General features: G+C 37.6%; 1 protein-coding gene across 2 annotated transcripts; it reads left to right on the top strand.

Annotated features, from left to right (window-relative positions):
* The first annotated feature begins 43679 nt into the window (after window positions 1-43679).
* Window positions 43680-69831, top strand: N4BP1 (NEDD4 binding protein 1). Of its 2 annotated transcripts, XM_082770050.1 has the most exons (7): window positions 43682-44140; window positions 46535-48294; window positions 55237-55367; window positions 55781-55877; window positions 57675-57782; window positions 59396-59503; window positions 61652-69831. In XM_082770050.1, exons 1-7 carry the CDS (start codon window positions 43886-43888, stop codon window positions 61986-61988), a joined length of 2796 nt encoding a protein of 931 aa, XP_082626176.1. In that variant the 5' UTR covers window positions 43682-43885; the 3' UTR covers window positions 61989-69831. The 2 variants fall into 2 exon arrangements, with proteins under 2 accessions (XP_082626177.1, XP_082626176.1); XM_082770051.1 differs by lacking the exons at window positions 57675-57782; window positions 59396-59503 and having other exon boundaries at window positions 43680-44140.
* The last annotated feature ends 2258 nt before the right edge of the window (window positions 69832-72089 follow it).

The raw sequence follows: 72089 nt of genomic DNA, 5'->3' as shown, positions 1-72089 counted from the left end.
AATGGAAATAAGTGAACTGACTTAAGCCATATTTGAACCAGAGCACAAGTTCTTAGCACTGCTGCCTTGTTGTTGTTTCTTTTTGTTTGTTTGTTTGTTTTTACTGTACAAGCAGGTCATTGCAACAACTAAAATTTCTTGATAATAATTGGAATTGGCTGTACATTGGCAAGCTGAAAATACCCTCAGGCATGTAACATTTTCTTTAATAAGCTTAAATTAATTAACAAGTACACTGTGCATATGTAAACAAGTCAGTTAAAGGAAAGTAGTAATGTAACAGTAATATTATCACTAATTTCTACACTAAAAATAACATAGAAGTACTTCATAGTATTTTGAACCCATAGTGGCCTGTGGCAAAATTATTCTGGTTTTTAAAATGAAATGCATTAATATTGATATACTTTCTTGAAACAAATAAACTCAGTCTTCTAAAGCACTAAGGCCTACCGTCATTCAGTTTTTCTCAAACCAGATTAAGGACATCTACCAACTTCTCAAAGTCTGAACAACGCAATTATTGCAGTTATGCTGCAAAGTTATCACTCTCTTATCCCATTGGTGTATCCTCTTTTTTTTCTGCTAATGTAGAAACTAATGAAGGACAAAAAGGAAGAAATATGCCATAGCCAAAAAGAGAAAAAGTGCATTTAAATGTTTTTTTTTTTATTATTTTTCAGTATACTCATTAGACTTAGCTTGCATGGTCAGAATAGCAATACCAGCAAACCTTTTTTAATTGCACATTCTATTTGCCCCTATTGCATGCATTCAACCTGCAGAGAAGAAAGACATTTAAAGATTACCAAGGCAAGTTTGTAATGAAGCGGATACCTCTTTGTCTGTCCTTGCGCCAACAGCAGCAGAAGGGATACTAATTAGAGGGTGAATTATTAGCTTCCCATGGTGCACTGCAGGGGCATTAAAAATGAGCGTAGTTTGTTGCTTTCCTCTTAGATGGTTAGTTCTGGTTTAATATATTCTTGTTTCTAGGTGAGCAGCAGGGGACAGTTTTTATGATTATAATTGTTGCATAATTACTGGCCTAAGGTTGCCTATTGTTAAATAAAAATGCTGAGATACTAATGTTTTATTGAACAGTACAAGTAGATAAAATTGTAATATATTTTCCTGGACAATATAAGCTTGTTATGTGGCAGTTTGGTGACAACTCTTAGGTTGTCTTGTGGATATAGACTCTGATTTATTTATTATTTTTTTTTTGCAAAGGCTAAAAATAAAATGCCTTTTTATTTTTAACTGAAATAAATTTTTCAGTGCACACGCAGTGCACACGCAGACCGACTACCCGTTAAAAAATGCCGCAGTTCAGGTCACCGGATGCAAGGAGTGTCTGAGCCTCTTGCTGCCATCGGCGGGAGGCAGAGAAACTGCGTGTGTGAGGTGCGAGCAGGTGGATGACCTGGTCCGCATGGTGGCGGAGCTCAAGGAGGAGGTGGAGAGGTTGAGGGCCATCAGGGAGTGTGAGCGGGAGATAGACTTCTGGAGTAACTCCCTGCAGGGCCTCAAGGGGAGGTGCCGAGGTGAGACTCCCCAAATGGGGGCGGACCCCCTGCCCTGTCCCCGTCGGGCAGAGGGAGGGGATCTGGGAGCTGAGGAGGAATGGAAACAGGTCCCTGCTCGACATCGCAGGCGATGCTCTCCCCTTCCGGCCCCACCTTCCCAGGTGCCCTTACACAACAGGTTTGAGGCCCTAGAGATTGAGAGGCCGGTGTGTGAGGAAGAGGTAGCAAATGTTCCCAGGAGGATGCCTGGAGCGAGGAGGTCGACTCCGCGCCTCAGGACTGCCTCCACCAAAAAAGACAGGAGGGTTATTGTTGTTGGTGACTCGATTCTTAGGGGAACAGAGGGCCCTATTTGTCGGCCGGACCCTACCCGTAGGGAAGTCTGCTGTCTCCCTGGGGCCAGGGTCAGGGACGTTGCCAGGAAGCTTCCTAACCTGGTACGCCCCTCTGACTATTACCCCCTTTTGATAGTCCAGGCGGGCAGTGATAACATCGAAGAGAGAAGCCTCAAGGCTATCAAAAAGGACTTTAGGGGGCTGGGTCGGTTAGTGGATGGAGCAGGAGTGCAGGTGGTGTTTTCGTCCATCCCTATGGTGGCAGGGAGGAGTTCAGAGAGGACACGGAAAGCCCACCTGTTAAACACGTGGCTCCGGGGCTGGTGCCAACGCAGAAATCTTGGGTTTTTTGATCATGGGGCACTTTACTCAGCACCTGGCCTGATGGCCGCAGACGGGTCCCTATCTTTTAGGGGAAAAAGGATCCTGGGCCAGGAACTGGCAGGGCTCATTGAGAGGGCTTTAAACTAGGTAGGAAGGGGGATGGGGCTGAGGCTAGGATTGTTGGGGCTGTGCCAGGGGGAACAATGGCAAGGCCGGAGGATAAGGCAATGGCCCAGCTGAAGTGCATCTACACCAATGCATGCAGCATGGGTAACAAACAGGAGGAGCTGGAAGCCATCGTGCGGCAGGCAGGCTACGACTTGGTTGCCATCACGGAGACGTGGTGGGACCAGTCTCATGACTGGAGTGCTGCAATGCCTGGCTATAAGCTCTATAGAAGGGACAGGCAGCATAGAAGGGGTGGTGGTGTGGCTCTCTATATTAGAGAGTCTTTCGAGGCTGTAGAACTCGAGGTTGGGAATGACAAGGTCGAGTCCCTTTGGGTTAGGATCGGCAGGGACAACAAGGCTAGTGTCCTGGTCGGGGTCTGCTATAGACCGCCGAACCAGGATGAGGAGACGGATGAGGAATTCTACAGGCAGCTGACAGAGGTTGCAAAATCATCAGCTCTTGTACTCGTGGGGGACTTCAACTTCCCTGACATATCCTGGAAGCACAACACAGCCCTGAGAAAGCAGTCTAGGAGGTTTCTGGAGAGCGTGGAAGATAGCTTCCTGACGCAGCTGGTTAGTGAGCCTACCAGGGGAGGTGCCCCGCTAGACCTTCTCTTCACAAACAGAGAAGGACTGGTGGAGGACGTGATCGTCGGGAGCTGTCTAGGGCAGAGTGACCACGCAATGGTGGAGTTCACTATTCTTGGCGAGGCCAGGAAGGGGACCAGTAAAACCGCTGTATTGGACTTTCGGAGGGCTGACTTTGAGCTGCTCAGGACATTGGTTGGTGGAGTCCCTTGGGAGGCGGTTCTGAAGGGCAGAGGGGTCCAGGAAGGCTGGGCGCTCTTCAAGAGGGAAGTCTTAATGGCGCAGGAACGGTCTGTTCCCACGTGCCCAAAGACGAGCTGGCGGGGAAGAAGACCGGCCTGGCTCAACAGAGAATTGTGGCTTGATCTTAGGAGGAAAAAGAGGGTTTATAAGCTTTGGAAAAGTGGGCAGGCCACTAAGGAGGACTTTAAAGAAGTAGCGAGGCTGTGCAGGGACAAAATTAGGAAGGCCAAAGCTCATCTGGAGCTCAATCTGGCTACTGCCGTTAAAGATAACAAAAAACGTTTCTATAAATACATCAACACAAAAAGGAGGACTAAGGAGAATCTCCATCCTTTACTGGATGCGGGGGGAAACTTAGTTACAAGAGATGAGGAAAAGGCGGAGGTGCTCAATGCCTTCTTTGCCTCAGTCTTTAGCGGCAATACCGGATGTTCTCTGGATACTCAGTACCCTGAGCTGGTGGAAGGGGATGGGGAGCAGGATGTGGCCCTCATTATCCATGAAGAACTGGTTGGTGACCTGCTACAGCACTTAGATGTGCACAAGTCGATGGGGCCGGATGGGATCCACCCAAGGGTACTGAGGGAACTGGCAGAGGAGCTGGCCAAGCCACTGTCCATCATTTATCAACAGTCCTGGCTATCGGGGGAGGTCCCAATCGACTGGCGGCTAGCAAACGTGACGCCCATCTACAAGAAGGGCCGGAGGGCAGACCCAGGAAACTACAGGCCTGTCAGTTTGACCTCAGTGCCAGGAAAGCTCATGGAGCAGATCCTCCTGAGAGTCATCATGCAGCGCTTGAAGGGGAAGCAGGCGATCAGGCCCAGTCAGCATGGCTTTATGAAAGGCAGGTCATGCCTGACGAACCTGATCTCCTTCTATGACAGAGTGACGCGCTGGGTGGATGAGGGAAAGGCTGTGGATGTGGTCTACCTTGACTTCAGCAAGGCTTTTGACACCGTCTCCCACAGCATTCTCCTCAAGAAACTGGCTGCTCTTGGCTTGGACTGGCGCACGCTTCGTTGGGTTAGAAACTGGCTGGATAGCCGGGCCCAAAGAGTCGTGGTGAATGGAGCCAAGTCCAGTTGGAGGCCAGTCACTAGTGGCGTCCCCCAGGGCTCGGTGCTGGGGCCGGTCCTCTTTAATATCTTCATCGATGATCTGGACGAGGGCATCGAGTGCACCCTCAGTAAGTTCGCAGATGACACCAAGTTAGGTGCGTGTGTCGATCTGCTTGAGGGTAGGAAAGCTCTGCAGGAGGATCTGGATAGGCTGGACCGATGGGCTGAGGTCAACTGCATGAAGTTTAACAAGGCCAAGTGCCGGGTCCTGCACCTGGGGCGCAATAACCCCAAGCAGAGCTACAGGCTGAGAGAGGAATGGTTGGAAAGCTGCCAGGCAGAGAAGGACCTGGGAGTGATGGTGGACAGTCGGCTGAATATGAGCCAGCAGTGTGCTCAGGTGGCCAAGAAGGCCAACGGCATCCTGGCTTGTATTAGGAACAGCGTGACCAGCAGGGCTAGGGAGGTGATCGTCCCCCTGTACTCAGCTCTGGTGAGGCCGCACCTCGAGTACTGTGTTCAGTTTTGGGCCCCTCGCTACAAGAAGGACATCGAGGTGCTTGAGCGGGTGCAGAGAAGGGCGACGAAGCTGGTGAGGGGCCTGGAGAACAAGTCCTACGAGGAGCGGCTGAGGGAGCTGGGCTTGTTCAGCCTGGAGAAGAGGAGGCTCAGGGGTGACCTTATTGCTCTTTACAGATACCTTAAAGGAGGCTGTAGAGAGGTGGGGGTTGGCCTGTTCTCCCACGTGCCTGGTGACAGGACGAGGGGGAATGGGCTTAAGTTGAGCCAGGGGAGTTTTAGGTTAGATGTTAGGAAGAACTTCTTTACAGAAAGGGTTGTGAGGCATTGGAACAGGCTGCCCAGGGAAGTGGTGGAGTCACCATCCCTGGAAGTCTTCAAAAGACGCTTAGATGTACAGCTTAGGGATATGGTTTAGTGGAGGGCTGTTAGCGTTAGGTTGGAGGTTGGACTCGATGACCTTGAGGTCTCTTCCAACCTAGAAAATTCTGTGATTCTGTGATTCTGTGAAATTCATTTTTTTAAAAAAAGAAGCTCTGTTTTAAATTGTTCCAAAGAGAGGGCCAAAGTCTCACCTAACCCCTGTGAGGTCTTACCTGATTAGTAATGAGAAATTACCTCAGAATTAAACCTTGTAGATTTCATTTTTTTCTTCTATTACAAATATACAAACATTCTAATTTTTCTGCACATATTTTACCCTAGCAATAATCCAAAATTACTTAAAAACATAGATATGAATGACAAAAATAATTAAAGTAAAAATAAAGAAAATTAAGAAAAAATCACTATAAAGCCAAGGCAGAAAATAATATCTTCCTTGGTTCCACCTTAGGTAGCAGAAGCATTGTCTGGATTTACAGGAAGAAAGGTCAGAACAGGCTACTTTGATGTCTCATGATTTATCCAGGTGGAGATTTATCTGCCAAGCCACCTGTTCTGCATCAAAACTCCCTTTAGAGAAGCATTCTGAAGGCTAAGGATCAGCTCCTGTCACTTGTGCCTATGTCACATTTACACAGACTTCTTCTTGAATTGTGCAAATTCTAAATGTAAGTTGTCAAACAATTATCTTAAATAAACAATGATATTTTAACCTTGTCTTGTTCTTTCTACAAAGAAGGAGCAAGACTACATAGGAGAAAAGTTATCATTTGTAAGAAAAAAAAAAAAGGAAAAAAATTACTTTCATCGTTTTTTTCAAAAGGCAGTTAGAAATTTGCTCAGCATTGTAATAAAGCTGATAAATTTCTAGTAAAGGTTACTCTTATGAGCTGTTCAATGGCAAAACTTTTGTTTTTCAAACTTAGTTCAGAAGAGTAAAACAATTAAGAAATAGCTACAAATGAAGAATAGAGTCAAGAAACAAATTAGTTTTCTTTAAGAACCTTAAATGGTCTTTCAATGCTCTTTTTTCCGTTGAGCCTGTTCTTCCTAATTACTTCTTCTTCAGACAACATAGGCCTTACTCACACACTTCCAAATTGAAGCACAGGGTCAGACCTTTAAAGATCTGGAGAAACCATCCTATTGCCTTAGGAGTCATTCCTCCTCTTGCTGCCTTCAGTCTCTTAAGTAGTATCTCAGAAAACCCAGAGTTCCACCAGCTTATATGAGACTTGCTATGGCTGTGAAGAACTTTTTTTGGAACAAAGCAAACGATTTAAAGCATTTATTAAACTACTTTTTTTTTTTTCCACCTCTCTAAACGATTACAGACTTTTAAAATGTCTCAAAAGTAAGGCACTTGTAGCTAGACTCCTCTTTCATATCCAAACAAACAATACATTTCAAGGGAAGAAGAGAAATAAGAAACACCTTCAAGTACCACAGCAACTGTCTGGAAATTTCTCTTCAAAATAATTCTCCTAGAATGGAAGATACGTCAACTCTATCCACACTAATGCCTACTATTTCAGTGCTGTTATATCTAAGAGATACATAAGCGAAGATAAGCATGGTATTATTTCCAATTTGTTAAAATAATGGTTAGCATTTTAGTGCTCAGGACTTCATATATCGTTGTAGAGTGAAATTAAAAAAAATACTATTGCCCATTCACAGTTGGTGTAATATGTGTCTAATAACAACCTTCCCCTACTCAAGTTATTAGTATCCTTGTTTATTTAACTTCCTCTGCCCTGACCTAGAAAATACATCAGTCATTTTCTATTTTTGCCATACAACGCTGATCTACTATGCAAGCCTATGCTGCCAGCTTTATACAATACTTGCACTGCAACGTTCTGCTGGTTGCCAATCTCAGAAAACCCCTTGGTGTTGTTGAACAATAAGAGATCACTGACCTTTCCTTCCTCTCCAATGAATGAACTCTTTAAAAGCTAGAGCCACCATAGAGATGACAGAAACTAAGGAACTGATGGCAGGTGTCATCAGTGGAGTATTGTGCTATTGTGATTGGAAGTATACTAGGCTGCTGATATATATTGTGCAAGCATCAATAAAGCAAAGAAAAAATGCCTGTGCAGATTTGTAAACTTCATTTGAGAAGAAAGCTTTGTATTTTTATCTAATTTTGCATTTCTACTGTGGAAACTATCAGAAAATCTCATGGTTTCCCACAAAAACCTTGGTGCAACTTAGTGCTGCTTATTTTCATATTTAAAAATACTTTTCAGTAACTTTAGGAAAGAAACTATATGGTGTATTCCATTTCAGAAAATGTGAATTATTCAGCATTCATATTCACAAATGATTTTTTTTTCTTCCTATTTGTAGCAATCTCATTTATCTCTTTTGGCTTCAGATTTCTTTTCGTTGTTTGCTTGTTTTTGGTGCAAATAACCCCATAGCAAAACATTAAATTCTGTAATGATTATATTTACCTAGCTCTGTGTAACTTTTCCTAAACAAACACAACAGGGGAAAAAAAAATCCTTTGGCTTCACTCTATAAACTCCAGTATCAAAGCATAAAAACTAATTTCAGCTTCCTCTTCAGACTCCATTCCAATAAATTGATTTTAAGTACATGCCTAATTGAGCCAGAAAGAGAAACATTTTTCAATTGCAATTAATTATTTTAATTTTAAGCTTTCATCTTTTCCTATGATTTTCTGCTAAAGAATTTAAGTTAAAGCAATAAGCTAAACATTTCTATTCATATATTTGAACAATGAAGTTTTATCAAGGCTTTCATCCAGGCCGCTTTTCCTGTGCACTGACTGGGACATCAAAAATAATAGCCTATATCAAATAACCCTTCCTAGTTCTCAGTTACATTAATATAGCTATCTATAGTTCTTTTGCATGTCAGTGTAATTATTGCACAAAAAGTAAACAGATGCTTTTCCAATGCATCTAGGTTTCAAAACTTGAACACAAAATATTGTTCTTTCCATGTTTTTTCCTACTACCTTTTTTTTTTTTTTTTCATACAGTCCAATTCTATTCAGGTTGATCAGTTAGCTTTATTTCTGGTTCTCAGTTTTAGCTCAGCATTGTTGGCTTTGTAAATAAATAAATAAATAAATAAATGAATGAATGAATTTTGAGTTCGATAATGGGTTGCATTTACCATTAGAAGTCCATAAAATATATATAAATTCTACAAATATTTTATGTTTACATAAAATAGCTCTGATTACATGAGCTAAATTATGACTTAGATCATATAGCACAAAGGAAACAAGAAATCTCTATCAAACACCTCCAGAAGGAATTAGCATCTTTGATTTATTTGCACAAAGTGGCATCATAGCTACTCACTCTGCCTGCAACTGAGGTCTAAATAGTGATGAGTGTCTCTACTTGTCAGGCAGACACAACACAGAAGGAGAGGTTTGATGCAAAGCACTCAAAAATTTTGCAACCTCACCCCCAAAACCAAAGATACTAGAAGAAACTGTTGCTCTTTCTCCTAGGTTGTGATAAAGATCAGGCTGTACTGTTCAGTTACTTGAATTATTCATAAAACCATCTAGGAGAACAACAATTCACAATCTGTAACACAGGTTTAAGAGGTATTTAGGTTTTTAAATCAATGGCCCCAGAGATGCAAGCAACTCTTATCAGCTTTCATTGTGTCAAGCCTGTGGTTTTGTTTTGTTTTTCCCCTGCTGTCTGCATCACTAGTTATTTATAAATCTACCCTGAAGACCCCAGGATGAACCAACAGGATTCATCCACATAGATTACACTGAGGTACATGAACCAGCTTCCTAAACTGGATATTGAACAGATATTGAATCTTGGCTTTTTATCAATTTAAGTAAAACCCAATCGTGTGCGTGCCATAATTCATTTTAAAATGAATCAGGAGAATATTAATATATTAATATTCTTAAATATTAAAATTATATTAAAATATTAAGAGCCCATGCAGTGTTTTGTCCAGAAAGACTGCAGTGATCTTCCCAAAAGAAATGCTTTTATTCCCTGGTACTGACAAACATCTCTGTTACTAGTAATTCAACCAGCAATGCAAAGAGTCTTGCATTGATACTGTTAATAACTATTTGCATGCATAGGCTGCTTTTTATAAGTATAATGACAACTGCATTTGTGCTCATGAATTCTATGAAAGGAAAGACCAATCTTTGTCGCAGCAAGACCAAATAGGATTGGGCGGCACCTTAAAGGTCTCATTGTGCAAGCCTCACTGGATTTGCTTTCATCGTATTATTTAAAAGAGAAGGGATTGCCCAAAGCAAGGGTAATCAAGACCTAAAGAGTGACTGCTTAAGCAAAATGACAGATGAATATAACCACTGTAAAAATGAGACCACAGCACTAAGGAAAACTCCATTTCAAATAAGAAAGAAGAGAAAATATCTTCAAATGCTTTCTTTTTACAATGCTATGAGACATCTTGGATGAAATCTGATTGTCCATTAACCTAAAGTCTGGGACACTGAGGAGAAGAATTAAAATTTAGGAATGGGAAAAAAGATTTAGTTTCCTAAGCTGAATTTACCTTGTTATCACCCTCTCTATAAAATACGGAAAAACGTATAAAATACGGAAAATCAACTCTGTGGTTAGCTGCACAGCATGTTAGATAAATAGTTTGAACCTCTTCCCCAAACATACATACAGTGGGAATTTTCCTAACAAAAACAGCAAAACCACACAATGCTACATAGTGTTTTAAGTGGTAGCAATGATATTAAAAAGAGTTGAATGTAATGTAAGCTGGGACAATTTCCAAGAAGATAAATAGAGATACCATAATGTAAAAGGTGTTTGCTTCACAATGGGGAAGAATCGGCAGGGGCTGGGGAGGAGGCACAGAGAGAAATGCTGCAGGTTTATTTCTGGATCTCAGTAACAAAGGCCTGACAAGAAATGGCTTAATAAATTAGCTGTTCTGATAAGAAAGAATAAAAAGAGGAATATAGGTAGCAAGTAAATCTTACAAGATTCTGGGAACCCTGTACTTGTCTAGCATCAGACAGACCCTAGATGGATTTTTCCGTGGCACACTGAACAGCCCCTGTCTGTGGAGAGGAGCTTCTCCTTTTGGGTCAATACAGCTATTATATGATTTTTCTTACAAGAAAAGAATTCTATTCATTATTTCTACCACCACACAAAAAAGAAGTTTACATGAGACTTCTTGCTGCACTTTCAGACAAAGGCAAGGACACCAAGGTAGTGCAGTGGCAGTACCAAGGAGGAGCTGCTGCAGGTTTCTCCATCATGCTGAGCTGCTGAGGTTATTCTACAGCCAAGGGATATGTGCTGGTGGCACAGCACAGCTTTGGGGTTACTGAGAGTAACCGTACTGTGGATTACCAGCTCCTCAGTGTCCACAGGGCTCCTGGTCAGGAGCAATACAGTGTTACAGAAAAAAAAAATGAACAAGAGCCTTTTTCTACCAAGATTTCTACAAAATAACATGTCACCTCTGTATCCAATTGGAACAACCTAAATTATATATATCTTTATAAATGTATTATTATATTTAAATATATATTAGATATATAATGACGATCAGAGCAAAAATTCTCATATAGCTTTATGCTCAAATTTAAAAAAAAATAATCAAAAGAACGTTTAGGTATATTGACTTGATGATGCACAATACAAAGAGAAAAGGCTGACAACTCATAGCTGACCAAAGAAATAAGTTAATCCAGCTCCACATGAACATGTAATTGAAAACAATGACTTGTAAGACCCTGTCTCAAATGTGATTCTGCAAATCCAGCGCTATAAAAGGGAAGTGAAGGAAACAGGAGAAGATAAAAAAAAGATGCTAGAGAAGACCAAAAAAAAAAAAAAGGAGAGATTGTCAGCTAGGGGAAGAGAAGGTCAGAGAAAATATTGGACAACATGGAGAAAAAGATGGTCAAAGAAAAGATCAGAAAAGAGAAGGACAGAAATGAAAAGAGGACAGAAGAAAGACTGTCAAATAAGGTCAAAGAAGATTAAGAGGTCAAAGATATCGAGGAGGTAAGAGAAGCTCAGAGAACTTCAGAGAAGGTCAAAGAAAGTAGAAGAGGTGGAAGAACTTCTGAGAAGGGTTAGAGAAATGTTCCCATGGTTTTCCTGTGCTCCAGCATAAGTCCTTCACAGGCTGCAGTCATTTCAGTCATATTCACTCATTTCAGTTATGAACCTGCTCTGGTATGGGCTCATCCCCAGGTCAAAGTCCCTTCCAGGCTGTGATTGCTGTATTATGGAATACCTCCTGCATCTCTGATCTTCTTGCTCCCTCTGTTCTCTCCTCCTCCATGTTTTTCCACACTTTCCTAAAAACATTTTCAAAGAGGCAATAAAACCTCCTTCAAATGGCTCTGCTTTGTCAAGTGGTGGGTCCATTGCAAAGCTGGCTGGAACCAGCTGTGTCCTGCACAGGGCAGCCCTTGAATTCCTTCCACAGAGGCCACCCCAGCAGCCACATCTGCTTCTAAAACCTTGTCACTGAGATCCAATACAGAAGTTAAGAATTATTAGCCTAGTACTTGTCTGTTAAAGTCTAGAGAAAATGAGTTTTTCCTCCTAACAGAAAGGTAGGGAATGTATGTTTGAATAATTGAGGACTTCAGAATCCACTAGTTCTGAATAAGAAAAGAAAAATAAAAGGACAGAATAAGCCTTTATCTCCAGTCCATGTTACTAGTATCCATGCAGGTGGTTTGCTTTCAGAACTTGGAATAGGTTTGTGATAATTAAAAATAAGGGGTAAAGTGTTTTTTGGTTTTTTGTTTGTTTGTTTGTTTTTGTTTTGTTTTGTTTTAAAAGAAAGTAGGTAGTCCTGATGTTAATTTCACGGATATAAAAAGACTAACACAATCTCATTCAAAAAATAAAACAAAACCAACCAAACAAAAAAACACACTCCTTGCCTGTTTGTTGAATTTGATGCAGTTGTGACTCCATTTAAATGTAACTCAAATTAAATGTATTTAACTATGTCAAGGAAAGAAAGAAAAAAGGTTTAGGGGGGTTCTCTTCACCACCCCTTTAATAAAAATGCACTTAAAACCATTTGGACTGTTTTAAAGACTGGTGGCCTTCCTTCCTTTCTGTGCTTCTGTAAAACTCATGGATCACTAATGATGGCATTTTCACCAAGTAGCAGTGACATGCTAAATTAGCCTATATCCTTTTGGCAAATTAACAATGAGCATTAACTATGAAACATTAAAACCAAACAATATCACTGATACAAAGCTAGGAGTTTTTTTTGTGTTTTTCTTTTTTGTTGTTGTTTTTTTGAAGGAAGATAATTAGAAGAAGAACAAAGAAACTTTAATGTTGAATTTTTTAATAAAATGGATGCAAAATTAAACATGTAAAACACAACAGATGAAGAAGCCAAAAAGACACGATTTAAAGTATAAATGCATACTGTTCATTCCTATTTATCACTACAACAGGGAAATGTCAAGGAGTTTTAATGCTTAATGAGCCCATCAAGCTTAGAATGCACCAATTGTAACATTTTAGCTAATTGGCTACAATATTTTTGTCTTCAAAGTCCATCCTCTGTGTACCCTTTCTCCCCCTCCAAAATATCAATGCAAAAAATTGAAAATCTTTCCCCAACTGATATTATACTTTTTTTTTTTTTTCTTCCAAACAAAGCATTGTGTAATTTGTGGGGTATTTTTGAAGGAAACAGATCAGACAAAATTCCAGAAGGGATTTATTTTTTTTTGCTTTTGTCATGGCTGAATTTTTTTATTTTTTTATTTTTAAAGATAACAACATAGTTAATGTGGTGGAACAATAATCAGTTCAGCTTCTTGAGGATGTTACTTCACCTTTTATTAAAGCTTACATTAAACAAAGAAAACCTTGTTAAGCTATCCATAGCAGATGTATAGCACTGATATCAAGTTTTTAGTTCAGCAAAATAAATCACTATCATCATAGTATCCAATATTCTTACAGATCTTTAATCTCAATATAAATTCCACTCTGGGGTCATGAGGGAGGATGTATTTATGGCTTCTTTTTGGCCAGAATTTGTTTCATTCACATGTGTCCGCAGCTTTAGTACACATACCCCACATGACCTTGTGCTAGAAATAACATAGGTGTATATAGAGACAAACCTTTGCTCACTTTGACTGCAGAATGGGTTTGCTATGGAATGTATGCTCTAGAATATATGCTAACTGATGAAGAACGTAAATTACCACAATGACTTTCTGCTTTGCTTCATTAAGTAGGTGTGATCTAAGTGCAATGTAAATATACCATCAACTTTCCAAGTTGGAAAGTTCCATTGAAACCTACTTCACTTAAGACTTCCAGAACATATCCGCAGATGACTGTGATACTTCTTTAGAGGTATCTGAAATTGGTGTGTATCTTTCTTTTGGAAGGTATGAAAGAAGCTCATGTAGAAGAACACCTAGCACAGAAAAAAAATGCCAGGCAATAGCTAATGTGGGATGATACAATGCTATGTGATATGTGATATCCAGAAAAATCAAGTTAGACATAGGTAAATTTCAAAGCTATACAGAATGTTTTTGAGGACATTTGATCCATAGGAGACTTTATACAAAAAAGAAAGGATCTGAGCCCAATTGCTAATAGAAGAAACCATTAGCATGCTTTTTTAGATTGCTAGGTTTCTAAGAAGAAGAAATTGGACAGCAACCTGTGTTCAGATCAGTCTGCAACATGTAGATGAAACCAAAAAAAGTACCCGCCTAGATACTGTTTTTCTGTTTTGTTTTGTTTTGTTTGTTTGTTCTGTTTTTTCCTCACTGAGATGTGGAAAAATAAACAAATAAAAAAGAAGAAATCAAGCAAAAATTAAGAATAACCTGATAATGCATAAACCATGCATTGGATTCTCTGCAGAGATATAGTTCTTTCACCAGACAAGAATTTCTTTTTGTTTTCATCTGTTTTCTTTCAATTAACTTTCTGACAGTAGATGTGTCAGCTGTTAATGCTTGTTTTGGCTGAAGATTATCTATTCAGCACAAGCTTAAATTAAGCCAGCAAGGAACATCACATCTCCTCCCTCTAAATAATACTACCCTTTAAATCCCAGTAAAAAAATTTTATTGGTAAGAGACCTCAAGGATTAAAAAAAAATCATCCCCCCCCCCCAAAAAAAAAAACATGCTGAGTGATTGATACATATTACCATTGTTAAGAGGCAGCTGACACCAGCTGGCCTCACGCTTCATCCAACTTGCCCATTAAACCTGCCTTACTGCTCTGAATGTGTTCATATAGCAGGATCTCTGGCAAAACCTTGGAATCCTGTCAAGCCACACAATCATAACTGTTCAATATAGTGTGCATAATTGCATCAAGCAGGGAAACAAAATATTATTATTATCACTGAACAACCAAAAGGTACAGAGCTTTACTGAGTAGCATTAGCACTTGAATGTTATATAGTAGCAGTGTCTTTCAGGGGCCATCCTGGTTGGGAAGTGTTCCTTTCATCCCCACAGCTGTTAAACCTTACCAGATTGCACAATAACATATTAAAAAATATTAATAAAATAAACAAACAGAAGTTAGAGAACAAAATGGGGCGGTGGGTCAACAAAACTCTGAAATACATGCACAATTGATTAAGTAGCTGAAGCCACTGCTTTTGTGTTATGTATTGATTCTCGCACTTTTTTTTCATTTGATTGATGACAATAGTGTTTCATGTCAGCTCAAGCCACAATAATATTTTACAACCATGTTTGTGAGAGCTGAACTAAATGAGAACAATTGGATCAGAAGGCCCTCAGTCACATTTCTTTGATTTAGTGAAGCAGGAGCCTATCTTTATTGTGCTGTTGCTAAAACCATCAGTAATTAAAGCTGAGTGCTTAAATCTTTGAAGTTCATCAAATAACATGCCCAACATGCTTGTTTACTGCTAGAGATGTGCTAAACCTTGAATGTAACCAACCCAGTAAAATCACTACTCAGATTTAAAGAACCTCAGTAAGTATTTGTTAGAATAATTTTAGAGGAAAGGCAAAAGATGCACATTTTCTTTAAACTATCATTCAGCAAATAGCTCCCAAATTGTAAAGAAAATGCAGAAATAATGTAGTTTCTGATGATGCTTCTCATGTTAATTTTCTCCCAAATATGGACAAGGATTACATTTGGGAAGTAACACCAATAAGATTCTGATTAGGAAAAAAAGATATATAAATGTGTATATATAAGCCCACTCCCATTCAGCAACACTTCTGAGGAATTTAAGTTTGAAAAGGACCTTAAGCATGTTCTTAAAATTAAACACAAGCTCAAAGGTTTTGTTGAACCAGGGTTCAAAACATTGCTTTTAAAAGACAGTTCAAGCTTTCACTTTAATAGCTTTATTAACAAAGTGATGAGCTGTGTTATTATTCTATTGCTATCTCTAATAATGGTAAGTATTTTTCCTTATAAAGCCATGGCTGCTATTTCTTTCAATTACATTAAAAAAATAAAAAATAAAATAAATTAAAAAAAAAAAACAATACTAATTTCCTGAGTTCTCTCCCTCTGCTTGAATCAATCTTCTAGACCTAGCTTCTATTAAACAATGTCTTGAATTATAAAATTTCCACCTATGTTTGAAAGTTATACTGCTTTTGAGTGTCTCTAATGTCTCACCAGTACCTGTCACTACAAGGTCATTTGTATATATGTATATTAGATAATTTATTTAAATAAACTGGGACCCAGGTGAAAAAAATGTCTTTTGTCAGACAAGAAAGTCTGTGTTTGGATGAAGAAAATACACCTGGGAACTTGTCCAGTTTTTACAACAAAAAGTAGCACATTGAGAATTTTCCAGTCAACTTCAGGTATTACAGTAATGGCTAACTTCTGGTAATCCAAATCAGTAGGATCCCTCACTTAAATACACAGCCAGTATGCCTGTACTGATGATTATGATGGCAGCATATCACTGGAATTAACAAATATGTTTCCGTAAGGAGGCAATTTTAGCAGGGAAACGATTAAATGAAGGTTCAAATTCTTCTCAGATGGAAGAACCATTGAAAAACAGGTGCTGAAAGCAACAGATGGGACTCCGGGGTAGGAGGATTTGAAGTTTCCTTAGAGCTCATTGAGGGAAACTAAATTTTTTATTCTTATTATTATTTAAAATACAACTTCAGAAAGGTATGTTAACTAATGTTTATGTTAATTAATCATTTAAAGGCAGACTTTGCAAAATATTCGAAAACCACACAGAATGTTGTCATGCTGTCTGTGTGCACGCTACAATACTAATGGGTCTTTTTTCCCCCCCTCTAACTACAATGATTCTTATTGTTCTCTCTTCCTCCCCCTTCCCACCCCATCCCCGTTTTTTTTTTTTTTAATTTAACACAATGTAACATCAACTAGAAAGAACAGTCAGCATGATCGGTTCACTTACAAGCAATGGCTACTTCCAGCTTCCATGACAGGACAACCCCCAGGCCAAACAGAAGTCAGAAAGGCAGCCTCAGTGCACTACTGGAGTGGTGCAGCTGCTCTCTGTACAAGCAAAGCACTCAGTACAGTGAAGTTCTTCTCAATCTAAGGGATGGGTGTGCTAGAAGAAAAATATAATATAGTCACTGCTTAAAATATTTAATTGGGCTAACATGAAGTCAACTCTTCTAAACGGGTGAAATAATTGACTATGTCTCACCTTGAGGAAATAAAAATAAACCTTTAATTGACCACATTTGTTAACCACTGTTTTTTCATAAGGCCCAAGTTAGTAAAAAGGCAATTTAGTACCTGCTGGTATGCTCAAGATTTAGAATGAGATAGTCAGACAGCAAGAACACTGAGCATTAGTTAACATTTAGTAATTCATATGAAGAAACAAAAAGGAGGGCTTTTCTTTGCCAGCACTAGATTCTTTTGATGAGTAACAGAGTGTGGAATTTTAATTTTCAGGGCACTGCACATGTGTCTTTCAGTACAAGGACTCGCCAGCAGAGCATCCTGATCTGTTAGAAGTGCTGTGCTTTTTTTCTCTCTCCATCCTGATGACCAAAAGCCTTCTCAGTATAAATGAGCCCCAACGTGCTCATTCTGAGATATATCAAGGCCAGTTCTGTAATGTGAAGCATCTTTCATGGTACAAAATGAAAATATTCAAGGTTTCTCTATTACTTTCAGGGTAGTTGCAATGTTAATTCCTATCCCATTCTCTTTACATGATAAATTTAAGTATATATTTCCATATATGTATTATAAGACTTATATTTGTAAAACAACAAAAGGCAGAATTTAACTACCTCTCAGACAAAATCACTAAAATTTTAAAATATTTGCTGGGAATGAACATGGAAAATATAACAGAGAAAGCTGATTTTCTTGTCATATCAAGCATTTAATTGTGGATCCATGGGGCTGACTGTTGGCTACATGCAGTATCTAGACAACAGATAAGCATGCTGTAGATTCTTTGATACTTCTTAGGAGAAATGACCAACTCAGGCACCAAATTAGATGATACAGATTCAAATTTTATACCTTGTTGTGTGTTACAGAGGACCACGTATCTCAAAAGTCACTGTGAACATGTATTAATGAAGTGGGGACCCTGTGCTCTTGCTTCCCTGAACCAGCTTGTAAATACATGAGGAGACTACAGAAGAAAGCACACCTTAACAGTGCTCAGTTAAAAAGCCAGTTAGCTCTGCCTTTTAGCTGGCGTGTTCGCATTGCCTTGGGTTCTGGTGCAGTTCTCTGCTCTGTGATGTGTTTGTTTGCAGAGAGATGTCCCTACTCTGCTTGCATTTCTCTTCTCTATCTGTAAAATCTGTTCTCATTGTGAGACAGACTCCTTCACATTCCAGGAATGAGTTTTGTCAGCAACAAGAGCAACAATTTTCCTTTCAGACATGGTGAGAATGTCTCATCAGCAAGGAATCTGCGCTTCTGCATGGTACAAACATTTCTTGTACCTGTTCTGCTGTGTGAGTGGAATTCTACAGTTAACTTGCTTTTAGATAAAGACCTGTGTATCCTGTGATCAACCTGCTATACCCAGTCCTAATTCAAAACAACTCAAATCCACAGAAGTGTTCCCATTGCCTTTGGTAGACTTTGGCTCAGGCCTTTGCTAAGCACATATAGGAGCTATCCGCTTCCCTCAGTTGTTTTACAAAACAGATCAGTTTGTTAAAATGCAATGCAGTACTGTGCAATGCACAAATAACAGAGCTAATACTTAGTATTTTGAGTTAACCACAGGGACAATAATCCTGTTCATTCTTCTCAGGTATTTTACCAGCTATGCTAACACAGCATAATTAAAATTCAGGATCATAAAAATCCTAATGCAACCACTAATATTTCAACATCTTATTACATGTTGGATAGTTGATCTGAATTACAGAAGTATCTAATTTAGATCTAATATGGCAAATAGTAATGTTACAAACCTGAAGCCGACATGATTAACAGAAAAACCACCAGCTGGTGATTTAAGCACCTTTAACTAGTTCAGCTGCATACCCAGTATGTACTTGCCTACTTTTAATTGTGTTTGTTTCTCTCTTAAAAAGACAGTTCATAATGAAAGCGATATCAATATAAGGTTGTCTGACATCTACCTACAGCATGTCATATAGCACAGTAAGTAATTTACCATATAATTTACCATGCCTGAACTTTGATCTGTTCTTTCCCAGCTTTAGATACAATAAGGGGATATTTTGGCAATGATGATTATTCATTTCAGAAGTAATCACCTGGTGGAACAGTTTTTAAAGTCAAGCCTGAGAGACTGTTGTGCTCTTACTGTGATTTCAGAGCCAAGTGAGTGAGTCCCTAAATTATGCCACTTAATTTAGCAGTAGGGGCTGATAAGAACAATACAAAAGCCAGCAAAGAACAGTACATGGCAGAATCATTACTTCAGTTTATATCAGGGATGGAATCAAGTACCATTTCAAATGAGAAAAAGATTTTCACAAACTTTTGAACAAATGACATAAAGCATACTTTAACAAATCTGTCTGGAAAAATCCATAAGCTTCAGTTGCTAATATGCTGCTAGGAGCACCAAGAGATAAAATACTGTATGATATGCAATCATAAGCAATTATTCTAAATGGAATTTTAACACTGTATTTGATTTTAAAAGAACAGAAGAAAAAATATTTTACTGGATATTTTGATACATCATTCTTTCTTTTATTCAATAGCTGCAATTTAAAAATAGTGGCAACTTAAATATTCTATAGGTCAGATTTAACTAATCCTATATTGAATGCAGATACATTCAAAGCCACTCTCTCGAAAAGACAAGTCATAGTAAATTTCTTCATGTTTTAGTTATATTCTGAGAATTTAAAAGCTTTTCAAATATTTAAGTCTCCTCAATTTAATTACATTTAAATTCATCCATGTAATCCAAGCTATTAAGAAACCAAATGGACTTAGAATTAAACAGATAAAAGTAGGAGATGTTATTAAGTCCTACTGGAGGACAAAGAGAGGGTACTGTAACATTTTTAAACAAGTGTAAATTTCTGTCCACCAAGATTTTTTTCTTGAAATGACACAAGCTTATTTCCATATGCTGTGTATTCCATACTCATTTGTTTATTCTGTGGTATGAGTGAGACTAATTTTTTTTTCAAAATTCTCCACGAGAACTCTAATGGAACACATGTAAATGTAAAATGAAAACTCTTAAACATATTGTTTGTTGTTGTTTTGGAAATGTTAATAAAATTAAGCTAGTCCACCAGAGCTTATTTATTAACATTTTCAAATAAACATTGTATTACAGAAGAGAAAATAGATTCCATGTTGATATCAAAGCAAACAGATATATCTTTTTTTTTTTTTTTAACCAGAAATAAGCATATAGTGTATATGGAGGTTATTATTCTAATTCTTGCCATTGCGTTCCAAAACAGCTAAAGAATAGCAGAAAAAATGCAACCTCTTTCTTAATAATGTGGATAACACTGTTACCATCCAGCAAGATTTTCTATCCTGATTTACACTAGAGTTCTCAATATGAATATAGGCATGAGAAACAAGTGATCACGATGACATCATGACCTGAGCGCATATACCCCTCAAACAATAGGCCAAGGATTTAGTACATAACAGACATTGAGTCTCAGCCACCACATAATTTTACTGACAACAGACGAAGCATTCATGTCTTTTGTACAAGGCAGAAGTGGGCATACACCATCCTATCCTCAAAAGAAATACAAATGTAAGTTCTGGGTTTAACATGATAAGTAAGGCCAAGTTCCTCTTCTGTGCAGTTCTACTGAAGTTGTAAAATTTAAACATACACGCAAATAACATAGATTTGAATTTCTCTTATGAAGGTGAAGAAAGGTCTGGTTATCTAAGTTTAAAAGTATGCCTATTTTGCTATTGTTTAACTTTAAAAAAAAAAAGATTTTAATATTAACAAATAGTTCATATGCAGTTAGCATAAAACTGAAAATATCTTGAATAAATTACAGAAAAGCATGATCAAATTATAATCTCAAAATAACTGAAAACACAGTAAAGGACTATATATCCTGTTCTCAAAGTCTATTTAGATAGCACAAGGTTGAGAGCATGCAAAATCAAGCTCTAATCTCTCCATAGTGTAAAGGGAAGCCTCCTATCATTTCAGATCACTTGAGGGCACTTTTGCAAATACTGTTCTTTGCACAGGTCAGACTCTCAGGACCTTCACATTACTGCAAAATTCAGCTATCATTTATGTTTGATATTCATTTTTCCATGCAAATTTAATGATCTTCATCTTCAGGCCTCTCATTTTAAAGGTTTTTAAAACATCAAGCTGCAAAGCTATGAAGAAAAGAAGCCTAAATTCACTGGAGAAAATAATTGTATGCTTATATTAAGCATGTTGACATATTTGAGAAGATAAAGTGGACATGCTTATTCACATTGCTATCTTTTTTTCCACACATAGTGATAACTCAATTTTTAAAAGACTAGCTGCACGAAAGGCACCTTTCTAAAGTCCAAATAAATATTTAAAATTCAGCACATGAAAAGCAGAACAGAAAGGGAGGAAGATGGATGGTCATCAGAATAAGGAGAGCATTTTTCAAGAGATCGCAAGATCAGCAGAACTAAATTTTCCACAGAGTTTTTTTTTTCTTGCTGAAAAGAAATTTCAACTTGCAAGACCAGAGGCAAAATAAATTGTTTCATGTTAGCTTGAACTGAAATGTACTTGTTTATTGAAAAGATTTTTTTTTTAGCCAAATCAACATGAAAATGTGTCAACATGTCATGGGCGTGGCCTGACTGTAAGTGGATAACAAGAAATTTAGTCTGTGCAGCGCATGCTTCAGGTGAGAAGTTGAGGGCACTGAGAAAATTTCTTTTAAAGGCTTACCATTTGGATTAAGAGCAAGGTCTGTTTCATCCTATTAAAATACAATTTCCTGAGCACTTTGTTCATCATTTGGCAATGTTTTAAGCACATAAGTGACCCTGTTGACTTCTATGGAGTTATGACTTTAGACTACAAAAGTACACTCAATAGAATTAGACCACTGAGACAGTAAAAATGAAGTATTTGCTCATGTACTATGTGAAATAAAAGCAAAGATACTTAGCATCATGAAGGATCAAGTCCTGACAGATGGACATGGAGAGTTAACATGAAAACAATAGCTAGCCGAGTCCAATTGTTTAAGGCATAAGATTTTAGTTTCTGAAATGATATAAAGATCAGAAACAAGCAGTACATGCATCATTAAATTCTGCTTACCAACTCATTTGTGTCATATTTTTGATAGAAAAGTTACTTCAGATCGCTATGCACCCATGTTGTCTTTAGCTGAAAGCTAAAGTTTTGGCAGGAGAAAGTTGAAACCCGTGAATTTGCAAAGCTGCATTTACAACTGCAGCTCAGCGAGGAAAACATCAGAGCAGCTCACTGCCCGTGTTTCAACAAAGACATCTTTTATTCCTGTAACCAACAGGAAGATGCATGGCCAAAGCCAAGAGCAATCTATTGCCAAAATCCATTCTGATGAATTTTTTTTAGTTGAGATGTGCTGCTCAAATATCCTGACGCTCAGTCTTTTCCAGATATCCTGTCTCTTCCCTAATAGGCGATGATTAACAGCTTTTGTAGCTAAAGATACGAGCCTCACAGTAAATGTTTAAAAGCAAATCATTTGCTACAATTCATTTTTATGTCATATCACTTACAGCCTGCAATGGAAGGTTGCTACCAAATTTTCTATATGATGCATGTGTCAAATGTTTAAGTGAATATTTCCTGCTACACCATCATAAGAGAACATTCCAGCTATATTTTAAGGCTGCCAGATCAGGTAAGAAATAAGACAAAAAAAAAAAAGGTGTGGGGGGGGAGGGGTTGTGCCTTCCTGTCAACATACACACATAAATATGCTGGCTATACGTTCCTAGAAGCTTCAGTTCCATTCCTCTCCTCAAACTCTGCTTTTACCCTAACCTTATTTTGCTGTATGTGTGCCAAAAATACAATTCTTACTGTCAGAGCTCAATATTATTACACATTCCTGTTTTACATTCTATTCTTTTCACAGCTAGAGCTCTCCCTTCCTGCTAGAGGTCTTGAGCTCCCTTTCTTTCTACAGCAATTCCAGAGAATCCCAAGAGCCAGTATCATCTCCCACTGCTGCTGCAGGGCCATACCCCGTACACTTAATCCCCAGTGCCCAGAGTATTCCTCAAACACTTCAACTTTTAGATTACCAACAATCACTTTTTATCTCCTTAGTCCAGGATTCTGGTTTCCCAAAACCAAGAACAACTGTACCAGGTCAAACCCGTGAAACCAAAGTTTTCTGTAATGTATTCAGTATTGCCAAATGATATCATTAAGCTGTAATCTTTATTTTACTAGGTACAATAAAAAATACACAATAAAAGATGTTCTTACTCCTCATCTGTTATTTTATTTTAGGAACAGATGATAAAACTATGGGATTGATTTCCTGAAAAGCACAGGAAACCTTTTCAATGAAACAGTCTTTTTTAGAGATACTCATCTGTATCTTAATCCCATATAGTTGGCAGAAGCTGCTAAGTAAAAACCTAAAGTTAGTGATCTTGGAAGGCGTGTAAATGAAGGGTTGTGAATGCCATGTGAAAGTAAGCAACCCCAGAATTAATCGATATGAGTCTGACCATTAGAGAACCCTACCAATCGAGCAGCAGCAGTGCATGTCTGAAACACTCCTGCTGAGTCTCTTGACTAACTGAAGCAACTTTTTTTTTTTTTTTTTTTTTTTTTTTTTTTTTGCCCAACTGTATATAAGCAAAACTACATTCAAGGGAGAAAGGACACAGAGCCAAATACCAGCCCTTTGAGGAACTTCAATGCACTGTATTTTATTGTTCCAAATAAAATGAAAAACTAAATAGGAAAAGGACTTAATATAGCATTCAGACTGGATTGGTGGTGCAGGTTGGGAAATGTTCCCACTTATTGTATCTCAGAATAATGCAGTGGGAGAAGGAAACTTTACCTATTTGATTCTTTAAATGCAAATTAATTCTTTTACTTGTCAAAATGTTATCAAAACCCCAGTAGAAAGAACAGACTATGCTTTAAAAAAAGCAAACAAACTAACAAGACAGCTTTGATTTGAAATGAAAACAAACAACTATAAAAGGGTAGGCTTTCATTATGCTGGAGACCTTGGCAGTCTTGCAGATATCTTCATGAATTAATCACTGAAAATCTTAACACAAACAAATCATGCATTTTTCAATGCCAATATTCTCTAAAGAGTACAGCAAATGGTTATTAAAACATAGTTCTTTAAACTGCTTGCATCAGGAATCTCTTTCATGCACAACTAACGGAATGAAATGTGTGACAGTCCCTGTAATTTGGCAAAACCAAAGGAAATTGTGAGTAGATACTAGCAGTATGTCACCAAGTGTTAACGGTACTAAAATCTGTTAATGAAACTACTACACATATCATAAACAGCAAGAGTTCTGCAATGCCATGCAGCTTTTAAATTATTAGCACTAATTAGCCAAATAATAATAAAAAAAACCTGGGAAACACATTAGAAGGGAAGACAAGTCTACCTGTATTACTGTGTCAAAATTACATTTCCAAACAAGCAATTAGTGAAGACTACCTTTCAGCCCAATAAGCCGCATGTAAAATGGGACGGCTTCATTACAGTGGCTTCCTAATTAAAATGTAAAGGCTGCTGATCATTGCATAATTAAACAACATGTCATGTGGTTTCATCTGGCAATTGCAAGCAGCTAGGCCTAAAATCATTAATGACTAAGACATCGTCTAAACGAGTCCAGAGATTGCAGAACTACATTCTGTCAGAACAGAGAGTATCCTATGGTCATTATGGAGATAATATCCTCCAAAGGGACTGTTATGTACAAAATGTTGAGGTTCTTTCTCTCAAAATGACTGACTTTTTTTAAATCCAGTTTTCTTACTAATTAGCCTAAAAGAAAAAGGCTAGCAGGGCTAATTAGCTTCCAACTACTATAATCTAAATATGAAGCTACAGAACCAAAGATTTTCCCTGTGGATGTTCTTAAAGTTTTTCATAAGTAAAAGCTCTGGTATTGAGAAATCATTTGTTAGGTAACCTTATGCCTTGATTGAGAATCCCTTGTGTGGCCTCTCACTTTACAGAAAATCTGAGGAGCAAAACCATTTGCAGCACTAGTTCTGTGTTCTCTATACCGCAAGAGGTCCATACAGCATTCACTGATGATGCACAAGAATACTAAGAACCAAACATGAATTTGTAATACTGGGAAATTACTGGAGAATCAGCAGCAAGGGGAGGTGAGGGGAATTGTTTTGAAAAATAATAATGCCAGTCACAAGAAGAGCAATATTATTGTGAAAATATACAGTACTCTCCTTCAATACTTTGGAGTATAAACATGTAATGGACAAAAGTAACATTATCACAAGTTCCTTTGAAAAACAGAGTAGATGGGACCTTTTACAAGCAGCCAGAAACAGTATCTGTTCCACAGCCCAGACACTACTTCACAGTGCATCTTCCACTCTTCTCACATCTCCTATGTGTATCCTTCACACACACCTTTACTGCAACTGGGAATTCAGGTGACTTCTTTTGATCACTTTGATGCTAAAGTCATTCGAGGACTTTGCCATTTGAAAGTAAATAATGCTGAATCTAATTGAAATTAAAAGAAAACAACTTGGCAGGAAAATTAAGAAATAATTAAATGAATTTAGGGGAGAAATCACAAAAAATATAGCAACAACAAATATCTGAAAATAGCAGATGGATAATAATCTGAAAAAAAAAAAAGGTGAACATTTGGTGAATGCAGTGCACATTTTTTCTCACCTCAGAATACTTATTTCAACTTGTCGGCTTCTCACCAAGGCTTGGTGAACACAAAATGAATCAGTCCAAAATCCTGGTTTGAATTTCACTTTTGGTTCTTTCTTTCATATGTACAATATGTACATTTTCATGTTTTAAAGTATCAGAGAAATTCATCAGAAACATAAACTGCCATGATGAACACTAAAAGTGAAAGAGAACTCTAAGAAAAAGATTATCCCTTCACAAAGTGGTTTTCCACTACAAAGTTTAAGTGTTATTTCCAGCATTTTACTGCTTGTTCTCTCCCTCTCTATCAATTCTATACCCTTACAAAGATAGAAAACTGATCCAGCTAAAATAACTATAAGCAATGTAAAGTCTGTGACAAAGACAAGAAGTTAGCCACCAATGCTTCTTACTGACTACTCATGAATTGATGCTATGAAAGCTATTTAACTCAAAACCACAATAAAAAAAAAAAAAAATATATATATATATATATTCTAATCGAACTATGCATTTCCTCTCTGAGGTTTCTGTGTTTCTCACGGTTCAAATTTTGTACTGATCTGATGGCACACATTAACATTTTGATTCTTCCTCTTCATTTTTGATCTAATAATTGAAATCACCTTGATGCCAAGAAATCACCTGGAATCACCCTGGAAACCTCTATATTCCTTCTCCTGTCTCTAACCTAAGGTAAGTTATGCTGTAGAGAGTTAAAGAATGAATCCACTTTGAGCTTGCTGCAGAACAGTTATCAACTATGTGTAGTTACTCTGGAGATCCTCTCTGGTAGAATTACAACTCAGAAAAGTATTATAGTAGGAAATCCTACTCTTTCCTTATTTATTCTCTTGTGAATGTTAACTTTTGGCCTTGTATCTAATGGTTTTACTCCTTACAAAGACCTAACAGCAATTGAGTTAAACAATACTGCCAGAAAGAAGTGATGAAAGAAGTGAACCATAACACTAACAGGGTTGTGAGACTTCTGACATGTGAAATCACTGACTGAGAACAGATCATTTCAGATGCATTTCACCCAAAACTGTATCCAACTACTTTGCATTCAAAACAAACAAACAAACAAACAAAAAACATTCAGAATGGCAGACACATTTCCGTATTTTTTATTTCTCAAATTGCTTTCTTTTTTCTATGGAACACTAGAAAACTGGAATTCTGTTCTGGTATCCAAGTAAGAATATAGTCTTTGGCTATAATACATAGTGTCTACAGAGCCAAAGAAGTTAGTGGTAGAAGCTATAGTCTATTATGAGCCCTTATTCCCCACTATCATTCTTGTATAAGCTGCTAAAAACCCAAGGATGGGAAAGAATCACAGAATCACAGAATTGTCTAGGTTGGAAGAGACCTTAAGATCATCAAGGCCAACCTCTGACCTAACACTAACAAGTCCTCCACTAAACCATATCACTAAGCTCTACATCTAAACGTATTTTAAAGACCTCCAGGGATGGTGACTCTGCCACTTCCCCGGGCAGCCCATTCCAATGTCTAACAACCCTTTCAGTAAAGAAGTTCTTCCTAATATCCAACCTAAAACACCCCTGGCACAACTTTAGCCCATTCCCCCTCGTCCTGGCACCAGGCACATGGAAGAATAGACCAACCCCCACCTCGCTACAGCCTCCTTTAATGTACTTATAGAACTGATACATACACCATTAAAAAGCAAACACAATAGAATTTCAGCTAACCCTCAGCAGTGGGGCAACAGTAAAGGTTCTGCATGCATATCACTCCTATTTGTATCTTTTCAGTCAGATTCCCAATTTGCATTTGTTGGCTTTTCAGAAGAATTAGTAAACAAGGTGTATGTATGAATGTGACAGCTCCAGGCAGTGTTACTTTATGGGACTTTATATTAGCAGAAAAGAGTCATGAGGGATCAGAAAAAAAAAAAAAAAAACTTTACATTTTTCAAGTATGCCCAAATCATTATCCTTGCAGTGAAGGTCCAGACTCCTGTAAGAAACTGTCCCATCCAGAACACAAACCTTCACAAAGGCTGAGAAATCTGAAGAAAATCACTCTATTACTGGGAAACTGTTAGCACTGGCAGCTGTAGAACTGCAAAATGTAAACAGCAAAATACAGCCTATTATTCTTCTATAAAACGAAAAATTCTTAGAGGATATTGAACTTAAAAGAAGAGGCAAAAGGTAAACTTTCAAGAAATTTAGCAATAGCAATTCAAGTTTGTTTAGAGGATGCTATATATATTGGCCCCTAGTAGGGCCAATAGCACTTCTTTCTGTCTGCAGTCATCCTTTCAAAAACTCCTCAGTCATGGATCCAAAACCCATTCTCAGTTAAACCTTGACAGTCTCTCGCTGCTGTCCAAGTACTAGATAGAGGTACCACTGAAGATTCCCTTTACACCTGGTTTCTAAACAATACATTTAGGCGAACAGTCCAACGACTCCTCTGCAGCTTTCCTTCACCCTTTCTAAAATATTTATCACAGCAAACTGATCTTATTATATGCAGTACATACAACAATAATGGACTGTTAGACAGTTAAGTAGATGTGCACTTCACAAAACTGCAATATATTCTTAACAATTACTTCTCTGAAATCAAAGTACATAGTTACCAACTCTTCTGAGATCATAGTTGATGCACTGTTGCTGATTCTGTGGATTCTAGTTAAGGAGTAACAGAGATGAAAAATGAGAATCCTTTCTGGAGCATGCCTAACAGGCAATCTCATAAAGATAGAAATGTGTAAATAGATAGCAGAAAAAGAAAAAAAGAAAAAAAAAAAAAAAAAGACACAAAAGGAATGTGAATGGGGTTACTGCCTCATCCTTACATGCAATTATTTGCCACCTCACTTATATTTCCAGCTAGCATTCAAGATATAACAGATATGCATTTAATTGTGACCCACTAAAATACAAAATATTAGACAAAAATGTTCACACAAAACTTCCAGCTCTTCAACACATTAAAATACCAGAGTAATTCTAATGCACATGCAGGTTTCATGCTACTGTAATGCCACTGGCTTTATGGTTTTATCGTTTTTTGTGTAGCAAAACTTGTTGAAAAAATTTAGCTGACAACACTAGGGAGAGAGGATACAAAATCCTGAAATTTACTAGGTACAATGAATATCCTTTACCCTTGAAACACATTATCCATCATAGTATTTTCTGACTATTCCTACCAATGTAATCTCCTATTATTTCCTTTTGGTATTCAGATGAGCTATTCAGAAGAGTGTTGTATTGACATTGTCAGATTCCTAAATAGAATGATTTCAGATCACATTGACAACAGTATTTACTTAAAATGAATTGCACCATTTCAGGGAATCAAATAAAACAGAATTTGGTTCTGTATTGTACCTCTTTATGGACAGAGTGTCCCAAAGCACTTTATAACACAGCAGCTTACCGACAGTGCAGTGAGTGAGTATAGGAAAATTTAGCAGCCAGTATGCTCTCAGCAAAAGCTCACATATACTCATAGCCAATAGAAATTCTTTTATTGAGAAGCCTTGTTGCCCAGGAATGCAGGGTTTATTTCTGTTCTTTTTCATAAGAAAGACCTGAGACAAGTTTTACCTCAACAAGATAAGAATCCTCTTAGGCTCTTCATATCAGATGTGTTAACTGGTTTCAGTTGGAAGATGCATTCTTTCACACCACCTAGCAGAATATTGCAAATGGAAGCCTGAACAAAATTGTGCTGAAAATACTTCCATGGTAGAGGCATTTTGAAGTTTAGTGTAACTTACGCTGACTCTCTTGGTGAAACTGTTATGTGTTCTGAAATCTGAAAACAAAAACAAAAACAAAAACAAAACAAAAAAAAAAACACACACATATACTCCTGCTGATTTTATTACAGACAATAAAATTCCTAGTGCCGTCAATTTAAGTCAGTCAATTAAAAATCAGTGAAATAGGAAACGTATCCCTACCAATTCACACACACACAGACAGTTAGCGCATGTTACATCACAGCTAACATATAGGAAACACCAGAATCTAAGTTGTAGAACTGAAATAACAGAAATGAAACTGACAGTCATTCTGGAATTATTCATTCAAACTCTCACAGAGCTTGTGAAGAGACAAATATAGCTGCAGATTTTCAGAAAAATTAATGTTTCAGACAGTGATATATTTATCTTCCCTGCCAATATCAAGATCTCCAAGTTTTAGCTTCAGAGATGGGTACTTAACTCCCACTTCCCATGGAATTAGGATCATGTAATTACGTGTTTTACCCAGCCCACAGAAATGATTATTTCCAAGGCCAGCATCACCACTCCTACTCACATCCCATCTATCTGCCACTCCCACTCCATCCACAGACAGCTCCAATTGCTGCTTTTAATTCCATCTGAAATGACTCCTCTTTATTGTCTGATCTTGCAACAGTTTTCAGATTGTATGTGGGGTTTGTTTGTTTGATTGTTCGGGGGGTTGCTTTTCTGTTGTTGTTTGTTTTCACTGTTGGAGAGATTTTGATTGCCAACTCCAACCAGGCTCTTGAGTGGTACAGCATTACTTTTGTAGCAGGGAATGGACGTTGTGGAGAATAATCACAGATAATAATGGCTTAACATTGTTATCTCTATGTAAAATATCCAAAATTAACATTTAATGAAATTAACATCACTTAGTGCAGTGCATCCACTAAGGGTCACAAACAGTGTTCTAGAATCTAATGGAAGCCTTCTATTATGCTAGTGCTGTCCAAATCATTATTTATCTTTTTGCTAGTACCATGTATCTTCACTTCAGTGCTGCCTCCGAACTTAATTACTTGGCTTCCCTCAGGACTGCAAACTGAGGCAGCTTCAAAATGAGGGTGGCTTATATTAAATATATTTTAATTACTGTCTTCTACATCCGTAACAGTAAAGGTGGTTCTGTTAATCAAAGGGAATGAATTTTCCGTCACTTGGATCACTAGTAAGTTGCTTTGTGAACACCAGGTATTTCTATGTATGTCCAATTTCAAATAAATTATACAACTGCTTTCTTAAAATCACAAACATCCATGGAAACTAGGAATCATAGGTCTGTAAAGATAGTTGAAAACCAGGGTGCAACTTGTCTCCTGGCTGGCTGCATTGTTAGTACAGAATAAGAGCTATTAATTCCTTCCGATCTGTAGAAATTCAAGCATCCATGCAGAAGACCAGAACTCAATGCTGAAAAAGGGCACTGTTCTTATTCTTTCAGGTTTTATTTTCAAAGACATTTTCACATTTATTTGAATTCTTCAATGTACCTAAAGACATATTTATAACTTATTTGATTCCATCTGAAAAAGAACCAGAAAAATGTCCTGCATACTAGAGTTGAATGAAACTTGTCAAGCTTGAGTTCAAATTCATCCCTGTTATCTTCAACAGGTAAAATAATCCCTAAATACCAACTTCAATTTTGCAGCTAAAAAATAAATCAAGCAGATCTTCATACAGTCATGAACTTTCCAAAGAATGTATATATGAATCTGTCAAGTCCAGACCCCTTTAAACAATGCTGTTTGCTATAAAGCATGACAATAGCAAAGAGCATTGATACAGCACTTCTGCAGGTCACACTTCAAATATGGTGGACTAGAATGTCTGAAATAACCTGTTTAATTGTTTTTATTTTGTTTGTTTTCCCTACCCCTAACAAATACTTGCATTCATTCCACCTCTAGATGCTGATATACTGTTAAAGTAAAATAAAGTAAAATAAAGTAAAATAAAGTAAAATTTAATTTAATTTATAAATAAATAAATAAATAAATCAAGGTTTCAAACTTGAAAGAAGGTGATAGAAGAAACATTGGAGATGATTACCTAAACATTAAAAGTAAAGTAACCTGGAAGATAGTAAAAGTGGGAAGAACAGCATCATTTCACCTCCTCTGTACATTTTAAAACAATCACACAGGCAGACTTTCAGTATACTCTCACACTGCATTGGATACTAGAGTTACTGGGCAGCTAATGGCCAGAGCTGAAGTCACCTGGAAAAAACTGCATATAGTTTAGCCAACTCTAAACTTCATTTTCTCTGACCCTGCATGACACTAACTGAGGGTTTTGAGGATGGCATATTAACTATCTGAACTATTTTGGGATCAACACTTTTTTCCATGGTGACAGGTGATTTTGAGTTTTCCTTTTACAAAAATAATTAAAAAAAAAAAAAAAAAAAAAAGTCTTAGCATTAAATTTTACATTAAAAGCAACAGGAAACCTTCTCAAATTGTTCAAGTCATAGTCATTTTCTTTATATGGAGCATTCTGATAATACTTCTCCATATCTTCAGGCATTCTAGATCTACAGTGAAAAAATAGAATCAGGCTCAAACTATACTATTCCTTCTGACAATCAGTAATAAGTCACTGAGAATATCCACCAAAAAAATCCACCAAAATCAAAGGTAGTCTTCCTAAAACTGCAAACATGTACCCTAATGCTCTTCAGTTACTCATCCAATATAAAGAAACCCAAGAACAAAAGACAAACTTTGCAATCTTGATTTTGGCAGATGCTGCCTATACATTTATGCTATTTCCAAGTCACCACCAAAGTTCACCAAACATTTAATTTAAAAGACCATATTTACAGCTCATTCTTTTAGTTTCCAGCAAGCTGACTGTTCTAAAGAGTCTTGCAGAAGTGCATGGAGACTGGCAGCTCCCCAGACAGCACTGAGACGAGATTAAACTTTGACATTTCAAGTATCACTGTTAAAAAACATGTACCAAATACAATGGCTGATTGGATTATGGGTTTACCAGCTACATTTAAACCACAATCCTAGCAATGCAGTTACCTTAGATATCAAAACATTACCTAAAGTAAATATACAAACTACAGTGCTCCTGTTCTCCTAACATGGTTAGGCATCTCTGCACACCACTTTGCAATAAAGAACTCTCTCTTATGGAAAATAGTTGCTGAACAATGACATCTGCTGATACTACAGCCTGTTATATGTTTTATTAGAAGCCTCCTATTCTCTCTCACGTTCATATGCCCCTAGTAGCCTGCAGAGTAACTCCAATGCATCTGAGAGAGCAAAAGCTTTGGGTTAATAATTCATTCTTAATAGTCTATATTTTCATGCAGTATGTATCCAGGTGATGCTACGCTTAATATAAGTTTAAGCTGTCAGACAAAAAAAAAATAAATACATAAAAGGAAGCACTTATGCCTTTGTTTTAAGTGTGAACCCCAGAATAATTTATTCATAATACTACAATGAACTGTCAGCTATCTTGACAACTGAAAATGAAGTGTACTGCAATCCTTGAAAATTCCCCAGATTTTTTTGTATTACAAGAACAGAGAGAAAATGAACACATTGAAACCCACAGCCAGACTTCACCTGCACAGAAACTTCTTTCAGATGCCACTACATTAGGATCTGTAGAACCCTTAAGTCATAACAGCCCATCAGAAAAAAAAAATCACCTGAAGCAATCTCAGCATATCTAAAAATGTTCAACTGTCCTTTTGAAGCAGTAATTCAAGCATTTAAATCCAGAAAAAAAAATCTTGACAGAAAATACAAGGAAAAAGGCATGTTAGTGGAAGAAAAACTGCCTTAATTGGGTAGTTAAGAGTATTTGATAGGATTATAAAAAGGCAAAACTGTCAGAATGCAATTCTTCTCCTGGCCACTGGCCAAAGCAGTGCAGATTTTAGAGGAGAGAATAAATAACCACAATTAGTACAGCCTCTCCCGCACAAGAAAATTTCAAAATAGTTTTTAGCATTTCATTTTTATTTGTATGAGGGGGAATTTTCACTCACTTTATAGTTTCCCACTTAATTTCCTCAGTATTTAAGTCCCTGTCTATAAAAAGGAACATGCCCCAGTGAAATGCTACTGATAGCCAGCAGCATCAGTACACATTTGTAATGTGGATAAGCAAATAATTGCACCAGGAGAATTTATCCTTATTTGAAACATTCTGCTCCTGCAAAAAGAAACTTCCCCAGAAGCTGCACCGGTTTAGGTACATCAATGACTCAGCTGCAGCTGGAGCTAGCATCCACCACAGAAAAGCTTTGGAAGGATTAAAAGTAATGGGTCAGCAGAAGCCCCCTGCTGCAAGACTTTATTCATCTTCATCTACCATCCTTATCTCCTCTGCTCCACATGAGCCACAACTTCCGTCTTCTCCAAATCTTAACCTGCAATTTCTAAAGTCTAACCATTCTTCTGACCTAAAAAAGCCTGCTGTAAGGAAGGAGAAACTCCCCAGGAAGGAAAGGTAGAATGAAGATCCCAATCCATGTTCAGTGCCACTGAGATGTGGCTTAAAAAAACATCAGGAACAAAAAACACTATATCACACACACAACCTCACGTCACTTGACATTAAGCCTGCAAAGCTGCCACAATTACTATCCACCCAGTGGAAAAAGGACGTTTCCACTTAGTTACAACGAAGAGTCATGCAAGACCTTCCTGTCTGCTGCCTCTGACAAGCAAGAAATGTTCCTTCCCTCCCCATAGGCGACATACTTATTTGCAGTATTTGTTGATTACAACTTCTATATCAAATGCACAAAGAAATACACAAGGAAAATGAGGTTGTACATTCACCCATCAGGGCTCAGAGCCATATTTCACCTGAGCTTAGCCTTTCAATGGCTACCATTAGTTTAGTAATTTGTCAGTTTATATTTATATTTTAGGAATACAACGTATGTGGGTATCAGACATATGTTTTATCCCCAGCAGACATCATCAGTCATGCAGACAGTTTTCCCATTGCTCTCTCAACTTTTTTCCATCTCGGCAAAGAAATATTTGAATTAAGAAAGACTTCAGAGCTATATGTTTGATAGCTTCTGCTGTTAGCATTCAACACATCAGAGGACATGCGGGATGAAAGTGCTTGAAGCCAGCTATGTACATGTAGGACTAACATCTTCAGGTGAGGACTCCCCTTTCCATTCCCCTCCCTCCTATGTGTATGACTTCCTCAGTCAACTTGGGAATGACACGGTGACAGCAAAAGAAGTAGCAACTGTGTTAGCTGCATTTCTGGTGGGTCCACAGGGACAACTCCTTTCAAGCAGATAAAATACATGGCATTCCCGTATTTCTCTTGGTCCTCGTAGTCAAGGCAGCACTTTAGTAGTAGGAGCTATCCAATACAGACATTTCAGAAGAAATATCATCTGTCTTGTCCCAGTATTCTGTCTTTTATCATAACTGTGCATTAAATATTAATAGCTGCTAGTATGCCAGACAAAAGAGCCTCTTGACTTATCCCGAAAATGGTTGCAAAGCAGAAACCATAGCATTTTGCAGTATAAACCTCATCTTCACCACTTTCAATGGCAGACTAATGTATTTAAGTGATATCTAGTATCCTTGCATTTCCTTTATCTGGGATTTTCAACTTCCAGACTGGAATTTCCAGTCTTAACAGTTCTGATAACCTTACCAGGTATCCTCAACTGTGAAGAAAAAAGCAGCTGCACCAAATCAGATCATCTTTTTATTGAAAGTTCATGAGTCAAATGCACACACTCAGCACGTAGACACGTTTCTATCTAGAAAATCTTAGAGTACAAGAGAATTTGCTTTCCAAGCTTCAAAACTTTATAGGTATTCTAACAACCGATCAATATGCAAAGTATCTGTTTAATATCATTAGCTGAAGAATACTCCTTTGTTTTTTTGCAGAAGTTACCAAAAGTTACCAAGTTACTTGATGCTCCAACACTGTAAGAAGGATTGCCACTCCTAAGATTTAGTATCTATTAAAAACATAATTAATTTCATATGGCATGTTATAGTGTGTATAATAGCTTAGTAGAATACATGTTCTTGGTTCACCAACAGCCAATACACCTTTCCTTCTTCACATAGCTCTTCTGTTCTCATATACAGCATTCTGGTCTAGTAAAAAACAATCTTTTTGAATGTGTATGACATTTCAAAAAAAAACAAAAAACAAAACAAATCCTTCTCTCTCCCCTCAGTCCACCCCATACCACTAGAATAACTTCTCCCTCCTTAATTCACAGTTATGCACATTCGACTCAGTATAGCTGTAGTGTATAAAGGTAGAGTAAGTAACTGATGGTATCTTCCATTCTTACTATTACAGCTTCATTATCTAAAATAAATCAAACTGAATGGAAATTACAAAGAATATCTATGCCATACAGGCTGAAGGAAGATTTTCAAAATTATCCTTCTATGATTTTGAGGAATCTAATTACCATCACAATCCACCTTCGTCTGTGGTGTATTATAAGAGGCAGCTGGTACTGTTGGATTCATAATATTATACTCATCTCTTACCTATAAGTAGCCAGCAAGGGCTACACTAATCAACTAATTGCCTTTTTTTTTTTTTTTTTTTTTTTTAAATGAGAAAGCTCAGCCAAAAGACAGCTTCCCTTAAATGAACTAGTGAAGATTCAAATATCAGCACATATTACACATACTGTCAGCCAGTATAATTGCTATATATAATACAGAATAATTATTCTAAAAACAATTATTCTAAAATTAGGAGCTGGACTGAAACTACCATCAAGTAGCCCTTAGTGATACAAAGACCAAATGTACTGATCATGGTTGTACTACCATGCAAATTACATAATTACAAACATTTTCTATATAAGCTTTCATGTGAAGGGCCCATAAATAGGCTGAGTTCCTACAGTTGTTTTTCTCTGCCAAGAGATTAAATCAAGGCTGAAAAATACATTTTGAACTTTACCAAACATTAGTACTCTTCCAAAATAGCATTACAGAACCTTTATTTCTATTCTTTTTTTTTTTTCTCTACCTTTTAAATTCTATTTAAAATTCATGAAAATGCCAAAATTTTGGGCGATGATTGCTGATAAAAACAGGTCCCATTATCAAAATATAATAGGTCTGATACAGTAGAAAGAGAGATTCAAAATTCTGGTCTTTCTGAGGGACACAAGCCTGAATGATTGTATCTGAATAGTTCTTCCCTGAAACCAAAACATGCTGTATGAAGTCAGCATATGCTTCATGCCTCCCACCCTGCCCAAATGCTTATGATGAATCAGCACTTTCTCATCAGAGAAAAAAAGATCAGGTATACTCACTGCACTCACAGTATGTGCAATTTAAAAGTATACATTTTTCTTCCTCAAAAAGTATTGAGCAGTAAACCTGCTATTTGTTCTTCAATTACAAGACAAAAAAGCAATGTAGATATACAATGCAAATTTAAAAACAGTGCTTTAAAATAAACTTTCACTAACAATTCAAATAGTAGCGAGTTTTTACAAATAGCAGATACACATACCTTTTAAGTGAAAATAATGGCCACAAAAAACGGTCTATTTACCTGCTGCTACTTGTTAAATTGCCTTTAGGTTGTATTTAAATGAGCACTGTCATAATTTTAAAATATTTTCCTGATCACAGATACACAGCACTTAAATATAACAGTGTAAATATCTTGCTTGGTTTGTTTCCACATTTCTTACAGTTTCTATATTTAGGCATTCCATGATTCATACTTACTGGTTTGAAATCTATGTAAAGGACATATTCTATGAATTACAAAAATTGACTAATACAAACTTTCAAAATAAAAAAAAAAATCTGTACTGTTTAAAAGACTTAATTATAGGATAAAGAACTAAGCTCATACAATAAGTAAATTTGATTTATGTTTTGCATCTAAAGATCACTGATATTAAGTGATATCAAGTACTCGCTTGTCTCAGTTTATCTTAAACAGAAGTGAGGGTAATGGCACTTACAAAAGAGTCTAGAAATGATAAATTACATCTTATTGTATGAAGTCAAAGGTTAAACTTATTATTGCTCACCACAGGCCAACCTTAACCCCAGGATTAATGCCATAAACAAAAAAGAAAATTCAGTTTGCACACAATGCACTGGGATAATGTCTCTGAAGAATTACAAAAGTGAAATGATGCCCCCTACTGCTACCAGAAAATGTTTCTGTATAAGCAGTGTCTTTTGGTTCAAAGGGAAATTATCATGTAAAACCAATGAACATGTATTTTCAAACTAACCAGTGCTCATTAGCATGACATATGCCAAGGACAATTTATTTATTCTCTGGCTTTTAATTAAAATATATGAAGAGTTTTGCCTTGTAGAGGAAACTCTCAGAAACAAACAGCTAGAGTGAACATAAAACCTACAGTTCATAGAAGTTTCTTTCTTAAAGAAACCATATCAACTTGATTTTTCTTAACATATTTCTGAATAAATCACATTTCAAGTGACTTCTATACAGCCATGATGTTTCTCAATTAGTGAAGCTGATAGAATCGATCTGTCAGCGACAAGGTGACACAATTCATTAACAACTAACCTAGGTCACACAGTGCCTCTGAGGTGGGGCAGACCAACTCAGTGGGTAGTTCTGGTACCACAGCTACAATAGTAAGGAGTTTCTTGACGGGCAAGTAAGGCACCAGGGTTACAGTATGAAATGTTTTTCAGGGAAAGAGATCAAACACTGAAGAACTATTAACCAAGTCCTTTTTATTCATTCCGTGTTCAAGTGACAAAAGACCCAATGATACCAACACAGTTAACTCCATATTACATTGCTGTAAGCAAAAAATAATCCGGAGCTTCTTAAAGGTATTTGGAAAGAACTGCTCTATTCCAAAGTAACTTAGTCATATAAATAGGCATTGGGTACATTATTGCCTTCAACAATCTGATCTTTGGCATGACTGAGAATCTTTAAAAAGATAAAATCCTAAAATTTCTGTCACCTTTACTTGTTCAAGGACTGCAGAGTGAAAAGACTACACTTCAAAATTGTTTACAGTACAAAAATAAACAAAATTAAATCAGTCAGCATTTAAATCAGTAAACCATTAATCCCTTTCTGATCCTCACCTAATAAAAATCACTATCAGTTAACTGCACTCAGAAGCAATACACAAGTTTAAATAAATATAAAGTGTTTTAAGTCATAGGGGATGGTTTTAAACCACTGAACAGTAGACATTGACCAGGCAGGGAATTCTAACAATAATATTTTATCTCCATGGCAAAACTGCATTTAGCAGTGCTCAAATGCAGTCAAAGATAGTGCTGACTTCTTGTACTTCTACATTTATAAAAAGGTTTGCTGTTTTAGGACTTAATAGACTGCAGATGACTGGAGACTGAGAGGATACCAGTACAAGGAAGTTCATGATATAACTGACAGAAATTTCCAAAATTTCATCTGTCATATGAAATAACTTCCAAGTTTCTCCAAGAGTTTGATCTAGGAGCCTTCATTAGAATACAAAATGTAGAGCTAACTTCTATGATGTCTGGTGGAGCAGGGTGAAATGGGATCATACCTTCCTGAAAACGCCTTCTTTTCTTCCACCACTGCTAATACAAGCACATAAAAAGAGGCATCCCATTTCTCGAAATATGCTTTCTAAATGTTAGAGGGTTAAAGCAATTCCCAGAGGTCTCTGTCTAGAAAAAGCCCTTCACTGATATTTAATTAAACTATCTTTGCTCTGTGACATGCAATAAAATACACTGGAATCAAATGTTAACGCATCAGTGTTTTTATGTAAAGAAGGACAGCTCAGTTTGCTATTTTCACCACTATTATGCAAGCCTAGCATGTCCAGTTGGTTCACATCAAATTTAACTGAAATTGGTGAAAATACTCTATTTTACAACAGCTGACAATTAATCCCACTTTAGAGTATTCTCATAGAAAGTCTGTAAGCCTTGGAGCTTATTACACACATTACACCTTTCAACTGTTGGTGCTGCTGTCCACCAACTTTACACTGGAGTAAACTTCCCAGAAGAGCAGAACCCCCCTGGAAGGCCCCAGCCCAAAAGCAGTCAGCTACCAAACAGGCACAGTACATGCAAGAACACTGCTTAGCCACCACAGTCAGTGCTTTACAGAAAGGCTTTAAATTCCTGTAGTGAGAATAGGAGCAAGATATTCATTTATTGAAATAATAATTAAAAAAAAGAAAATCAGGCTGCAGAAGTAAACCATAATGGATTCTAAGTCTAGCTTTTCATGAACTAAAAAAAATTATTTGAAAGAGCTTTACCAAGACTACCACTTTCCTTTTTGCAATTGCAGAAACTTTGCTAAAGTTAACCACTTCTTAATTCACAGAGGGGCAATTGAGCAAGCACACTTTCTTTGCAGCTGAAGCTGGGCTATATATTCCTCAGACAGCTGCATGAGGGTGACTTCCCTTCAAATACCACTTGTCATCTCTGTAAGTCATTCAGTGGTGTTCAGTGCCCTCTCACAACAATTATATTCTTAACATGATCAGGTGTTTTGGCAGTTATTCCACTGAAGCCATAGCATTTAAATACACAGCAAACATATAGTATGGCACCTTTGAAGTGACTCATAATAGAGTTAAATATTTACGTTAAAAAAAAAAAAAAATGTCTTCTGGAATATTTCCCAGACTAAATACCAGTCTTTGCCAATACACCTGCAGCTTTTTGTAACTAATTAGGAAACTCCAGCAAACACACTCAAAAAGCCTCAAAAAACAAATACAAATTCCATTATGCAGAGAAAAATATTACCAATTTTCAGCGACTGATGCATATATAATTTCAATACTTTTGTCTTTTCTTTTATAAAGATTCAAATGTTCACAACAGATTCTTTTTAAAATAGTTTGGAACAAAAATAAAAAAGTAATCAATTAAAACTAAGGGACAGAAAAGGTTTAATAACAGAAACTGCTAGTTACAGAACCTACGCTTTGGATTATTTTCAAAAGGTTTGGCTCTTGATACTGAAGAAATAAGTGAAAAAAGCTTTGATCTATGAGTTCATTAAGGCCTCTGCATTGCAATAAGCTCCACAAAAGGGAAACCTTCTTAATCACAAGTGTCACCAGGGCTTCAAGCAAGTATAAAGTCTGCCAGGCATAACTGGAGACATGAAAAAAGTCTAGAAGTTCATCCTTATAAAGCATTGTAAAGTTATTTTATATCAAACCATTTCTTGTCGTTTTGTACTTCTGTAAACAAACAAAAAATAATTCAACCATATAGCAAAATCCCCTAATGAAAGTTCGATATAATCAGAAACTGTCTAAAGTTTTAGGATTATATTACACAAAGATTTGAGAGCCCTAGCATGGTTGTTTTTCTGGTCGGAGATATATGGAATTTAAGGTATTGATTTAGAAATATTATGCAACTACATTATTTATGTTATTACTACCAATTAAAGTTTCTGCTACTCAAATTAATGCAGGATATTTTCTATAAACCAGTATTGTAGGTCTCCACCCTGCAAAGAGTAGAACATATATTTAAATCTATGCATAAGAATAACCCCAGTGAAGACCATACGACTAATGATGAGGATCATAGCAGAATCTGTAAAGTGCATCATCATAGACTGCACAGCTGTTTATGATCAGAAATAACTTAAAGATTCTATTTCCACATTGTTTGAACTAGCACAGGTCCTATTTCAAGTATACAACTCAAGCCCAAACACTTCAGGAAGACACAGTTTCACAAAACCATTTATACAACTATTTTTCAATTGCAGGCATTTTAATGCAAAGCAAGAAGTTGTAGGTGCAAACTATTTTAAAAGATTAAATTAAAAAATACTTATGGATTACAGTATTTCTCTAACACTAATATAAATAATGCCAACAACTTGCTTACTGTACAGTCAGAACCATTTGTGAGATGTCCCATTGGTGTTCCAGCTGGAAATACAACAGCAGGCACTGTCACCAATTGCCTCAACGGCTACCAGTTACATGCTGCATTTTGCCTTCCCTCAAGTCAGTTTACAAGATGTGCCCAAAAGGTCAGGAAACTGAAATCTCCCCTCCAACTGAACAGGGCCTAGCATTCTGGATATTCTACTGTAAACAGCTTGTAGGTAGGAATAGTCTTTCTTCCTTGACAAATCCTTTTTGGAAGCAACCTATTATAAAAAGTACCAGAATTTCTGGTGTTCTCAACCTAGCACATGTCTGGTTTTAGTACACCTGAATATAAGCTTGGGACAAGAGGCTTACAACTCCTACGAAGTATGAGAAAGGTTAAGTCTGCAGTTTCAAAATGGGGGAAAAAGAAAAAAAAAAAGTAACTGATACAATCAAAATATTTTTTCGAGTTCTCAGTCACAACAATGCAGGAAGAAAAATCCAACTTGTTTTACAAACATTCAAAGCCCCAAAGAATCCAACTGTTTACATTTATCTTTGTTTGTAAACAGAAGTAAGCCTTTTCTATAATATTGGTCTTTTCCACTTAAAAAGGGCTTTAGTTTGTCCTGTATGTTAAAATGTCACATGCTACTTAGTCTTATCATATCTTACAGAACCATAGTCACTCAGAATGACTTCCCTGGAAGCAGTTTCAGGCCATTGCAATGATGTAAATAACCTCTGAACACAGACTATAAAGAATTCTTTCAGAATTATACAGATTACAGTAAATTCAGCTCTGAGAACAAGTTTTATAACACACAGTGTGGCAAAACACCACAAGAAAGTATAAAGAGCACTAAACATTATCCACTTTGTTTTGAAACCAGTAAGCTTTCAGCTATCCTAGGACATTCAAAAAGGCAGTGTTGACATAATGGAAAGAAATTAAAGAATTTTCTTTCAGATTGTTAATTATATTTTGTATCTCAAAATACTGTGCTTTGTGGGTGTTTTTTTGTTTGTTTGTTTAATATAAAGCTTGTTTATAATTTCATGTGCGGTTAATGGTCTATAATGCAACAACGGCTGCAGTGACCACAATTTAACAGTTGATGGCACCAATCACCTCAAGAAATTGCCCAGCTGAGCATTACATAATGTGAATGCTGGAGAAAGGGAGTGTTATGGAATTTAACTGAAAAGGGAGCAAAAACGTAAATGTTTAAACTACACGTAAGGGGATTCTTTAAGAACATATATATATATCTTCTGGACATATATATATATATATAAGAACATATATATCTTCTGGAAAATAGAGCGTTTTTTTCAAGTATGGCAACCAACATCAGAACCATATCCTGTTTAGAACGCATAGACATGTATAAATGCAGTATGCACAGATGTAACTTCACTCATTTAACCATGCCACAGACAAAAATTACATTGCACCAAGAGAAATAAAAATTTAAATGCAGGTAGCAAAAAGTACATAGCCATACCTGGAGATTTTCAGATGTGCTGCCTAACTGCAAACTCTCATTTGGTTAAGAAATTTCTAAATAGGGATACAAGTGTCTTTGGAGGAAAGGTATTATATATTTATTACTTTTCCAGTGTAGCATGAAGGGTACTAAAAAAAAAAAAAAAAAAAAGTAGGTTTGGATACAAAACCATAAAACATTCACCCTCCCTTTGGAGGCCACATTTAATGAACAGCTGCCAAAAACTAATTTCACAGGAATAACAAAGAGATAGATGATACGAATGGGAAAATGGGAATCATGTAATCGGGGACAACACAAGATACTTCTCAAGGGTGAGGAAAAAAAAAAAAAGCCTTACGTGTTTACTCCTTTCTACAACAGTTACTCAGTTTTATCAACTCCAAGCACTGAAAACTCTAGTAAAGCCACAGAGCTACTTTTAATAAACTAATTTTATCCTTTACATTTCAAGAGTTTTTGTTTGCTTGCTTGTTTTGGGTGTTTTCTTTTTGTTGGTTTGTTTAAGTAAATACCTATCTTTTTTGTGAACTAGCGATGTGTTAACGATGTGGAGCCGGGTAGAACCGTACTTCTCCCCTTATGATCACAGGGGATGACTTACTTTTTCGCATGTGGTGGCTTGTTTGTTTGTTTTCCACATGAAATCCCTCACGACGTCACTTAACCGTGACTTAACACAGAGCCTCTGGGCTATGCACGCGTACGAAGGGAAGGGTTGTCCCTGGCAGGGGGGCAGGAGGAGCCCCTCCCCGCCTGCCTCCCTCAGGACCGGCTCTCTGAGGGGGACTCCGTGAGGGGGCTGAGGAGGGCGCCCGGGACCGAGCGCTCGCAGGGGCAGCTTCGGGGCGCTCAGAGGAGGCGAGCACCGCGGGGCGGAGCTCAGCGGGCGGTGCCGTGGCCTGCGCCCCGCACAGCTCCGGGCTCAGCCGCCCCAGCGAGCAGCGCGCTCAGCCGAGCGAGGGGAGCGGCCGCCGCCACCGCCCTCCACAAGATGGCGGCGGGGCGGCTGCCGGGGAGGTGCCCGGCTCCCGGCGGGGCGGTGCCGCCGCTGTTGCTGCGGCCGTCGCGGGGCGATGACGCGGCGCCGTGCGCCCGGCCGGGGATTCCCCGTGTTGTTGTCCCGCGGCCCGGCGGGATGCGAGGCCGGAGCGCGGCGCGGCGCGGCCGGCGCTGATGGCGACTCGCTGCGGGGCGGCCCGCGGCTCCCGGCCGGGGCCGGGGCCGGACGAGTTCACCGTCCCGGCGGAGAAAAGCCGCCTGCTGGAGGGGAGCCGGGGCCGGATCGAGGGCTTGTTCGAGGTGCGGCTGGCCGTGCTGGGGGCGCAGGAGGACTGGCGGGCCGCCCTCCCTCCGCCGGGCCGGCCGCCGGCCGCCGCCAGGATCTGGGTGCAGCTGGCGGGCGGCGGCAAGGCGGTGCGCTGCGCCAAGGTACGCGGGGGGGGGGGGGCGGGCCGCGAGGACGGGGCCTGCCGGGTGTGCGGCGCTGCCCCGAGCCGCCGCGGGATGGGGGAAGGGGAAGAGAAACGCCCGGGGCCGAGCTCGCGGCCGCCGCCTCAGGAGCGGCTGCGCCGGGAGGTGGCGGAGCTGCGGGGGGGGCTCGGCGCCTGGCACGGGGCCCGCGGCCGTGCCGAGGGGCGGCTCCCCCGGGCGTTTCCTCCTCCTCCTCTTCCTCCCCCCCGGCTCGGGGAGTTGCTGGGGGCCGGCTGGGTGTTGCCCGGTGTCCCGGTGCCGTGCCCACGTCGCCTGTGCCGTGGCGTTCGGGCGAGTGTTGGCCGGGCTCCAGCTTCGCGGAGCTGGCGTGTCCGCGCTGCGCCAGCCGGCAGGGCCGGCCCTGCTCGCCACGGCTCCCTCCGTAACGCAGCGCGGAGCTGACGAAAAGGCACGGCCGAGGCTCTGCCTGTGCTTGTGACACGACTTGGTGTGAAGTCCCGTGTTGGAGGGGACCCTTAGCTCGTGTTTTACGACTTAGTTCAGTCTCGTGACTTTAGAAAGCACTACAGGTTGCATAAAGGATATTCCTCCTGAGAAACGGCAGATGACTTCAGTCTTCTGTTTATTTCTTTTCCTGGTCACGTGCAAAATGCTTTTTAGTCTACATACTTGAAAGGGTATGGGAGACTTCCCACTTCCGTGCAGAGCAATCTTCAGGCCCTATCTTGAGCTTCTTTTTTTGATTTTGACAAAAGCTGTCGTGTGATGGCTAAGGCACAAAACACGGTTCTGTGGATTTGTTGCAGAAGCAGTTTGTGCTAGTACAGTCTTGAAGCATTCCGCCTCGACCTTTACTCTGATATGACTCAGAGATGATAGAAAGTGGCCTTGCATTACCTTGTAACAAACAGTTACAGTTTCATTTAAAAGAGAATTCAATTCCGTTTGAAAGAGAATTTCAGATTCCCTGAGTAAGGAAAGACAATAAAAACTGGCCTGCTTGGGAATCCGCACATGCAATGACTGCAGCTTAGAAATTGGTTTCACTGCATTATAGGATTTTAAGTGCAAAAAGGGACAGCTTGGTGAAAAATCATGGTACCTGACTTAAAAAAAAATAGCATAGTGTTTTGACAAAACTTCCGAACTACGATAGAATGAGGCAATACAGTGAATTTACTTTAACTATAGTAACTTCTGAGTGGCAAAAATCATAATGCGATATCTTTAACATACTTAAATAAATAAATAAACTTCTAGTCATGCTGTCCATGTTTAACACAGAACTAGCTTCTCAATCACTTGTCAGTATCATCTGCTTTTTCAAGACACTGTGTTCCAAAGCTTTGTGAAAAGCTGCCTTGCTAAGCTTTTTGGGTGTCATTTTTTTGGTAGTAGTTTTTTTTTGTCACTTGTAGCTTTTAAATTTAAGTGTATTTTATTAATGTAATCTGTCAAGAGTCCAGATAGCGTTTTTGTCTTGTGTTTTAGCCTAATTTTTTGATAGGATATATTTTAATGCATGCTACTGGGGCTGCTAGTTATGTTGTTGCCATACCACAGTGAGAAGTACAAAACAACACACATAATAACTACTTACAAGTATAAAATACCATTTCAATAAGCTTTTGGAAATTCTTCAGAAACTGTCTTTACCACCTCACACTTCGTGCAGTGTGTATTGTCTGACCGAAGAATGGGGATGACAAATCTATTTTGGCTTGTCTTTTTAAATAGTAAATGCTTGCACTCTTTGCGCTAAAGACTGTGTAGAAAAATCAAGATTTGTTTCAAATGAGTTGATCACTAGATCAACTAAAATAAAATAAAAAAAAAAATAAAAGTAAATAAAAAAAAAAAAAGAGGTGGCATAACTGAAAGCTAGCTAATCAATTTTTTATTCAGTTCTGTATACAGCATAGATACTATTCTGGAGCCCAGTGGAGTAAGTTACTCTGTAAATATTAGCAATAAAGTTGAATTTGGTGCAAATACCAAAATGTTAACCATTTTTAAATTTGAGATACAAGTACAGGCATTGCCATTTGTATGATCGTGAGGGCTTCTAGATAGTAAGAGCTCTCAGAATCAAGAATGGTAAGGATTTTTTTGCATTAATAAAGTACACAATACAGTGTGTATAACTGATATACTCAGTTACTTTCAGTTTCTAGTGAACTTATTTATAAAGAATGGGGTGATAAAGGAAGTTATGTTCCATGAAATCTGTTTTAACACCTGTCTTCTCTTTGTTACCAGGTTTACTGGCAGTATTTACTTTGTCACATTTGCTGTGCTGTCTTTATTTTCTAATGTATTAGTCTGTTACTGAATAATTTTATGTGTCAGTTTTTCATAAGTATTCATTCTGCTGTTTTTTTCTCCTCCTAGGAGTATATTAAGGGACTGTGTGAACCTGAACTCGAAGAAAAGCAGTACTACCCAAAGGACATGCACTGCATTTTTGTTGGTGCGCAGAGTGTGTTTCTCAACAGTCTTATTCAGGATACCTGTGCTGATATAACGGTGCTGGAAATAGGACTGCTTATTATTAAAGGGGGTGCAGAGGCTGTTGTTATGGCTCAAAGTCATGTTCAGCAGTTTGTGAACCTTTTCGAGAATAATGAAAGCTTACCAAGTGACAATGAATCAGAGATTAAAAAGCAATTTAGACAATTTGTGGAAGCACATGCAGATAAATACACAATGGATTTACTGATTTTGCCTAGCTCGTTAAAAAGAGAACTCTTAAGTCTCACGCAAACTGAATGTTGTGAGGCAGAGAGCAATATCGTAGATCTTACGGGTTCTGAGAGTCCAACAGAGTTTTTACAGGACAAAGCTTCCAAAGTAAATGTTACAAACAGAGATGGAAGAACAGGTGGTGAGGAAGCAAGAAACAACGCTGGGACACCTGTAACTGAACTTACAAAGCAAATGGACACGGTGTTTTCTGATGCTCCTGAGACAAGTTTTGTTCCCATAAATGTTGTGCCTTCGTTAGAGGCAGGGCTGTCTAAAGAAAGGCAGTCATGTAAAAGAAGATCCTCTGATGTTGAGGAAAGGCTCCCTAAAAAGCAATTCTCTTTGGAAAATGACCAGGAAGTTAAATCCACCTCCCACAGTGATCCTTCTGGGAAGGATGTAGTTATTGACTTGCTTTCAGACAGCTGTGGTGAATTAGATGATCCCAATTACTTGATTAAAGAAGATGATGATATCAGTGAGGAAATGGAATATAAGATTCTTGTGAATTTTTTCAGAACAATGGGCTATTCCCAGAGTATTGTAGAGAAAGTTATTGGCATTCTAGGACAATCTGTGGAACCATTAACCTTGCTAGAAGAAATTGAAAAGGAAAACTTAAAATTTCAAAAAGAACATGAACTGTCATCTCAGAAACCCAGAACTATAAATCCTCCTTTAGGAAGTAATGCAAATAATTCACAAAAAACAGAAGACAAAGGCATTTCTTGCAGTAAAAATGTACTTAAATCCGGTCATACTTCAAAGGAGACAAAAAATGAACATCACAATATAAGAGATGTGCCAAGTACACAAGCTGATGGAGAAGATCAAATGCATATCGTGATATGCAAACCCGTTTCTCCTGGTAAGAGTTCAGCTCAATGCTGTAAGCAAAGAGATACATACTCCTCCGGTAAGAATCGCAGTTCAACGTCAAGTGATACAGAAACTGATGGTGTTATAACTGTCAGCCCTATACAGTGTGGAGTTCCAAAAGATGTTGATTTTGTAGCCAGAGGGAGCTCGGATATGCAACGTGTCTCAGATAAGACTAAAACTGCAGCTCAGCAAAAATCTGCAGGGCTCTCAGCAGTGCAGAATCCTCATCCTGTTGCTGAGGACCAGTTAGGACAGAGCAGCTCTTCTCAAGTGAGATCGCGCAACCAACACCCTTTACAAACATCAGATTTTGAAGAATCTACTACAGCCCATGTAAAAATACATCGTTCGAGTCCTGATAGAGAGACAGTGGGACCACACAGACGTAATATTGATCCTTCAGTTACTGGGGTTCAAAGATTCATGGAATCTCTCAAAAAGCCATACAGGCTGGAGTTGAAAAATGAACCTGGGAATCCATATTTAAAACATATCATTATTGATGGAAGCAATGTTGCAATGTCGTAAGTATTGTTCTTATCAGCTATCTCTTAAAGTTTAATAAGTTTTAAAATGAAGTTGGCATAAGGAGGCTGCTGTGGCATAGGTAAGGTTTTTGCTAACTAGTTTCTTGGTGATCAGCAGTCCATGTATTGTGCAGTGTCCTTCAGATACTGGTAATGGCTGCGTAGATTAGTTATGGGAAAGTTTAATAATAGAAAGTTATATGAGATAAATAGCCATTTTAATTTCTAACACGTTGCAGGTTTTTATGGTTTTTATTTCCTGTTTAATAAGTCATGTTTATGACTGACTTGTTGAAAGTTAGTCACTGTTGACATACAGCATGTAGAAGGAAATTCAGAAGTTTTTAGCTGATTCGTTGTATGACAATGAGAGCAATACACAAATTCAACTAATAGTAGGGCGGTTGAGACATTTAATCCTAGAAGAATTGTTTCGTGATACACTTTTGATTTAAAAAACATCCACGCTGTGAAGTTGATTAATGAGAATATGGAAAGGTTTGTTTTAAAGTGATTGGTGATAGCAATATTCTTGGAAAGATTTACCCTATAGTCATTTAAGTCCAAACTATTCTTCTTTGGTAGAACATTGGTAATTTGTAAAACAGCTTAGATACATGAAACCCAAATATTAAAATCTGAAAAAAATAACAGGGCGATGGAATCTAAAACCAGCTATACCTTAGAGGTAAATGGGATCCTTTTTGATAACAAGACTTCTGAAAATGAAAAATCAATTAACTCTACAATATGTCTTACTGTGTAACTGTTAGACTTGAAGGCTGATGTGTGCTCTTTTAAAGCTACCTACTTGAAATAATCAGTGTTCCATCTCGATACATAATGTGTCAGTCCGAAGTAATTTCAGTGAGCTCTGTTGCAAGCAATTTTATGCATGAAACTTAACTTAGCTGGCACCTAAGAGAAAAAATGAATTACCAACAATTTAAGAGTAAAGTGTGTTTTTTTTTTCCCCCACTTCTACTTGCAATTTTAAAGTCTTGCAATTTTAAAGTGGCAGTATAATAGTAACATGCTTGTCCTTTGACAACATTGCATATTAGCATATTAGTGCTTGAATCTGCTTTTTTTTTTTTTTTTTTCAAATGTAGGTATCTCAGAACTCTCAGAATAAGGAACTGTGTGAGCACACACGTACCTCATCTCCTATTACTCCTGTTATCTGAAAGAACATATGCAAACAGTAATATACAATTACAGGGCTGTTTGCTAATTTTAATAGATTGGCTGACAAGGCAGCATGCAGACAAAGAAACCTTGTGAAATGGGCCCAGTTAAAAGATCAAGAAATCCCTTTCACTGACAGCGATGCAGGGGTTTTCTGTTAGTATAGATATCTAATTCCCTTTCCTTTTTTTCCCATTGTTTTCATTGTAGGCAACTTTGGAGAGTGCTGCCAATTACATTTTCTTTTCCTTTTTTTCTTTTAAGTTTACTGTCATAACCAACTGGAATAGCAAAAATCAATTAGAACCTATATCTCTAAAAATTTAGCGTTTTGCTTGGCTGATTTTAACTTTTGTCTCATCAAAACTACCCTTGAGTTGATTGCTGTTCTCTAGTCAGGAAGAAAATTATTCTTTTTCTCTTTATACTAAGTAGTTCTGACAGGCATGTTAAACAGTTTGTCAGTGCTTGCTTTGAGTGCGTTTTCATAGTTTTAGAACATAGTTTTAGGAAGTGTGAGCAGTAGTAAGTTCTATGCAGGATTTCTTCTTAATGAGGAAGTGGTAATTTTTAAGACCAAAATTTCTTTTTACTCTGACAGTCTTTTTGCTCCACTGGTAAATATAACAATAGGTAAGAGTAAACTTACTCTGAGAACTTATTTAAGTGTTTGTGTGTTTTCAAAGTTTCTCTGCTAAACATGCATAAACCTTCAGATTACAAACATTAGTTTTCAAATGGAAACCTTGCTGCCAAAACCAACAAAGAGGTTACTCTAAAAGATCAGAAATCCTGAAGAGCCTTTTATCAGTCTTAGAAGAGCTAGATCTAGGATGCTAATTCTTGAATGGGGTGTTTTCTAATAGTAGGCTAGAGTACTACCGGAGATTCCAGGAATTCTGTATGAGGCTTGTTTATGCTAAGAAAAATGTGTCTGGCTGGTTAAGATGTCATCTATTTCTAGCTATTAGATAAGTTTCCTTAAAGAATGGGCTTATATGCTGCTTAGGGGAAGAAAATATTTGGGGGGTGAGGGAGGTTATAACATTATATCCTGTAAGAAAATAACATCAAAGTTTTGTCCTAAAATGGATTTGATATTTTTGACAGCTGACAGCTTGTATAATTTCATGAATGCATATGTATAAACACAGATCTGTGTTTGCATGCACACAGTTTTCGGGGGAGGGGGAGATGCATCTAGTTTCAAAGAGATGGACAAAGATGCCCTTGGTTATTGTTCTTTCACAGTTATGAAGAGTCTGCTGGAAATCCTAAATGCTTTACCAGAATTTATGGAATACCCAGACTTCGTCAATTGTTAGTGCTAATGAATACTTCTAACTCATTTTCTGTGCACAAAGTCTATCTAATAATATGTGTGAATTTTGCTTAATTAAAATTTTGAGACGTTTTTGTGAAGTGCTCTTAGAACAGTTAATGTTCTTCTACTTCAGCAAGTTTGCGAATCAGTCTCAACTTCTAACATGTAACATACCTTGTAATTCCTGAACAAATATTCAGGAATATTTCTGCTGGTACTTCAAACTTATTTCATATAACAATACCTTATTACCTATTTTTTAATAGGTAATAGGCTTTGTATGTGTTTGCACATGTTCCTGCTAGGTCATCATTTGTCCCCCATTCAGAATAAAGCATACTTTTTGAATGACTTAGTTTCAAATGCAAGTTAAGGAACAAGGATATAGTAATGTAGTCATAAAAAAAAAAAAATGTAGTTAGTCCAGAAATCTCTGTGCCATAGACTAATTGTCAAAAGTAAGTCTGAGTAACCGAGCAGGGGTGCAGGAAGGTTTCAAACGAGTAACCTTTCCTACCAAGTAATAACTAATTGAAGGTGGTGATCATCCTTATAATAGATTTGCACACATTAAAGAGCATAGTGCTTGTTTGTGAGGGGCTACAGTAAAACTTTTAAAGTCAATCACTGAAGGATTAATCGAATTAGGTAAGTGAAGTCTTCTGACATTTGACTAGCAGTCTTGCTAGCTTTGAAGGGGAAGCCCTACGTGATCCATTACTCTCGTCGCTGCTTTAATTCAAGTACAGCATCTTGTTACAGTAAACAGTTCATAAAGCAAGCATACTTCCTCATTGTTCAGACTCTGTTGTTAAGGAAATAGTGATGTAGAAGTGCAAGTCACAACTGAGTCATAAGCTACCTTGAATTTTTTAGAAACATTTCCCAAACGTGTATTAGTGGAAGAGAAATGTAAATTGTTGGGGTCATGTAGAAAATAACAAATATACCACATCCTCTTTGTCTGTTTTTTTCTAAGTGCAGGGAGATTTTTTTTTATCTACATATTTAATCTGAAACTGTTAAACTCAGCATTCTGTTGTAAGAGAATGTATAGTTCTTCCCACAGAGAAGGTTTATGATGTCGGAAGATAAAGCATAGTATGAAACACGGTGTTTTAAGAAGATGCGTTTGCTTTAAGAACAACCAAATGCATCTAAAACCAATGAAGTAACAAGGCAGTGAATAAGCACCCACTTAGTGCTCTGAAGGCTGAGATCAGTCTCCAGACTTCTTGTTTGTGTATCCTTGTCAGTAAAAAAATAAAAAAAAATTAAAAATAAAATTGAGCATGTATGTCATTGACAAATGAGTAAGTATATGTGCATTACTGAAGTACTAACGTTTTCTTCACTTGCCCCAGTGGATTGTCTTGTGTACCCACTGGGGTGCATACTTAGGAGATCACTGCTGAAGGGCAGAGCAGCTGGGTCCCACTGATGTACAGACAGTCCCTAAATATGGTTCTGTAACATCTGCTTCCTCCTGCTCAACTAAATGAAAACTCTCCTTACAGAAAGAAAAAAAAAAAAAAGTGGGTGGGGAAAGCAGTGGGCAGAGGAACCAACCAAAAGTAGCAGAATGATAGATGTTTAAACATCCTACTGAATCAATGCAGGGGAGCTTGTGTATTGGTTGTTTTTTGTTGTTTTTTGTTTGTTTGGTTGGTTGGTTTTTGTGTGTGTTTTGTTGTTTAATGTAGGTATTCTGCAGCTTCCTTATGGTTAAATCAAGCCTCGTTATTTTCTTACATCTTAGAAGGTGAAGAATTGTTTTCAATATTGCTTTGACTTGTTTTCAGTTTTGCTTCTCAGTATCTTGAGGTTATGGACATCCCTTTCCATTCATGTGTATTTTTGCACCCTAAGTGTCATCCCTGTTTATTTTTTTTTTTTAAGGCAGATACAAATGCTTTGCTCATAAGCTTGGACTAAGGCTGAATGGGCTTCAGCATCTCCACTTGCACTGGGTCCTAACTCTGGAAGACTGCAAGAAGCTGAAGATTTTTCTCTTTTCACATGCAGCCCAGTAAAAACTGCACGTTAATATATTAATGCTAACTGTAGTTTCAGTATTTGTTGAAGGAGAAGGAGCCCAGTTTACTCCAACTGCTAAGTATTTTTTAAAACTGCCTCTTTTCCTGTGCTAAAAACAGACCTTTCAGGGTAGACTGAAGTGTCCAGATAGTTCACAAGTCATTTTAAATTAAATGTTAGTGAACTGCTGAAGAAACTCAGAACAGAATAAAAATCATTTGATGGAATTAGAATTTTTGCTAGAATGGCTTGTAAATTGTGATACATGCTTTCCTTAATGTCATTACAGAACCAAAGGGAAGACTTTACATGTCCTGGAAAGCAATCTGCTGTTTGCTGCTTTAAACTCTCCATGATCACCTCTTCTTTATCTTTAGAAATACCTATTTAGGGTCATCCTAGGTTTTTAAAGAACTTGGATAGCTGATAGTATTTACAGTGGCAGTTAGGGAACAGGTGCAGTCTTTGAGATGGATGTCTTGAAAAGACCACCTTACTGTGATGACCTGCTGTCCTTCAAACACCTACCTAGTTCAAATAAAGTATCAGATTTCTGCTTATCTAGCACTAATGTATTTATTCATTTTACAGCTTAGCTTAATTCTACGTGCTATTTGAGAAAGTATATTGTTTCTAGTAGCATACTTGCTTTTTTTTTTTTAATTGCTTCAGAGTGGGAGTTGGTGATCACGGGGCTGCTGCTTAATCAGGAGCTGCTGCTGTGGGTTTTTTTCTGACTGCCTTGCGTGAAAACATTTAAAATTTGAGAAAAAAATTAAACATTTAAAAATTGAGAATACAGTCATGTAGTAGTTAGCAGATGTAAAGGTTTAAAACAGGAGAATGGAGAAGTAGAGAAGGCGTGTTCAACATGAACATTGAGACCTTTACATCTCTTGATGTCCAGCTGAGAACCATTTAAATAGTAAAAGTATTTAACAAAGCATTTCAGCTAACAGAGTGGGATATCCAACACTAAACTAGGGGGACAATGCACTTAGGTTTGATCTAGAAGGCTTATGAGGAATATCATAAGCTCTACGATGACGAGATTTTTTTCTGCTCTTAATTTTAGTAGGATAAGTGTAGCATATCTGTTCTCCGCCCCCCCAAACTGTTAGTAAGTCAAATGTTCTGCCTTTTATAGTTCAGATGTAGCTTACTAATTTTTCTGCCCTTCTGCATAAAATGGTTCTCGCTGAACTCAGTCAGAGAATCTTAATAGATTCACATTTTGATACATTTATTGTAAAGTGCGTATAGAAATTTGAAAGGGTTTCTTGAATCCTACTAAAGGCTGAATTTCACCGTAAAATACTTGCATGGAGATCTTGTAGAGAACTCAGTGTTTAGAAGATTTCCTGGTTGGTTAAATTAGGGGTTTAAGGATAAGATTTCATTCAAAACTAATAAGGCTTAATATTAGGCTTAATATAAGCCTAATCATACACATTAATTGAAGAACAGTTTAAAATATGAATACCACTTGCTACAAAGTGATTGCTGGAACAGTCATTTAACATCTAACTCAAAATATGTAATATGGACTGTTCTTCATATAATAAGAGATGCTTTGTATGTTTATGCCATCAGTTCTCAATTATAGTGTGTTTTAATCAGCCTAAATGTCTTTTCTATGTATGTCTTTGTTTTGCAGAAGTCTAGCCTCTGATATATTTAGCCTTATGTAAGCTCCTAATAGGTGTCTTGTAGGAGTTTATTCTAGAGATAGCTTTTGTTCCATCTTCTGTGCGTTACTTTAAGGTGTTTCTTTATTCTCTTGAAGCTCAGTTCCTGGAGTCTGGTCACACAAAGGAGGACTTCCTGCCATTTGTTAAATAGATAATTGGATAGATCATTGGATAATTCGTATTGGGAAGGACCTTACAAGGTTATCAACTCCATCCTCTGCATCATTCATAGTAGGCAATTGTTGATTTTCACGGAAGTCACTTAATTGAGTTGCAAAAAACAAGTAGAACATCTTACTTTCTAAAGGAAAAAGGATTGCCGCGTACAGTGTTTTGAAACTTTCTCCAGAGAAGTTTCATTATTTTGTTTGAACATAGTAGCTGAGTTGGTTGAAATGAAGGGAAAGGAGGCCCTAATATCTTAGATTATCATAGAATTTCTTAGAGTTAATCCTGGGATACCACTTAGAGGTTTTGTTTCATTTTGTAGTAGGACTGTACTTTTGGAACTATCATATATACGTGCTGATAGTTTTAATGTATAACCAATAGGTTTTTTGAAACCATTGCTATTAGCCTCTTTTTAAAGGTAAAATTTCCAACTACATGTTGCAATGTTCTGTTTTCTTTGTATTCATAGACTCTAGTGAACTTAATCTCATCATCTTTTTCTTCCCATTCCTTCCATTCCTCCACAAGTCATGGTTTAAAGAAATTCTTCTCCTGTCGAGGAATTGCAATAGCTGTTGACTACTTCTGGAAACGTGGCCACAGAAATATTACTGTATTTGTTCCGCAGTGGAGAACAAGACGCGATCCTTACATTACAGGTAAGGCAAATAGTTTGCTAATGTTTTCTTTATTTAAAGTAAATTGTAATTATTAGGGTATTTCTGTGAAAATAAATGAAAAAGAAAGCATGAGCAGTGTTTGGCTGCTCAGCATGAGTAATCTGATTTCAGCATACAGTGTGAGGCACTCTGAAATGCTGTTTAACTGCTAGGCCATAAGTGGAAGCCCTCTTTTAATTATTTTTGTTTACCCTTTAATTTCTTGTTCAACATCTTCCTCTTCTATTTCTGTATTACTAATCTTCCAACTATCAGTGTCATTTCTGTAAATTAATAGGTTATTTTTGTACCTATCTTCTCTGATAATTATATCAGACTAATTGTCATCTATAAATAGCTTAAGAGGAAAGCTTTTGTTTTTAAAACTGAACAGTTGTTTCATGTTTTAACAGAACAGGATTTCTTAACGCAGCTCCAGGATGTTGGAATATTGTCTTTAACCCCTGCAAGGATGGTTTTGGGAGCAAGGATTGCTGCTCATGATGACAGGTGTGGAATATGCATAGTTATAAAATGTTCAAACTCAACTAATGGTTGTAAAAGCTTAGTACTTCGTGATCAGTAGTACTGGGCAGCTGTTCAGTCTGTCTAAACAGAGCTCTGTGCATTCAATACAAGGCTGAGCTTTATTTATAAAATTGTTTCTTATAACAGTGCAAGAAAGTAAATCTCATAATATTTTTGTACATACTGTTTGCTACTTTCTATGAATTTCTGAAAATTCTCATGGCAATTGTAAGGAAAAAAAAAAGGGAATCCATTTCAAATTTCATGATTTACGTTGAGGAAGAAATGAATTCTCCAGTAAGGTTTTTATGCTTTATTGATAATTGATTTATCCCTGAATCATCTATTAAGTCTGGGGAGCACTAACATAAATTAGCTACTGTTCAGGTAATATTTTTTTTCTTTTTCTCTGAAGTCATTATTGCATATAAATACAGGTGTGTACTTGTTCCAGTGTACTTGTAACAATGTGTGGGCTATTCAATTTCCAAGTTAATTTCAGCACCCAAGTTTAGCTTCAGACTGTGGGAATCATTTTTCAATGAACAATGCACTACCAAGCTTTAGGTCTTATTGTGGGTGTAGCAGGGCGTGTTAGTGATTTCATTGGTATCGCCAAATTTTGCCAGTCACGATACACAGAAGAACAAAATAGTTAAGGGGGTTTTGTGCTGATTTTTTTTCCCCTCAACAACCGTCTTTCCTAATTGTGCTCGGATGAGCAGTTGTAGCTTTGAAACTGTTCATGACAGCAAGTGCAGTGTTCTAACTAATAATCAGTCATACTTTTCTCTGACTGCAGAATTGTCAAGTTCTTTACATCATGGGCAATGCTTATTTTGTTAATTGTACAATCATGTACCTGAGTGCAAAATTTGATATGCAAAAGCTAAATGAAGTGCTCTATACTTTAAAGTAGAGGAACTCCAATCTCTTAATGATATAGCAAAAACAATCCCAGTAGTTTGTAGAAGGCAGCCAAGTTGGAGCTGGTTACACATTAATATTTTTATATACACCTGGCTTTCATATATAATACTGTGCAGGTGCAGTAATTTTATTTGAGATTACTGTGGAAATGAATGTTATGATAACATATTTGCTTTTTGTTCAGAAGTGTAACCATCTGTCTTCAAAAAAAAAAAAAAAAAAAAAAAGTAACATCTATTATCTTGTTGATAAAGTCTCCACACAGTGTTTCAGCTAGCAAAAAGCCTATTTTCAGACAGGTAAAAATCATGGGTTTTTCTAAATAAATTAATAGTTAGTGTGTCATTATTTAACAACAAAATGGTAGCAGCAATCCGTTAGCAAATGTTGACAAAGCAAATAATTTAGTAACATGCATAATACTATCTTGGAGGACACAGACGTTAAAGTTTAAAAAAAGAAGGTATGTCAAAATAAATTGGGGATAAAATGTTTAGTGAATATTGTACTCTTTTATAAAGCAAGCAACGTACGTCTACAGATATCTCAGAATCGGATGAATCTGTGGGTTTGGGGGGGGGGGTTGTGGTTTTGCGGTGTTTGCCATCCCCCCACAAATGAAAAAAGCCTCATAAAGATTCTACTGCACTAAATAAATAAATGCTACCTAAAACTTTGTTGTTTAAAGCCATATAATGGGTCAAAATGAAGTAATTTTCTGGTAATTCAAATGTTTGTTTTCATGTAAATAAGTTACTTTTGGATGGTGAAAATATTTAGTTTTCTAGATCTTTGAACGATTTTCAGCACAGCAGACTACCTTAACTGTCTTGGAAATGAATGTTACAGATTTTTATTACATCTTGCTGATAAAACTGGAGGTGTTATTGTGACTAATGATAACTTCAGAGAATTTGTGACAGAATCATTTGCCTGGAGAGAAATTATTCAGAAAAGGTAATTACTTAGATTTCTATGAAAGTTTAAAGGATGTCTGTCCTTACAGTTGTAGGCACTGTAATTAAAAAAATAATAATAATAATAAAAAAAAATCCCCCAGGAAGGCTATCTGTGATGCAATTCTGGTAGAGATGAAGAAATTACTGTTTGTTTCACTGCTTTGATTAATGGCCTTATAATTGTGTGTTGAGTCGCCTAATGTTCCTATTATTCATGTATCCTCTAATACATGTCTGTTAATTGCTCATATAAGGATCTCTTAATTGCTCATGTAAGTAGAAAGTCTGTATGGCAGCCAAGTTACGCCCCTTCTGAAGTTCAGTGTCACATCCTGTTACAGTAGTATCCTGTTAGGTCCATTCTCAGTCTTTCTTGTTACACATTTCATTTCTTCAAGGAGATATAATGGCTGATGCAGATGCACAATGTCACTGTTAAGGTTTCAGAATCGCTCACACTTACTGTAGTACAACAAATGGGCATGGCAAAACAACATACTGAACACTTGCAACGTATCCCTGCAGCTGTTTCCCCGCAATTGTTGTGTCCTGTGGGTTTAGATAAGTTTGCTTAGCTGTCAAGTATTCCTGTTTCAATTTGTAGATTCTCTGGGGATTCTAGTTTCTCCTGTGCAACTTCTCAACTTCTTCTGTTGTTGCTTTTTTTTTTTTCTTCCTTCAGTTAGATCAGGCCACCTTTACTATTAAATTTACTATTAAAGGATGGTCTTCTGTTACTCTGCCTAAACTTTCTATTAGTCTCTCAATTTTCCTGATAACCTGAGCATACATCTACAGCAGTGACTGGGTTCTGCATAGGCATACTGAAATAAATAATTGAAAACTTGCTTGAGTTCTTATCTAGTCACATAGATATTTTCGCTATTTCTTTAGCAAGTTTTACCCAAGTCAGGTTCTGTTCTCATATGCTACTTTAGCAAGAATACTTAGCACGTCATACTTAGGCTGTGGTTTGTTGTGTTTTTTTTTTTTTCTCAAGATCTTGTGTTAACATCTGTTATTAGTTTTACTTCTGGGGAAATTCCACTATACCAAATCCTCTTCTCGCAGACAAATTTTAGTTGAACTGGTCTCTTTGAATGCAGATTTCTCACTGTCCCAAAATGAGTCCAGAAAAAAGGCTTCTTTGTCTCTTAACTGTAAGCATCTAAACAATGTTTGCTGGCTGTCTGGCTTTCTGATAACATGAGCGTTTTTTGCTACATGTTTGAGGATCCTTACAAGTTTGAAGGAAAAAAAAAAAAACAACAATCCTTTCTAATAATCTAGAAAATTCTATCCTGGTCTCTGCAGTCACCCAACATGCGTTGTCAAAAAAACAAAAAACAAAACAAAAAAAAAAACAAACAAACAAACAAACAAAAAAAACCCTCAGTACTTTGCAGTGCAGTGGGAATAAGGGCCCATAAAATTATGTTGACAGTGAATGCTGGTTGTAATTAAAGTGAGTATGTACTAGTTAAGCTTCAGTAGCTCCTGATGTGGTATGAAGTGTTTGCTCTATGAGAGATTGTGTTGTGCTTTGGAGGTGAAGGGTGGGGAGTGGTGAATTCATTGTTAGTGAAGATTGTTGAAAGAACTCTCTTGCAGGTTGCTCCAGTACACTTTTGCGGGGGACATATTTATGGTTCCTGATGATCCTTTGGGAAGAAACGGACCTAGATTAGATGACTTCCTTCGAAGTGAAGGCTGTTCTAGGTATAAGCACCATTATTTTTTTTTTGAGACAGTTATGATTTCTGACCTGTTTTTGTGGCTCACTTGAAGACTTGGTTAGATCTATATAGTAACGGTACAGTGAAATCAGACCAGAATGCTGTAGCATGTAGTTGCTTAACAAAAACATGTTTTTTTCCCTGTTACTTCAGTCTGTTCAGAAAGTGCTGGTGACATTTGCATCAACATCTCTCTCAGAACGAAGATAAGTAAGACAAATGCCTTAACTTCCTCTGAGGTTTTGACTGTGGTGGCTTTCATACAAACAGTGTGTTATAATTTCCTAAAACTACTGGTAGTTTGGGTATGTGGTGGTCTGCCTGCTAATTACAGCGTGGTGGTATTTAAAATACTTTGGTTGATCACTTACTCGGTATTCATAGTGGGACAAGAGGTATTACAAAAGAAACAGTCTGAATTCATATTCTTTGTCACAGGAGAGGCATTTCACTTCACACTTGAGGGTATGGTACTGATAAATCCGTTTTGGAGAGCTGTTAAGTGCATTCATATTTGATTCATAATTTTAATATTAATAAACATATTGTTACTTAAGATTATTTTACTCTGTGCATGTATTCATAACTATGAATTTGCTCTCCGTTATGTGCCAAGACTTGAGAATGGTTTTACTGTTTTTGCACAAGAAATTGAGGCAATCTTTGCTCTTTTTTCACCAGCTTAGAAATTATAAATACTAATGACAGTGAAGAATAATGAGAGAGGTTTTCAGAAACAAGTGAAGGAATTAAAGATCAGTGATACAAAATGCAAACACGTGCACTTCAGGATTAATGAAAAGTATAAGCAGGAATATTGGCTATTGAAAAACTTCGAGGAAGAGATGTCTGTATCAATATGCTGTAGGTTGACTTGAAGATAACCGTGTAATGTTGGCATTAAAAAAAGAAAGTGTGGTAATGGAATTGCAAAAGGAAAAGCTGGGAAAGTACTGAAGCTGTAATATAAAGCCCTTATGAGATGTTATTTGGAACATTGTTTTAGCTGCCTGTGTCCAAGGAAAATCAAGTGATAACAGTGTTTTGAGGTGGCTGTGATTGTGGAAGCAGGGAAGGGGGAGTATTGGGGGAAACAACCCCTTTCGAAAGGAGTCTAGAAGAGCTTGGTTTCCTACCTGGAAAGTTGGAACCAGAAATTGATTTTGGTCTGTGGTGGTCTGTCTTGGATTTTGTTTGTTTAATACAGAGAAAAGGTGCCAGTGTAAAAAGTTTATTTTGTTCCTTCCTTGTGACCTTTCTATCTGAGTTAAATGACACAGAAAACATAAATGGCACCATTGGTTGCCGGGCATAAGATCAGAAACTGGAAGGATCTCAAGCAATTAGAGAACTGTTCCATGCCGAGTAGTGGGAGGTTGTACCCTAACTGCTTTTAAAATAGAGCCCTGTAATTTTTATAGTTTCCCCCAGTCATAGGAAAATGGACTGTAATGTGATTTCCAGTTCATGCTTCTGTGTTATTTTGGTGGCGTCTGAAGTAGAATTGGCCCTAAATTTAGCAGTGTTGAGTAGCTACAACTTTTTAAATAGTCTGAAATGAAATCTCAATAATTAACATTAAGATCCTGAAACTGATGAAAAATTTATTGCCTTGCTAAGGATATTAAATGAGAAAAACCTGGCTTTGACCTAAATATGGGCACAGCTGACAGCTCTCAGTCATGAGCAAAATAAATGAGGACTGATCTTTTGGAGCAGCTGAAGCCTTCTGGTCTGTCCAAGTTTTCACATGTTCTGAGTCAGAGTATATGCGTTCATTACATCTTTTTTTTATCCATTTAGCTTAATGATACTGGTGTTGATACTTCCATAAAATGAGCTTTGACTGTTGCTCATTCTGCCAAGTAAATGTCCTATTATTCACAGCATACTGGAAATAGTTGTAGATAATGTTAGGTAATGTTGTTAAGCATGCCAGACTCAAGCTGAAAAATGTTTTACCTGCAGTTTTGCTTCACTTTTGGAATCAAGGGATACACATTTTTCAATCAATAGCTAGCTGAGCAGCAGTGAAGTATAAAAGCTGCAGGTTTTTTTTTCTTTCTGTGGTTGTACAGACACAGCATTCCCTCTACCTTAATTTAACCAAAACTTTAATTTTGTTCCACAGAGATTTTCTGTCAGCACAAAGAGCTTTACAGAACAGTGGACAATATTCTTCTGAGACACCTTTCTTCGTGCAAGTCCCCAAACCAACCAGTAGCAGTCGACAGCCTAAAAACCGAGCACACAGTGATTGTTCATCAACGTGGCTTCCGCTGGAAACAAACATGAATGCTTGTCTAGCAATTCCACCCCAGAGATCTGCCTCAGAAACAGTACAGCTAAGAGAAGCCCTGAGAAAAATATTTCCTGATTATGAGCAGAGACAAAAGATTGATCAAATACTAGCTGATCATCCATTCATGAGAGATCTTAATGCACTGTCTGCCATGGTGCTTGACTGAATACCATGCAGGGTTTTTATATCACACTGATTAACAATGAATGTCAATGTGAAGAAAAATGTTGCTCTATTACTTTGTGAATATTCAGAACCTAATTTTATTTGTATAAACAAAGGTATTTTTGTGTATGTTCTGTTGCTAATAGATGCCAGTTTTTGGTAAATTAAAAACTGCTGCTACTACAGATTTGTATTAATATTTTCTATGAAAAATTCTTTTGCTTCACTTTAATTGCTTGTTAAAGCAGTAGCAGTTCTAAAGAACTGCTATCACTTTAAATAGTGTGTTAGTGCACACAAAAACTCTTAAGGGGATAAATCATATCAGAGATTTAAAAATGACTCATTTTCAGATACGTTTTCCAGATGCATGGACAAGATGCTATAAGATAAGCCATGCACCTGTCAAATATCGTTGTTTTGTATCTAGGGTATAGATATTCTTAGAAAACCCATGCTCTTATAGTAGTACCTCCTTCACTTACAAACCTTCACACATTTCTCCATAAAAACACAAGCAGACCCTTCTAACGTTTCCAGATGCAAGGGCTGCTGTATAATGTATACGTGTACCTGCTTTCCTTAGGCCTGCATCCATTATTTTGGAAATGGTCTATACTCCTAAGGTACTGTGGACAACCATTTGAAGATCTGCTGTGTGGGAGTCTGGTGTACTGTTGCAGTACTGTCACAAGATGGCATTATTCATTTGTTGGTTTGTAGTGTTCTAAAGCAAGGTTACTGACCTGTACTCGGAAGTGCTAGTTTTTCTATAAAGAAAGGTTAAAATGCAAGACAGGTAACAGTATATGTTGCTGTGGTTAAAACCGAACATTATATGAAGAACTTAGGGATGCTAAGCAGTCTTCTGATATTACAGCTGACTAGTAAGCTTTGTATACATGGCTAAAATGTCTTTTCGGTCTGTGGACACTGATCAGAAAAATGCACTTGTTCATCCAGTTTGTGGGATACTATATTAGAGTAGTTAGAAGTAAGGTTTCAGCAGGAAAATTTAAAACCACAGTTCCCATCAGTTGAAGTTACTTGTAATGCTTTAAAAGATCTGTGATGTTAACATTGCTTTCAAATTAGAAATTCTTCTGACCATCAATACGCTTTCAGAATAACTGAAGTATCTTTAACAATCTGTGTTTTCTGTTTGTCTTTGCCCTGCCTGTTTGAACTACGAATGCTGTGATTGGCTATTAACAGAATGTGATGCTGTTTGTATAGAAATGACACACCATCTTGAGCAGAACTAATAGGATGCAGTTAACAGTCAGCTCCACTCCCTCAAATATGTTCTGGGATCTAGCCCAAAAATGGGGGGAGGAAAGAGGACATAATTTTCAAAAACTGACCAGTGAGACTTTTGAGAGTAGGAGCAAAGTGAAGATTATTGTGCCTGTGAACACACTTAGGTCACGTTGCCCTTTTAACAGGTTTCTTGTGATAGGTGATCAAATACAATTGAAAAGAAAACATGGAGTTCAGGGCCTGTGTTAAACTTCTGGCATGCTGAGCCTTACCCTAAAGCATATGAATAGTGATTTGTTCTTCAGTAGTGTGCTAAGTTCTGAAATCACTGTTTTCTTGGGTGCAAAAGAGTTGGGAAATACTGATCAGGTTTTGAAAGTCTCTCTGTCTTTGATGGCCTTTTCATATGCATTATGAGGTCAGAAATAGAAGGCAGCCCTGTTGTTCCCTCAACGGGAGTAGCAGCAAGAGCAAACTAAAAACATTAGGAACAATTTTTGCAGCATCTCAAAAAAATAGTGAGGATGAGTAAATTATTTGAACATGGTTGTACACCCAAATGGGCAAAGCTTAATTTTTTTTCCTGAGTGCTTGAGGGGATGATTCATGCGTCAGGTGGGCAAAATTATTCTGACCAGCACATCTTTGCAAAGAAGCAGTGGCTCACCTACTAAGTCCTATGTGTTCAGATATGGGCTTATCTTCTGGAGGGATAGGATCCTGAGGAGGACAGTGATAGTGAGTCTGATAATTCTTAGTTCTGTGTTGGCGTGAGACACAGAGACATAGGGTCATCTAATACCTAAGCAGCTGTTCTAGAAGTTATCTGGAGAATCAAGAAAACGGGCCAAAACCTATACAAAAAACCTATACAAACTATCCTGTACCTCCTTTGTTTATCAGTATATTCACAACTGAAAAACAAACAAACAACAACAACAAAAAAAAACCTGTAGCGTACACAGATACAAATAAAGAAATATGGTTTTGTTTTCAGTTTTTGTCACAAGGAAGGAAGAAGAAAATTGAAGTATTGCAAAGTACTGCAGAGGTAGCAAAAGATAAATACCACATTGACTGCTATCCAGTATGGGAGGCTTGATGGAATATGTAGAGTCTTCACTAAATGGCAACAAATTCAAGCGCTATGTCAATGGCAGTAAATGCAAACATGCTGTTCACTTCTGTTCTATACATCCAATTTGAAAGGAATTAAAGAGGGACGTAGTATCAAGTGCACAGTGGAGTAGTAGCTGATTACTTTTGTATGACACAAGAAACCTAGCTGGGAAGAGTAGCTATCTAAAACCTGTGATCTTACCATTTTTCCCAGATGGAGTACAGACTGATTAATGAAAAAAAGACTGAATTTGATAGCAGAAGTCTGTTGATGGCCAAAGGTTCTTTGCTGCCCTTCCCCCCTCCTTTTTCTAAGGTTCTGTTGTGCCTTCGAGTTCTTTGCATCTCTGCTAATGGGGAAAGTGACAACCATAGTCAGTATGGTTTGAATCTTCCTAGAACAAAATGGATGGAACTTCTGTAATGCTATGCTGTATGACAGAGGAATACCTAGGGCTGCATCTCACACTTAGAACAAAACCATCAGTGTCTTTCAGTTTTATTTTCACGTGTACTTAGGTTTCACTTACTTGCTGGAAATATGAACAGCCATAAAATCCTCTATTTCAGTGCACAACAGAACTAGCCCTGCGTGAACAGCAGCCTGGAAAGCCTTCTTCAATCTAACATAATTAAAAAGGCACCAGAACAATTTTTTTGTTGTTGTTTTTGCGTGTATTTTGTTTTTTTCTTAGAATTTTTTATGGCAAAGAAAATATGCTTTCCTTACACATGGAAGTTGGCCTGTGACATTCCTTTATCAACTGTACAAAGTTCACAGAGTGGAATGATCAAAGGAGAAGGTAAAGTCCAAGTGTGATGTCCATAAGTCTGAATGTACCTGGAATGTTCCTGATGCCTAGAATAAACTAATTTTCAGAGGTGGTACTTTTTGCTAATACAGCTTTCAATTTACTGATATTTCCACTGAAAGGAATGTTTTTTGATCCTGCTCAGAACTTCCTTGTTGTCCAGGCTAAGACATTTATAATTCCAGGTAGGTATAATTACCTGGCAGAACAGCCCTGAGTTTACCAGCAAAAGATTTAAAAAAAATAAATAAAAAACACACCACAACGTGTGATTGCCCAGCTCAATAGTAAAATAATAAAATATTGCAATCACTTGAGTACATTCAAGTAGTTGTCTGTGTGATAACTAACATGTAACTGTGGTTTAGCTGTGTTGTGATCCTTGTGTAGAGAGAGAATTGCAATTCAGATATCCGTTGTGCTCTGGATGTGTCAGTCCGGGACCACCATAATCCTAAATAATGATCTTGGAGCTCTCTGCTTCCTGCAATGTTCCAGATCCTAGATAGCTCACACTTCAGATATACATGTATTGCTGGGTTCTGTGCTGGCAAAAGAAGTGTACATTAGGTGATGTGGTTTTGCAAGCAAGTAATACACCGATGGTGAGCCTGAACTTGTCATTCCAGCTGAACCTGAGCTAATTCCATCAAGTGTCCTTGCACAGTGCTTCCCAGTGTCCCCTATAATTTGGTATCTGGGCATTTTTTTTCCTACCAGCATTAATGTTTTGTGTGTTCCAGGCATCTTTCCCATCATCTTGGAAAACAGAGTTGACTGTACCTAAGAGGAAAAAGTAAATCAGTTTGAAAATATGAAGTAGACTTGTATTTACTGCAAAATACTAGTGTATCTCCTAATGGAAACTTGTATGAAAAAAAAAAAAAAAAAAAAGCTGTCAAAATATTGTGATATCTGTGAAAGCTGTTCTTTGATAAAGTTAAGATGAAAACCATAATATGAGTAGGTAAACTCTCTAGGAAGAGACTTACAGAAATGAACGGAGCAAAGTCAGGGTTCTTGCTACGCATTAACACAGAAGCATCATATAGGTCCACTTGCAAGTTTGCTGTTTGAGTACCTGCTGGCAGCAGGTAACTCACTGGCTATATAGCAAATGCCCATGTGTTCTTTTTGCCTATGAAAAAAAAAATATTAATGATAAGTTAACAAAATAATTGTAAATGACCTTTTGTTTAACACAGAGAATGAGCATGCAGAGGGTCATTCTGTAGAGTAAATATTACTATGTAAGTCCAATTTTTTTTATAGACAGATCTGAGAGAATGCTTAGATTTTAATGGGTGGAAAACAAGGGAAAAAAATGGAATAGGATGTGAAGAATTACAGAATTGCAAGGATTTATTTATTTACTTATTTTTGCTTATCGCCTGAAATGTTCCACACAGATGGTCAGCATAATAATTCCCATTTTTCAAATGGAGACAATGGGGCACAAATAAGAGCCAACTACCTAAAACCATGCAGTATGGTGAGTGGAAGTGGTGACTGAGAGCCAAGCTTTGCCACAGCAATGGCCTCCTCTGTAAATTCTCCTCATCCCACTACATCCCAGTATCTGCTGTGTCTAGGCAGACGTCCAGTACTGCCATGAAAGTTTTCCCCAGCTGGCTCTGGCATCGTTCACCCCACAACCAGCACCACTGCAGCCCTGCTCCTGTGAGAGGCCTCTGAGGGCGCCCATCTTGTTTCACCTCAGGTGAGCTGTTGAGAGGGAGGGAAAAGGAGCATCAAGAATCAGGAAGGCTGGGAAATGGCCGATGGCCAACATGTCTCAGCAGAAGGTTTGCAACCTCATATGGCAGCCTAGGCAGCAGCTGAGATGGGTTTTTGTGTGTTGGTCCAGTTTTGTAGCCAAAACAGGCAGGGTGAGGGCGAGGGCGAATGCAAGACCCTGAGGGGAGAGAGGCTGCTGGGAAACTGGTAGGGGACGGCAGAGCACAAGCCAAACCCCTGCCTGGTGGTGGTGGACCAGGCAGCAACTGCAAAGCCCTCAGCCATGCACAGAGCAGCTCTAAGGTAGGCATGTGTTTTAGGTAAGCTTAAATGTCAATGCTGTCTGCTCTGGTAGCCCTGACGGAATACAGTAATGTCAGTACTAAACCGAGGTGGCAAGCTGTGGGTAGACTACCCTGCTGAGCAGTCTCCACACAGGTGTCAGAGGTCAAAACTGTACTTCTGTTTTTACTTAATTGATAAAAGAGATAATCAGATGTGTTTCCTGTTATGTCTATGATTTAATGCTGTGAATGCTGTGTAAACACCATAGCCATCTGTATTAAAGGTGACAGGTTTCAGTCTTAATACCTCTATTGGTAAAAATTGGTTTGCCACAACTGAAGGCAAAGATCTGGGGAGTTGTTTTTCTTGTCCTGAGCAATTGAGCTATGCCTAGATTATGTTAAGTATTATGTTCTTATTCCAAAATAAGTATGCATACTTGGACTTAATCAAGAATAGATTAATCACTTCAAAGTCGCACAATTACTTGGATAAGTGTAGACAGAATGCCAGCAGGATTTGGGGGCTTTGTTTGTTTGTTCTTGGTTTAAAGGGAAATGGCTGCTCTTTTTGTTCTATTTGGTCTGGTGGTAGCTATTGGCTCCTTTAAACTGTCTGGAGCCTGTGTACATGTCTGAACACACTTCTTGAAGAACATATCTTCTTTCACATATGTGGATTCTGACCTCACACATTTTCATTTTTAGGAGCTGCTGTGAGAATATATGTGGCAATCGTTCTTTCTCTAAGGTCTCCTCTTACACTATACATTGTGCTACTCAGCCTTTCTTTGCTGAAAAAATCACAGCTCAACCTAATCGAATTATGTTGGCTTGGGGAATAGGTTTTGGGGACACAGGATTCTCTTTTGTGTTTTCTAGAGAGAAGTTAAGGATTTAAGCGTTGTACTAATCCCGCCTGGCTGCTACTGGTTTACAGGCTCTGTAAGACAAATGCAACTTCCCAGTACTTCCCTGTGACAGAGTCAAGAGGGGAATACTTTGATAATAGATAAATTTTTCTCCTTTTATGTGCTAATAAATTAAATAAAAAATATCTTGATTAAAAGCAGTGTTTTGAGTGAAAGATAACAGGACCCATCTCCTATCAATGAGTAGTACAGAGTTATCCCCTTCCATCTGTTAATTTTTTATAGAATCTGCATTTCCGGGATAAAGTCTTTGGTCACTGATTCCTGGTAGGAGGACAAGTACAGGAATTTTTTGTAAATTGAGGAGTTTGCTATTGCAAGAAGTTTGTTCTCTGCATTTTAAGGTATGCATTATGTAATATAATTAATTTTATCAGGTTTTAATTAAACAAAGCTACAAATAAATCCTAGGATTCCATGCTGGTGCTGCTGTTTTTCCTTTCTCTGTCAGTGCCATATTAGGATAGTCTGTTTTTTTTTGAAAGAGCATTTCTGAACTGCCTTTTGCAACAGCAGAGGAAGTGCCTGAGAAAGTTCCATGAAAAACAGTGAATCACGCAGTGTCTTTCTAATTCTGACAGTGTTTCCTTCTGTTTCGCAAGCTCTCAGGCAGTGTTTGCTATGAATGCCTTACTTGCTGGATTTTTTTGTAGTTGCATCCAATGCTATTTTTAGATCTGGGCCTGATTTATGTTCTGAATGCTTCTGTTTTATTGGGAAGTTTGCAGCTCTGCTACAATTCATGCATATGACCTGTTATTTTAATAAATTCTATTTAAAATAATAACTACCTTGTAGATTCAAATACTACATACTTTGCAGTGAGAAGTTGTATAAACTCTGGTAGGGGATCCTGGTATTTGGAGGAGTATGGTTATAAAATTGGGTGTGTCTCTGATACGTGCAGATTCTCCCTTTTATCACAGAACATAAACCCAAGAGCCTTGCAGCAGTGCAACTAATCATGTTCTATGTATTTTAGTGCTCCTGACAGCTACTGTGCTCACTCAGTTTCACACAAATATGTTAGTATGTAAAGCTATGGACACAGTAGAAATACCACAATGCTCAATCGAAAGTAAAAGATGATGAATTTTAAAACATAGATGGATTTTTAGATATGTATGTTTTTCACCGTTGTTTGTATGCACTTATGCTTAGAATGGATCTCCACTGTACTGCTGAAGTTGCACAGTTGTGTATGATAAATACCAAGTTTTGCTGCCTGCATTTACATCTAAATTCTGCAAGGTTCTCCTATATAATTTTTAATGGATAATTCAAATGAAGCATTTTTGAAAAGAGAGTTGGTTTTGAATATATTGGTTTCTCTTTTCCAGTCTCCACTTGAGTACATCTTTTAATAGTTTAAGGAATGGTACTTTCAATGTACATAAGAATACTGAAATGTTATTTACTTTCAATAAAAAACAAACAAACAAAAACAAACAAACAAAAAACTATGCTCCAAAAACAGAGTTCTGCTGGAATATACTGATTAATTTTACATATTCATTTGTCACTAAGTATAGGAATCACTGTTGTTTAAACCCAAAGTAACCTATAATTTTTCAACCTAGCTGTTGAATAAGCATACAATATTTGAATTACTGAGTCTTCATATTATTAACAGAAAGGTTTACTCAGTTTGTTAGTAAAAAAATAAAAATAAAAGCCAGCTCACAAAGATATAGGCACATTACCCCTCTCTTCCTTTTTAAAACAAACGTTGAAAGTAAATCCAAACTATGAGTGTTTCAATTCCCTAGTTTTATACAGTGTTTTTGGGCACAAAACCATTTCAAAGTTTCTGGAAATATCAATAGTGATAACAGTCTTGTAACTGTAGAGGGAGCCACTTGTTAATTCTTTAGTTTAAAGGTAAACAGTTGCATTTTTGGTCTCCAAAGAAAATGTAGAATATTATGGGATGATATATGAACTTAATAAATATTTGTACAGTTACTCAGTCTTAGTGCACAAGTTCAATTATATGTCTTACTGTATCATTTTACCCCTTTATTGGTATTCTTACTGCCATATGTTAGCTTTAACTTTTGCTTCTTGGCTCAGGGATGTTACTTTTTCTTTGCTAATACCTCAGGTTTGAGATGAGAGTGATATTGGTAGTAAGTTGATATAAATTCTTTGAATTCGAATTTGCAACCAGAAATCTTCTGTTTGGACAATTCTGCTTGCCAAAAATTAAGATATCAGTGCATTAAAAAAAAAAAAAAAAAAAAAAAAAATTTAGAGGGATTATGTGATTATGTTATAAAACAGAGAAGATACCCCCACAGATTCACATTACAGGGCAAGGGCAGAGCTGCCTGTCTAGTTTTGCCAGAACCCAGGTAAGCAGCAAAGCAGAATCCAAAAGCAAAGTCAGGAAGGGGCCAGCCCTTTCACTGGGGCAGTGACTTAAGAGCATGCAAAACTAAATGACGCTGACTCTTTGTGTGAGGTGCATCGCTGCACCTTGAATCCAAATGAGCCCCAGTTAGTTGTGTGTCTTGCAAAGACAGAAGGAAATTGGGAATATCTAAAAGGCAGAGCATGAAGACCTGGTAATATTTTCTGAGAGGAGGAGATACATTGTGGTTTATAAATACTGCTCTGTGGGAGATCTTTGCAGCAGAGGCCTTGAATTAAAAAGAGCACATCAGAGTCCTTTGCCAGATCTCCTACTGGCAGTACACCAAGAATATGGATAATGACATTCTTGACATTCTGAAGTGAAGGGGCTTTAAAATAGTAATATTTGACATTTGTTGGAAACAAATTAATGTTTTCTGTTGCACATGCAGCTACCCAAATACTCGTTACATTACAGAAATAGAATTTTCTGTATTTTAACTTCTTAGCCAACTTTTTTTTTTTTTTTTTTTTATTCTCTTGGCATGCACATATGGAGGTCTAGCAGCTGCTAGCACCTAACCTAAGGAGAAATTTCCAGAGCTTAGTAACATAGTCTGAAACACATAACATCAGTACTCAGTTTCACAATGTTTAAACTTGTTTCCCTTATAGAGTTGAGCCAGAAACTGTTTTTTGAGTACATGAGTAAGGAGATAGCACTGAAAAATAAATGGTTTAAGACAATACTAGCATGTAAATTAAATAAACTTGTAGAGTTTATGCTGATTCAGTATATACACAAATGTTTTACATGAAAACTTCCAATACATTAATTTTGACTAGAAGTCATTTAGGGCTCTGACTCGTAACTGGTATGTATTGTAGTAGCTTAAAATGTTACTGGTGTTATTTGCAGGAGATTCACTTTGGCTACCCTTGTTACTGCAAGAGTGCTGTGTGCTGGTTTCTCAGTTGTCACAGCTGGCATATTGGTTTAAACTGCTCTAGGTCATGAGTCAGAGCCCTCAGATCTCTGCTGTCAACAAAAATGCAGAGAAGATATAGAAGCTGGCTGCCTATCCTTTGTTTTATAACATCCATCAAAGCTCAACTTTATAAACAGAAATCAAATCAAGCCTTCCAGTATTACAGCAGCTATGAGTCTTCCAAATTATGACGGAGTGAAATAATTCATGCAAAAGTCCAGAATATCTCGTCCAGCCCATCTGGTGGGTTTAGTCTCAGGGCCTTCCATGGACATTATTCAGATGTTTCTGGTAGGAGGTGAAAGTAATTGCTACTTGAGGAGCTATTTGAGAGGGGAGGTTAGAATTTCTTTTAATGCAATATTTAATTATATACAAATAGTAAAGCAGTTTAAATGAGTTTATAATGTTCCTGTAAAAATGTTATAGCCCTTTATTTCTCTCATTACTGATGAGCTCTTGCTTGCCTCGTTTGTATCATACATGTAGTGCATTAATAGTGAGTGATACATAGTGAGAAGGACATTATAGGAGTCAGCCCTAAATTGTGTGGATCTGTTCATAAACCGTTAGGTGGGAGGGGAAGAAGCAGCAGTGCATTAGTGGAGTGACTT

The sequence above is a fragment of the Aythya marila genome (assembly GCF_965140915.1).
Source record: "Aythya marila genome assembly, chromosome: 12".
Taxonomy (NCBI): domain Eukaryota; kingdom Metazoa; phylum Chordata; class Aves; order Anseriformes; family Anatidae; genus Aythya; species Aythya marila.
Note: the sequence above shows the minus strand (reverse complement) of the source record. Positions and strands in the feature narration are given on the sequence as shown.

Coding starts and splice junctions, on each gene's coding strand:
- N4BP1 (XM_082770050.1), top strand. CDS start 43,886: ATGGCGACTCGCTGCGGGGCGGCCCGCGGCTCCCGGCCGGGGCCGGGG. Junction 55,368..55,780: donor ACGCGATCCTTACATTACAG/GTAAGGCAAATA, acceptor ATGTTTTAACAG/AACAGGATTTCTTAACGCAG. Junction 59,504..61,651: donor CGAAGTGAAGGCTGTTCTAG/GTATAAGCACCA, acceptor TTTGTTCCACAG/AGATTTTCTGTCAGCACAAA.